The sequence below is a fragment of the Ictalurus furcatus genome, chromosome 14 (genome assembly GCF_023375685.1).
Source record: "Ictalurus furcatus strain D&B chromosome 14, Billie_1.0, whole genome shotgun sequence".
NCBI lineage: Eukaryota > Metazoa > Chordata > Actinopteri > Siluriformes > Ictaluridae > Ictalurus > Ictalurus furcatus.
Window position 1 is genome coordinate 28,973,701 of NC_071268.1, and position 72,089 is coordinate 29,045,789.

The window sequence follows — 72,089 nt, forward strand, 5'->3', positions numbered from 1 at the left end:
TCGGCCTTGTGCCAACACCAGAGGGTGGCAGAGATTAACCAGAGACGTTGGGTGCGTCTCAACCAGCTCCACAGTTCAGTAGGTAGTGAATCAGTATATAGTGTACATGAGCTGGGGAAGTGGTAAGGACCCTGGCTCACTGCACATTGGGATACCAATAACTGAATTTCAGTTTGACTTGACTACGTATCCGTGCTGTAAAATGTCACCACAAATGAAAAACAAAATATTTAAGTTTTATGTCATATAAATTTGTTAGTTTAATCACACGTATTTCTGTCATAATACGCCAAGCAGGATTGTAGGCAAGCTTATGGATTTAAAAAAAAAAACATTAAACACTTAAAAGTCGTTATACTCAAACAAACCGCATATAGAATGCAAATAAAGTTGAAAATCGCTAACGTAAGTCATCATTTAACAGCTACAACAACAATAATCAGCTGCTTACATTTGTAGACAGAGTTAGCTGAGAGGCTTCAGAAAACATGATATAATTTCCAGTAAGGGAACATAGTGAACATCGATGCTCCCTGGTTTTTGTAGTGCATTGTGGGATTTTTTAGAGAGCGAACGATCCAGTGCACTGGAAGAATTTTGCAATTGATACAACGCTTAAAATGGCTGCCTCGTTGATCAGCGCTCTGACTACTGAACTAGGGAGCTGGTTGAAATATATCCATTGACACACCAGCTCCAGAGATTAGTCACTGATTAATCATTATCAATGGCAATTACCCCATCTGTGCTTGGCTTTATTCCTTGGCTTCATCAAATCTGAAACACACATTCTGACTGCTTTTTTACCATGTGCCTGGATTTCTTTACTGTCTGCTTCACTGGTTTGTCCACTACCCCGAATAATCAACATGCTCACAGTAGGGACTAGTGAATGTATGTTATGGTAGTGCCAGAAAGTTCAGAACTACACTACCCACCAGCATGTCACATGCCTCACTAATCACTCTCACCTGTGTCTCGTTATGCCTGGTTAGCACCACTATTTAAGTTCTAATGTTCAGTGTCTTACTGTCAAGCTTTTGTTGTAGTTGTTATATGTGCGTACGTATGCCACATTACTGCTTACAGTCTGTATGCGTCTTCACTCTTTTGTTTATTTTGACTTTATTTTCTCCAAAAAATTCCAATTCCTGACAGTAGTATGATCAAGTTTGCAAATGGATTCATCAATTTTAACTTAAGACAAAAGCCTTCATTTGTTGCATATGCATTACAATTCAGTGAAATTCATTTCTTCACATATCCTAACTTATTAGGAATTTGGGGTCAGAGCATACAGTCAGTCATGGTACGGTGCTTCTGATGCAGATAGGGTAAAGGGTCTTGCTCAAGGGCCCAATAGAGAGCAGGGGTAAGATGTTATACAGAAGAAGTTTTAGTAGTCTAACCTTGACAAGGGACTGCCCAAGCACCTGACTGGCTTCTACAGAGAGGAAAGGCTGGATCCTCTGTCACAAAAGAGAAATGTGCATGACCAAGTCAGGGTAACAAGATGAATAAATAATAATAGCTGGTCCAAAACCACACAAAGGATTTGTTCATTGTCATATGGTGTGATTTGTACGTTTTCCATGTCAAGGGAATCTCAGCTCAGTCCTGCTGGGATTTAGCTTCAGGTGATGAGCTGCCATCCATTGTGAGATGCCTGAGAGACATGCTAATATCCAAGCATGAACAGGACTGTCCAGGGGGAGAATGTGTTTTGTGTCATCAGCATAGCAGTGATATAAATAGCCATGTGAGGATATGACTTTGTAGAGACGGGTAAATAAAAGTGAAAAAGAAGAAAGCCAAACACCAAGCCTCGTGGGATCCGAGTGGAGCAGATGTGGACTCCTTCAATGTCACTTTTCAGCTAGAAAGCAAACCACTGCCATACTGGACCACTGACTCCAATTCCCAACACCAAGTAATCAGCAGTCAGGGAGGAGGAGAAGAAAGAGAGAACAAGAATAGTGCTAGAGAAAGGCCAAAATCAGAAAACCTGTCCTTGAAAGGTAAACGTCAAAAAGCGTCTTTGCTTTGGGGAAATGAGGACATACAAACATAGATCACACACATCCACTGATGGCTGCACAGAATAAATAAGATCTGATAGCCTTAAAATGCAAAACACTATGGCTTTTAGAATCTAGAATCAGACAGAATAGACTGTCTTTCTTCTGAACACAGAGGAATCCTGAATCTGAACACCACGTTCTGAACCTTGGGGTCTGATCTCATGGAACAGAGCATCAAACTTAGTGGAGTAATATACTAACCAGACAATGCAACTAAAACTTCTTTGGCTACAGATCTCAGAGCCATGCTAAAATATTTTGTGTGAAATGATTTTTTTTCTTGTGGCCACATGAAACTATATTTTCATGGCGTCTCTAGTACTACATAATATGTAAATATGTAAATTATCAACTATCCACAGCTCAGTAAGTTGTACTTCACTCCCAGATCATTAGTGAGTTTGTGTGGTGTGTTTTCTCTCGTCCACAGTGTGTGTCATTGTGCTGTATCACATCCTCCCCCTCAGCACCTGCAGTCGCTCCCAGCTGCAGCAGTGCTTCTCTGTGTACTCTCACTGACCAAGGTTTTTGTACGGCGCTCTAACACTGTGTGAACACTGAGACACCTCTAATCTGAAGGTCACTAAGACAGTAGTAATCTCCTGCATCTTCAGCCTGGACTCCACTGATGGTCAGAGTGAAGTCAGTGTCAGATCCACTGCCGCTGAAACGAGCTGGAGTGCCTGAGAATAATTTATTAACGTGGTTGATCAGAAGTTTAGGAGTTTCTGCAGATTTCTGCAGATACCAGTGTAGATAGGTACCACTATACACTCTGAGATTGGTTCTACAGTTGATGGTGACTGTTTGTCCTGGATCAGCAGTTTGCACTGAAGGAGTTTGAGTCACAATCACCTGACCTCTGGATCCTGAAGAGAAACATAGATTGTGTTTATTTGCTGTAAAGTGGTGTAGAATTAGTATGAAATGAAGTGTGTGAGGCTGTGAGTTGATGTTAAACTCTCACCTTGAGTCCAGAGGGCCAGTGTGCAGATGAAGACGCTGATCAAAGTCATGGTTGCTGTGGGTGAAATTATGGAGCTGCAGCTCTCAGTCATGAAGTGTTAAAGTCACAGGGCTATAAACACTCGCAGAGCACTGAAGCATGGACTGCTGATGCAAAGTGTGTGTGTGTGTGTGTGTGTGTGTGTGTGTGTGTGTGCACTGCAGTGTGACAGAGGTTTTTGTACGATGGTTTCAGAAGATTGTATCACTGTGGTGGACTTTTGGTGGAGGCTCCAAACTTATCGTGAAAAGTAAGCGTGTTTTCTTCTTTTAAGATAAAATATCTTGAAATTAGACCTACAGAATAGTTTTTAACACATGAAGCTCTAATGAGTCATTCATGTCAGTACTATAAAGAATTTATTCTATGAAAATTCAGTAAATGTGTAATTAATTTACAGTAAAGATTCAGTCATTTTAAAAGTACGTGTTATGGTCTCACTAAACCAACTCAGTGTTTCCTACATGAAGTATTGTTTAAGTGGAAAATCCAGGAGAAAAGTGCTGGCTGTTAGTTTTGAACAGTGATTATTTCTGTAAGCAGCTACATTTGTATTTGCTGCAGTCAGTTGCGCTGAAAGAAATAGCAATATCTTTATAAATATTTTTAAAATAGATTTTAATTTTCACAGATGAACTACAGTTTGGGATTCACTGTAGATCACTGTATTACTTCAGTATGTTAGGATTCTCAAATTGAATTGTTTCACTGTTAAGGGTGAGGGACAGCTCAGGATGTTTCTGTTGTTTCTATCGTTTGAGGTCTAATTGTGATCAATCTTGTTCATTGCGAGTTAACAAATGAAGTTCTAGTGGCTCCATGATGTAAAGACTAACTAGGAAATGTTCTCCTTCTACTGGAACGTGTTCATGCTGCTGCAGAGATTCCAGTTTTGCTTCTGTTTGAGTTCACAGAATTTACACAATATTTCTAAATGTGTGTGTGTTTGTTGTCTCCAGCGGGTCCCACAGCTCCCTCCGTGTCTCTGCTGCCTTCGTCTCCTCTGCAGCTGTGTGAGGGATCGGCCTCGCTGCTCTGCCTGCTGTCTGGCTACTCTCCACAGGGGGCGCTGGTGAGCTGGACAGTGGACGGCTCAGAGGTGAAGGACGGGGTTCTGACCAGCGCAGAAGAACCGAAGAAGGACGGGTACACACGCAGCAGCACCCTGACCCTCAGCAAAGCACTTTGGGAAAAGGGGGAGGAGTTTGTCTGTAGGGTCTCCCATGACAACATTAACCATCCGGTCACGTTCAGAAAGAGTCAGTGTGAAGTCTAACAGCTCCAAGATAGAGTCTAACACTGAGCTGCTTCTGATCCATCTACAATAGTGTTTCAATTCTACACAATGCTGACATTTCTGTCTTTACTCTCTTCACTGTCCTGTTGCTCTTCCTGTAGTTTTTGCTGAAATAAAGCTGAGTTTTTGACGTTGTGTGTTCTTTATTAGAGTTAATAGTCATTATCAGTGTGATGAGAGAGTGTGTTTAGCTGTAGATTCAGTGCTGTGTGTTGTGCTTCAGTGAGTTTGACTGAAGGAAGTTGAACATCTGGTGAAGTTTCTGCTCTATTCTGGGAGAAAGAAACACATTTAGCCTGGTTAATGTAAATCTCAGATACACCTCACTGCGCTCGCTCGCTCGCTCTCTCTCTCTCTCTCTCTCTCTCTCTCTCTCTCTCTCTCTCTCTCTGAAAGCTAACAATGAGCCATAGTTACAGATCTAAACTGTCATAGTCCTTGTCTCCTCATGCCATTTTAATCTGCTTTCAGAACTGGTCCTGGCGCTGAGAGTACTGAATTTGAATACCAAATTTTCTTCAGGTGTCAGTTAATCCAAAAAATATATATATTATCCTATTTATAATATAAAACTTATAATATGAAATTTTTAAAAGGCAAATCTCAAAAATCATCTTTATTTTGGGGAAATGAGAACATAAAAATATGCATCACACACATCCATTGATGGCTGCACAGAATAAATAAGATCTGATAGCCTTAAAATGCAAAACACTAGGGCTTTTAGAATCTAGAATCAGACAGAAAAGACTGTCTTTCTTCTGAACACGGAGGAATTCTGAATCTGAACACCACGTTCTGAAACTTGGGGTTTCAATCTCATCTCTATCCAAGAGCAAATAAACTTCATGGAACAGAGCAGCAAACTTAATGGAGTCATATATTGACCAGACAGTACCCACAAAACAGCAGAACTGAAGTTTTTACCATTGACCTCTGCTCAGGTGTAGATAATTATGGTGATGAAAGCAGCTGCATGGTTAAGGCCTGAGAGCAGAACTCCATTTAAGGCTTGCATTAGGTTAGGTTGATGGGACTTATGTGGACAAAGAAGTACCTAGCTGTGTTGTTTTGAGGTTGTCACATGGCTAGTCCATTTGGCTGTGTTGATTTTTGAAAAAATGCTTTTCTCTCTGTGGCTTCTATGGCCACATTAAACTATACTGCATTCACAATTTGTGCACAAATAAAAAATTTAAAAAAAACAAAACAAACACTTTTCCTGGCCTCTGTAGGGGTAAGTTGTACTTCTCTCCCAGATCATTAGTGAGTTAGTGTGGTGTGTTTTCTCTCGTCCACAGTGTGTGTCATTGTGCTGTATCACATCCTCCCCCTCAGCACCTGCAGTCGCTCCCAGCTGCAGCAGAGCTTCTCTGTGCACTCTCACTGACCGAGGTGTTTGTACAGCGCTCTAACACTGTGTGAACACATCACCACTATGGAAACTCAGACAGTAGTAATCTAATGCATCTTCTGTACCAGATCCAAAGTGTCGCTGCTCTGCTTGCTGTCTGGCTACTCACCACAGAGTATTGTTGAAGAAGTTGAAGAAGTTCACCCTGACCCTCAGCAGAGACCTCTGAAAAGGGGGAGGGGTTTATTTGTATAGTCTCCCATGATGCTATCAATCATCATCAAATGTCCAGTCTTGCTCAGAAAGATGTGAAGGCTAGTTGATCTAAGATATAGTCTAACATAGAGCTGCTTATGATTCATATACAATAGAGTTTCAATTCTACACAATGCTGACATTTCTGTCTTTACTCTGTTCATTGTCCTGTTGCTCTTTCTGTAGTGTTCAGTTTTTATTTGAGTTATTTTATTTTTTTAAATAAAGCTGAATTTTGGACATTAGAGTTAATAGTAATGATCAGTGTGTTCAGTGAGTTTGACTGAAGTTGTTCAGTGGGAGAAATGAAACTATTCAGTCCGGTTAATGCAAATATCATATCTGCAAATTCTGTACACCTCATTGCTCTCACAGCAGTAACTGGCTGCTTGCGTTCATGATCTGAAAAGTACATTTCCCAACCGTGTGATTTTTCTGACAGGTCATTTCAAACACAGTAACATAAGACATGATCTACCTAAATACCATCAGCTGATCAGCTGCCCCACTCAGGAGGAAAACCTTTGACCGTTTCTACACCACCATTAAAGGGACATTCTGTTGTTTTTCTCTTGGTAACTCAGGAAGCTCTATGATCATACTTGTACCTACATACAAAAGGAAACTGGACTCCACTGACTGGGAGGCAATGGAAAGCAGGTGTAACAGTATTGATGAGTATACTGATGCAGTTACATCCTACATCTCTGTTCATCCCCAAGAATTCCACTGTGAGGTACAATAACGACAAGACAGGGTTTTGGCCATTTTACAGGAAAATGCATCCAAATTAATCGGGAGGAACTTGACAACGATCCAAAACACACTTCCACCTCAACACAGGACTTCATCAGGGGGAAAGTGGAAGGTTTTAGACTGGACAAGTCAATCACCAGACCTTCACCCAACTGATCCGCATCTCACCTCCTGAAGAGGAGACTGAAGGGAGAAACCCCCCGAAACAAACAACTACTGAAAGAGACTGCGGTAAAAACCCTGGAGAAGCTTCACAACAGAAGAAACCAACAGTTTGGTGTCAGTGAGTCGCAGGATTGATGCAGTTACTGCGAGCGAGGGAAATGCAACCGAATATTAAGTGTTATTTACTTTCATTAACTTCAAGACTTATCTGTTCCTATACTTTTGCTCACAAAAAAATTGGGTGGTCTGATACAAAAGGTTTATGTTTTATGTTGTTTAACACGTCTAGATGTAAACACCAGGAAATAAAAGCTGAAATCCTAAACTGTCTTCTCATCTCCATCTCTTGCTCTCAAACCCAAATGTCTCTGGTGTACAGCACAAACACATGATCTGGCCTCACTGTGGATTCTCACACATCTCCTGATAAATGTGTTCTGTTAAATGAGAATGAGTAATCACATGGAAAATAACGGCTGCCACAGTTGAGTCCTTGAGCAAGACTGTTAACCTTCTCTTGTCAGTCAGTAGTGATAAAAAAAAATTTAAAAATCAGCTGGACGAGCAAAATGTAAACGTAAAAAAAATCTTGTGAATTTTTTTTTTTTTATATAAAAATGACGTACAAAAATAAATCATGTTAAAAAAATCATGTGAAAATAAGTCACATGCAAACAACACATCATAAAACTGACATGTGAAAATGTGTGAAACAAATGCATGGGCTGTTTTTCTGCTGGCAAATTAAAACGTCAATGATTACATTCCAAACCATTCACAAGGTCACGAACTTGTCTTATCCAAACACTAACAGTACCGGTGACTGTGAGAACTATCTCCACATCTGCCCCTGTGAACATCATGGGAAGTTATGGGAGATAACACAGGTGAAAAGTGTGGGAAAGATCTCAGTATATAAATGAAGTCCACTTCACTTCAATAAGTAAGCATTAAGCTCGTTCAAAACAGTAAGAGTCCACTTTAAAGGCTCAGCATGCTCCCTGTCTGGTGTTTCAGTGTGCTTCTCCTGAGTGCTGTTCTTGGGTTACCACTCCACACTGGTGATAAACGGAACAGCACAAGGTAAGACTGTGATGATTGTGTGTAAGACTGTGATGATTGTGTGTAAGTCTGTGATGATTGTGTGTAAGTCTGTGATGATTGTGTGTAAGTCTGTGATGATTGTGTGTAAGATTGCGATGATTGTGTGTAAGATTGTGATGATTGTGTGTAAGACTGTGATGATTGTGTGTAAGACTGTGCTACGATGAGCCGTATTTGAAAGATTTTACTGAGTACTGCAACTTAAACTTTGGGATGTTTAAAAGCAGGACTCACAAAAGGTAGAAGACTTAAGAGGGTTTTCTTTTCTCCAGTGAACATGACTCCCTGTCTGATCACCCAAACAACTCCACGTCTGTAACGTAGGTTCACTTCTGTCATTTCTGTCACATGAAATAAAATGAATGTTTGGGCATAAACTAGAACTGCAGTGAAATCCCAACAGGTATTTAGAAATTATTAAAACTTCCATTTGATCAAACTCTATGTGAATTTCTATTTGTATTTGTGTTTTGAGTGCATGAATGTTTACTGTAATTATCTAAAGTCCTACTATGCAGTGTCACCCAGAAGAGGACTGTTTCCATATCGAGTCAAGGTTTCTTCCTCATGTTGTCTCAGGAATTTTTTTTCTTCTTCATTAGGCACGTAAATCTATATGTGGATTTCTGTAAAGCCGCTTTGTGACGATGTGCTTTGTTAAAAGTGCTACATCAATAACACTATTGCACTATATTGATTTTAAAAAATCTCAATTCTTACTTGGATTATACTCTTCATCCAAGAATAAATTAACATATACGTACATTGCTCCATTTTTACTGCTGTTTATAGCAGTTTATAAATGCTTTTATTTAAATGCAGACATTTTTAATTAACTATCCTACTGTGTTATGTCAGATTTCTGTAAAGGGGTCATATGATGATTTTAAAAGTTGGTTATTTTGTTTATTGGGTGTAATAGAATAGGTTAACATGCTTTAATGTAAAAAAAAACAAACAAAAAAAACCAACATTATTTTTAACATACTGTACATTATAGCAGTACCTCTATTCCCAGTCGGTCTGAAAGGCTCTGACTGAATTCCAAGTTCTCCAAATCCCTCTTTCCAAAAAGCCCAGCGTGCTCTGATTGGCCAGCTGATCCGTTGCGTTGTGATTGGCCAAAAACCTCAAGTGTGTGTTGGAAATGTAACGCCACTTACCATAATGGCGAGCTTCAGCTTCCAAGGCTTCTAAAGCAATTATAAACACAGTTAATAATGTTGTGGGGTTTACCGCATCAGTTTGAACCCGAGTCAGATTCAGAAAACGCGGATGATCGAGCAGATCAGTCGGAACCAACTTTCCTCAAGCACGACTTGAGCAGAAGGTTTCACTGTGGTAAGATTTTATTTTCTAACTCTCTTACCTTTCAGATACGATGATGGTCTAATTTGTCTTCTTCACTGTAACAACTTTATGTCCTGAAGTGACAACATAAAATACAGTTTCAAAAATGGTTCTAAACTAACACATACTGCATCTATGTTAGTCAAAGTGTGATCTCGGGACTGGGACCGAGGCGGGTCTGGATCAGTGCTCTCTGTTAGATAGAATAAATCCCTCTGCAGGAGACTATGAGCTTTGCAACTTTGCAGATCTTTCACATGCAGATACATTACACACTAAAGGAAAAGGAAAACATTAAAAAGCATCATGTGACCCCTTTAAAACCAAACAGAGAAGTGATATCAGTGAAGCCAATACATGTTCTCAAGGAATAATTTTACAACATAACAATACATATTCTAAATACAATTAAGTGCAAATCACCAATTAATTAAACTGGCATTTTGGGTTTTGCATAATATTACACTGTTGGAACAGGTTTTTATGGCATTGAGACTGAAAAGCGCATAATTAATGATATGAATGGACAGACTAACACATTCACTGCTTTTTTTTCCCCACACAGTGACTTCAATCAGACCCTGCACATCCCAGGGTCCAGGTGAGTATTCTGTGCAGTGTGAATCCTTTCAGCAAGAAATATCTCAGAGTGTCATTTGAGATATATGTGTATTAAATAAGTAGTCATTTCCGTCAAGAATCCGCTCAGTACACAGCTTGTCATGTTAATCAGAAACTGCAAAACATAAACTCTTCTGTCCTGAAGAAAACTTTAACTTACAGCTTCCCTTTTATATAAATGTTAACAATAAACGAATAAATAAATTTCTCCTTACAGGAAACTTCACCATATCGGTAATTACGCACATTTGAAAAAATCAAGTCCATGTGAATGAGCTGTTACTACAGTATAATGTAGAAACGTTTAGTTCAGCAGAAATGTTCAGCAGAAATGTTTAGTTCAGCAGAAATGTTTAGTTCAGCAGAAATGTCCAGCAGAAATGTTCAACAGAAATGTTCAGCAGAAATGTCCAGCAGAAATGTTTAGTTCAGCAGAAATGTTCATCAGAAATGTTCAACAGAAATGTCCAGCAGAAATGTTCAATAAAAATGAAACTGGAAAAAAAAGAAGAAAAAATCAAGTCCATGTGAATGAGCTGTTACTACAGTGTAATGTAGAAACAACACATTAATATAAAGCTGTGATGTGCAGCTGCACTACTGGCAGAGCTGCTGTTATAGAGAATTAATCAACACCTTCTGACCAATCACAATCCAACAGCACTGTGGGGGAATTCCACAACTATTAACATGTGCATTAATGGTTAAGGTTAATAAAGGCATTAAGTCACATTCACCACACACAATAATAGCTTTAACTGTAATTCAGAATGGTTCAATATTCAAATTAAGCCGCTTGTTCACTGTAATTTTTTCTTTTACTAGTCTTGACAGACTATCCGTTCAGTGTTTCTCAGTAATTGCTCCTATTTTATATTTTATTATCATATATGTACTTTTTTAACCACTGTAGAGTCTGTGTCCATTTCACTGATTTATCACAGTATATATAATGTCTAATGCGATGGATCTGATTCTCTGATGTTAAGTATGAACTTTATTGCACTGTATACTGTTGTATACATGAAGGAATATTGACAAGCATCATTTTGTCCCTCTTGTGTCTGTCCAGTGTTATAAACCGTCTAAGACATTGGTTACCTACAATGAACATACATCGGCTCGATGATGGCCTGCGTCCTGGTAACGAAGAAAGTGTTGATACCTGGAGCCCTCATTCTCCCGGAAAGTAACGAGAGGTGAAAAGGAGAGGAACAGAGTCCTTAACCATTTCATACTGCAACATTTAGCACTGTGATTGAGGGTTTAATTGTATTATTCTGAATGATATCAATCTGTGATGTGGAAATGATTTTCCTTGTACGACTACTTAATTCCTTCCAACAACAATTTTAAAAAAGTTACAAATATGGTAATATTGTGGTTTTTGTGTATAATTATATACTGCAACTTCCCTATTTCATCAAGTTTAAAAAGCTATAATGATTTGCATAGCATCATGACGCTTGGGTGTGCAACAAAGTACACCAAACTAACATCATCTACTGCATTAACATTTACTGCATCAATTAACATTAACAAACCATGCATTTCAGTAGTAATGCACCATGACTAATGTTAACAAAGTAAATAACACTTGTATAAATTGATGTTTCGTTAATAATAAATCACATATAATGAAAGCCTGGATTATGATGTTTCATTTCATGAGTAAAAAAATCCACAACAACTTGAATGAATGCCGTAATTATTAGGTTTGCAATGTTTAACTGGAAAGACTCATTATTAAGGTGGAATTAAAGTCTCCTAGAGGCCTCAGATACATAATAATCTAATGCAGTCATAACTGCAGCAATCATGAAGTATGTATTATGATAATAATAAAATATAGAAATACAAAAAAGTAAGATATGTTCAGATAGGATAGTCACTTAAGCATGGTGAAGGAGGAAAAGGAGTCATTGGAGACTGTATAAAAACTTCTAACTAAAGAGACAATAATATCAAAGACTGATAGATAGATAGATAGATACATAGGGTGTGTGTATATATATATATATATATATATATATATATATATATATATATATATATATAGGTGTCTGTGGCAAGGCTTTCAGGTCATCACAGGCTACAAAACTCCACCACTTGTCTGTGATGGTGACACCTCGCTCTCAGATGCACGGAATGATTTCTATGCACAGTTTGAAGCACAGAACAACATGCTAGTGTGGAAGACCACCCCAACTCCCACCGACCGAGTACTTCAACTGTCTGCAGTAGATTTCAGAAAAACTCTGTCCGGCTGCAGTTCTTGACAACACACTTGGCTGGGTGTTCAGGGAATGTGCTGATCAGCTTGCAGATGTCCTCACAGACATCTTCAACACTTCCCTGGGCCAAGCGGTCATCCCTGACCACCATCATCCCTCTGCCGAAGAAATCAGCTGTGTCCTGCCTGAATGACTCCCGGCCTGTTACACTCACACCTATCAACATGAAGTGCTTCAAGGGGCTAGTCACGAAACACATAAAGAGTGGTCTTTGCACCACACTTGCCCCATTTCACTACACCTACCATCCCAACCACTCAACTGAGGATGCCATATCTGCTGCAAAGTACAATTCAAATTACATCATCAAGTTTCCTGATCACACTTCAGTCGTGGGCCTCATCAGCATCAGTGATGAGTCAGCATACAGAGAGGAGGTGAACCTTAATGTTGAAAAGAGTAAAGAGATGATTGTGGACTTCAGGAGGACCCAAGTGGACCACTCACCACTGCACATCAATGGAACAACTGTGGAGAGATTCAAAAGCTCCAGCTTTCTTGGTGTGCACATGATGGAGGACCTCTCATGGACACTCAACCCCACCTGCCTACCCAAGAAGGCAAAGACGTGCCTCCAATTCCTGCAGAGGCTGAAGAGAGCCAATCTCCCCCCTCCTATCTTCACATTCTTTTACAGAGGGACGATAGAAAGTGTCCTGATCAGTTGTCTCACCGTGTGGTACGGGAAATGCACAGCCTCCAATCGCGAGACCCTACAGCAGAATGTGAGGACAGCTGAAAAGATCATCTGAGTCTCTCTACCCACCATCGACACCTCCTTCATCTGCTGCATCCACAAAGCCACCAGTATTGCGGACGACCCCTCTCACCCCTCCTATGGACTCTTCACCCGTCTTCCATCTGGCAGAAGGTACAGGAGCATATGTACCACCACCAGTAGACACCGCAACAATTTCTTCCCTGAGGCAGTCAGATTACTCAACATCCTACTGCCTCCCAGTGCTCACCTGGGCTAGCCACACCTAACCCTGTAAGACTCAGTACCACAAAACTGCACCAGTCACTTTTATATTATGGATCTCATTTTTTCTGCCAATATTGCAGCTATACTAGTGCGTCTAAATTACACAATAACTTATAGTTTACAGCCATGTTCTGTGTATTTATTGTCCTGTTCTGTGTATTCATCCTGCACTGTTGTGTGTTTGCACTTTATCTAGTCCTGCGTACTGTTCTGTGTTGCACCATGGTCCTGAAGAAATGACATTTCGTTCAAATGTATGCAAGCTATAGAGAGGAATGTCAATAAAACCCCACTTGACATGATACTCTCCACACCACCTTCTGTTGCACTGCTACAACTATAAATATGTATCCTGTGGGCTGAGATACATATAGATGAACCACAAAGATGAGGCACTTCCTGTCAGTGACCAGTTAAATGTGTGTTAAAAGTAGATGAACCACAAAGATGAGGCACTTCCTGTCAGTGACCAGTTAAATGTGTGTTAAAAGTAGATGAACCACAAAGATGAGGCACTTCCTGTCAGAGACCAGTTAAATGTGTGTTAAAAGTAAAGTCTCGTTTTAACTGAATATTTTCTGTACACAACGCATAGACTGAGACATTTTAATTACAAGGATCTGTGTGAAAATTCTGTGATCTAAAGATACTGAGAAAATTCTGACTCTTATTAAAGCCAAAGCAGATGCAAACGTTCAGCTTCTATAGTTTGGTGTATAACTTCCTGCATATGTTCAATTTAATGTACATAGGATATTTAGGCTAATAAAATGAACATTTAAAAAAAAAAATAATTTTATAATTTTAAGGCCTTGGTAGTGTGTCAACTTCACCCAGTATGTAAAAGGAACAGTCCAATATTTGTGACATCCTTAGTGATTCTGGTTACACTGAATTATCTGTTTGGTTGTTTCTTTTTCAGGCTGTGTTCCAATTTGTACAACACCTCTGGCCACACCCACACCAGCTGGAGCCATGAATACAAAGGACACGTGTAAGAAGCTTTTAGAGTAAATGCTTTAATATTGTTTATAGTATTGTTAATGATGTTTATAGAGTTCCACCACTGAATTCACAATAGTCAACTGTATCAAGGAACATAAATTCACAATAGTTATGTTAGTGGAAATACTGTGTATACTTTTCGGTATTGTTTTAAGAAAATGTGTTTGTTTGTTTTTTAAAGTAGAGATTTCAATGTATATTATTAACAGCAACACTCAGTTTTGGTCAACACCAGATTTCTTCATCTTACAGCCAGCCTATATAATATATATATATCAAAAGATGAAAAGATGGATATGAGACAACAGATCAGAATTTCAGCTTGTACTTCCTCATATGTACATACATGTGTGTTTAACAACTTAAAACATAGCACCTTTGGTGGCAGACCACCCAATTTTAGGTCAGCAAAAGTATAGGAACAGATAGTCAAAGTAAATTAAAGTAAATAACACTTAATATTTGGTTTGCATATTCCTTGCTTGCAATAATTGCATCAAGCCAGCAACCCAGTTTTCTGCTGCTTTTCCAGGCTTTTACTGCAGCCTCTCAGTTGTTCTTTCTCCCTTCACTCTTCTCAGGGGGTTTCTCCCTTCAGTCTCCTCTTCAGGAGATAAGATGCTGATCAGTTGGGTGAAGGTCTGGTGATTGACTTGTCCAGTCTAAAACCTTCCACTTTCCCCCTGATGAAGTCCTGTGTTGAGGTGGAAGTGTGTTTTGGATCGTTGTCTTGCTGCATGATGAAGTTCCTCCTGATTCATTTAGATGCATTTCTCTGTAAATTGGGGATAGAATGTTCCTGTAAACTTCTGAATTCATTCTGCTGCTACCATCATGAGTTCATCATCAATAAAGATTAGTGAGAATGTTCCAGAAGCAGCCATGCAAGCCCAAGCCATGACACTATCTCCACCATGTTCCACAGATCAGCTTGTATGTTCTGGATCATGAGCAGATCCTTTCTTTCTCCTCACTTTGGCCTTTCCATCACTTTGGTAGAGGTTCGTCTTGGTTCTAGAGCTTTTGTGGATCATCTCTGTATTTCTTTGTGAATTCCAATCTGGACTTCTGATTCTTACTGCTGATGAGTGGTTTGCATCTTGTGGTTTGGCCTCTATAATTCTGCTCTTGAAGTATTCTTCGAATGGTGGATTGTGATACCTTCACCCCTACTCTGTGGACGATGTTGGTGATGTCACTGACTGTTGTTCTTAGGTTTTTCTTCACAGCTCTCACAATGTTCTATCATCAACTGCTGTTGTTTTCCTTGGCCGACCCGTTCAGTGTCTGGTTGTTAGAATCCTAGTGGTTTCCTTCTTTTTCAGGACATTCCAAATCGTTCTATTGTCTATGCCTAACATTTGTGCAGTGGCTCTGATAGATTTTCCCTCTTTTCCCAGCTTCAAAATGGATTGCTTTTCTCCCATAGACAGCTCTCTGGTCTGCATGTTGGTTTATCCTTTTTAACAACAAATGCAGTCTTCACAGGCAAAAACTAGGCCTCAGACCAAGAATAGACATTCAGACCTATTAATACTTTAAACAATCAATTTAACAGTACACACCTGGGGAGCAAGAAACGCCTATCAGTCAACATGATCCAATATTTTTGCTCGCTTTAAAAAATGGGTGGGTTCAAGCAAAAGGTGCCATGTTTTAAATGGTTTAACTCATCTAGGTGATGAAATTAAATGAAATGAAAACCAAAATCTTGATCTGTTGTGTCATGTTAATTTTTTGACCTCGAACCCAAATGTCTTCAATGTATAGCGAAAACAACAGACTTGGCCTTGCTGTTCCAATTCTTTCAGAGGAGACTGCATATATACTCTTCACACCATCTTCTGTTGCACTGCTACAACTAAAAATATATATATCCTGTGTGCTGAGATCCTTTTTAATTTGAGGTTCCCAACCTGAGACATGTAGGTGAACCGAAAAGATGAGATAGTTCCTGTCAGTGACCAGTTAAATGGGTGTTAAAAATAAGAAAGTCTCATTGATTCTATTAGAGGATGGAGCTGAAGCTGTTCATCGTCCTGATGCTCTACTGGAACCTGCACACCACTTATGGTAGTAAGTATATTTACATTTATATTTATTCATTTAGTAGATGCTACATGTTATCCAAGGTGACTTACAAATGAGGAAATACAAGCAAAGTCTCAGATATATTCACACCACTGACAGTTACACACATATTTTTACATACTTTTATGCATTTTTATACACAGTCCTATGTTATCCAGGTTTAAAGAGCATTGTTAAATGCTTAAACACAAATATGTATACGGCAGGTCATACTAGGATCCTTTAGTGTTAGGACTGATTAAAATGTTAACTCTAGGACACTCTGACCAGCCTGTAGACATTTAATATGCTGTAATTAAAGTTGTTTTCATATCTTTTAGGTTGATCAGCCTGGAATAAAGTGGTCTGTTTAAATGCTGGGAGTTGAGAATACTTAATGTACATAATGTGCGTGTGCTAATGGCCACACCATTTACACAGCAATATTAAAATTTCACTGCGGTTTAAACCAAGCATGAACTTAAAATATAGCTAATTCAATGTTTTTTCTCATAATAACACAAATGTGATATTTTCACATAATTCTCTCGTAATGCAACACTTTCAGTTTGTTACGAAGCGTAGACGGAGACAAGCGCGGGCGAGCGGAGAGATGACGTGAGAAAGAATCCAGAACGAGAATCGAGTCGGGACCGAACAGGTAAGCTGTGTATCAGGGACGTAGGCAAAAGCGTAGTGAGAGACGAGCGTGAAGTCGAGCACCAGGGAAAACAGTTCTAATGAAATCGGCTTGGTAAACAAACAGAGACGAGGCTGCTGAGCAGTTACTTCGCACGCGGCTAATGCTAGGGAGGCCCTTATATAACCTCAAGTGTTTGCAGGTGTTTGTGATTAGAACTCTGGCGAACTCGAGCACGGGTATGACTGGGAAGTGTAGTCCTCCTCCGCCACGTCCCTGGGCGGCGCTACACTTTGTGAGCTGCCGCGCCGATTTCGCCGTGTCGTAACACAGGTAATAACACTATCTTTTGTACCCTAATATAATATTTATGGTAATATTTTTCTTGTAGTAATGTGATATTTTCTCATTATAAGGCAATATTTTCACACAATAACATAGTGTTATTTCCTTATAATAATGTGATATTTTCTCGTAATAACATTATTTTCACATAATAATGCAATGAAAGTATTTCTCATAGTAGTGTGATATTATTCCATTTATTCTTAATAATTTGATATTTCTCATAATAACCGTTAGAGATAAAAAGAATCTCAGATCCTGTCCTTCAGTCCTCCGTCAGCCTTTTCAGCCTTTTTACTTCTCTTAACTCTTAGCTCTGTGCTGCTATGAGCTAGAAAGTGTGATTGACCGCAGACTGTTCAGGCACCTGGAGAGTCTAAATGAACACACACACTGACACATGCTGTTCACAAAGACTTCCAGTTTATTTCATCTAGAACAGGAGTATTTATACACATAGCTAACAGCATTGCGTGGGCGGGTTTCTACTTGTGCAGGTGCTAGACAGATTCAAACAAAGCACACAGCACATAAAAATAAGTCACAAGAATAAGTCTTTTCAAGGTATAGAAAATACATGTGTCAGCTATAATAAAGGATGGCAGTTGATCAGCTTATCAGAAGAGGTAATTAAGTGAATACATTCATCATAGGTATTTGACAGCAGTTCATAATATAAGAAAATACATGACATAAGAGAATTTCCTTTCAATAACAAAATGTTTTTGTTATTAATCTTAAATCTCAATAGCAAGATACTGACTGATTTTGTTTTGCCTGGTTACAAACTGTCGACACTGGAGACTCCTTCCAGAAACATTAAAAAAAACGTCTTCTTACAGACAACTCCGCCATGCCAACAGTTACAAATGTTTTTACATCTGTTTATGTGAAGCGGCCGCCGTACGTGTCCCCGTGAATGAGCGGTTACTATAGAAACGATAGCATATTAGAACAATAATGAATGAGCGCATTAATATAAACCTGTGATTTCAGAGCTGCTCTCTTGTTTTCTTCCTGACAGAGACATACCATGTGGAGGTTACAGAGCAAAACATTGCTGTCCTAAAGTGTGGCAAACAGACCAAAGGTAATGTGACCTGGAGCAGAGACGTTGACGGAAACAGGCTGGACATTATCACCGTCCAAGGTGGAAAAGTGATCAAACACATCAGAGACCCACAAAGACGTTACAACATAGGAGCAAGTCTAATCCTGATCATATTGAGAGTCTCGCAGTCGGACGCTGGTCAATATCACTGCATGAGGAGCACAGTGGAGCTCAATGTGATAGCGAAAAGTATGTGTGGGAGATTCACTTTAACTGAATACAAACTGAATTACAAGGGTCTGTGTGACAATTTTGTAATCTTAAGATAAAATTCTGACTCTTATTAAAATCAAAGCAGATACAAACTTTCAGCTTCAAGAGTTTGGTGTAAAATTTCTCACTTTTGTACGATATAATCTAACTTAGGATATTTAAGTTAATAAAAATAATTGCTTAAAATTTTTTTCATATAATATAATTTGAAGGCTTTGGTACTGTGTCAACTTCACCCATGATATTAAAGGAACCGTTCACCCTGAAACACATTAAATATGTCGATATTGCAATATTTGTGGTATCCTTAGTGATTCTGATAAAATGTAATTGTTTGTTTGTTTGTTTGCATAATAGGCTGTGTTCCAATTTGTACAACACCTCTGGCCACGCCCAAACAAGAGTTTCACAGCTGAATTCACAATAGTCAAATGTATCAGGGAAGTTAAAAGCAGAATAGTTAAAGGCACAATATTTATGCTAAAATAAAGGGCAAAAGAACAATCCACTAACTTACAGATGTCAACAAAGAAAAGCTAAATTGATAGATATCCCACTGTGCATCATGTTTCTGGTATTTTACTGTAACATGCTCAGTGACCAATAGTTCAGCGTATGGTGTAAATAGTGTATCTTGACTAAAATCACACATCGTTGTATCTTTCTCGGTCTTCTTCCTTTCTGTAGGTGGAGTGAGTGTGTGAGACACTGCTGATGATGGCTGGTGTTGCTGTAGCTCTGTTGGTCTTGGCTGCAGTAGCTGCAGGAAGACTGATCCACCTCCACGCCTGGCAGGCGGGTCGGACCGCAGGAAGAGACTCGGTCTGGCTCGGCTTGGATTAGAAAAATATTCCTTTACGCTGCATTAACAGCAGCTCTTGTTCTGATCATGTCTGGAGACTCTTCAACTGTCTGTCATTAGTTATGGATCGCTAAACATTGCTGGACAGAGCATTTGTTCTGGTTTAACAGTTAGTGTCTGGCATAAGTATTTAAAAAAATGGGATTAAAAAATTTTAATAAATAAAAAGCATAAAAGTTGAAAGTGCAAAAGTATTCACCCCTTGATGCAGTGAAACTCCAAAAACCTGTGATGTGCTCCAGATCCACAGTGATCCTGATCAGGATATAGCGCTTACTGAAGATAAATGAATGAATGAACATCATATCATATCTGTTTACAGATCATACGCTATAACGGGACAAACGTATGTGCACCTCTGATCATCACACCCATATGTGGTTCTTCACAAAATCATACTTCTTAGACATGCCAATGGGTTTTGCATAGTGTAGGTCTGTTTTCTAAACCAAGCAGTTTTGTGTTTAAGTCATATTTTATCCAGAAAACTACATAAAACTACATTTAGATGATGTTATTTGGAGTAATTTATTAACATACTAATATTTTAAATATTAAAAGTATTTGAAAACATTTGGGTGCATTATCCCATAACAAAGAATCACTGACAATAACAACTGCAAATTGCAAATATACCATAAATGCGAATATCTGCAAATAATTTGCCAATTTAAAAAGAAATTATCAGTTGTTGTTTTATTTATTTATTTATTTATTGTAATACAAAACAGCATTGTGTACACTGATATAATTTTGCTGAACATGTATGCGTACTAAAAGGAAGATTTCGTATCTGTACTAAAGTTATATTTTTTTGCAATCATTTTAAAGAAAGACTCACTTTATACTCCAGGTCGGTAGATGGCGATATTGCACGGATATTAAACGGAACCGCACCGCGTCAAAACACGCCGAAGAAGAAGAAAACCACGGAACAACAACAGCAACCGAAGAAGAAGAAAAAGAGGAAGAGGAAGAGGACGACGTACAAAAAATGGAGACGATAGACATCGCTTTAACTATACAGTAGCAAGAATAGCAATTATCTAGCTGGCTAATCTGCCTAGTATCTTAGCATTAACTAAATTAATTATCGAGGTTGATATTTAACACTTTAATCCCACAAGCAGGCGCTCTTATTCGTACATTTTGTGGGTGAGTTGTTTTTTTCTTCTCACTTCAGTGAGCTGAGTGTCAGATGGCTCTTTCCTCCCTATACAAGCGCACTAGGTAGGGGGGGAATAACGGCTCGCGCACTCAGTGTAGTGCACTTATCTATACAATAAGGAGCCAATTGGGATTCAGCCCAGGTTTGGTTCGCGATAGCTGGGCACTGAAGGTAGATAAGACACTGATATCGTTTGCTGTCTAGCTGCAGAGACACAGATCATTTAAATATGCATTTCAGTTCATACATATTCACCGTTAATATGCAAATTAGGTAGCTGGATGTGACACAGGAAACCCTGCTGCAGACATTTTTCACATGTCACTGTTTTCCTGAAGAGCTCATTAATACACACTGTAAAATGTGTGTTTCCCCTCCTGCAGGAGTCATGGATAAGACACTGAGCAGTAGTGCGCCGGTCGTCCAGGTGTGTTTCCCCAATGTGCGAGCACAGGTGCTGGACAACCTGAACCGTCAGCGAGAGGAAGGACGACTGTGTGATCTGTCCATCCAGGTTCAAGGACAGGTGTTCAGGGCACATCGCTGCGTACTGGCGGCTTCCTCGCCCTACTTTCACGACCAGGTATGTAAAACAAATTAAAAAAACAACAACATCCTTCCAGGACCAGGATTAAGTTTAATCCTGCTCACTAGGCTTTAATCTGGACCGGGCGATACGACAAAAATATCATATCACGATACTTGAGGACATTTTTACGATACATAATGTGTATCACGATGCATCGTTTAGATATCAAACAGTCATTTGGTATCTAATTTTTAAACTGAGTTTGACGATACTTTAATCCCTACAAAGACAAAGAAGATGAATTAAAAAAAAAAATTGTCAAATCAACAGCATCCATTCAGTACCATTTAATTTGTAATGATTAAAAAGGATTGAAGAAAAATCACCATACCAACGATATCTCAGAAAAACGTATCACGTAATCATTTATCACGATATCGCTATTATATCGATATATCGCCCAGCCCTAGCGTTGTGTTTTGAAAATGATTCAAATGTTAACTGTGGAGCTTGGAAACTGACAGAAGGATTTGATCACTGTAACAATAAATATGTCACTTCACTTTTACCACGTAGTTTAAAGAAATTTATATCCTCCACTACAAATGAGTTTTAGTTTAATATTTTTTTAAACTCCTTTTCTTTGGGGTGTGGCCATTTGCATAAATGATCGACAGTGGTGTCTCCACGGCGACGTAAACAACTCGATGACTGTGCTTGGGATGAAAGCTCGGACGATCCTGTACATGTTTTCATTTTTACAAAACTACAACATGGTTTAATTCACATTCCATCCTCAGCTTTAATAAACACGTGACGTGGGGGTGAATACTTCTGCCGTCAAGTTTTTGTAAATCATCTTTACAAACGACGTTGATGTTTGTCCCCTTCGATGTCGTGGACCATTTGTGTAGACGCGTGACACAAAAGCCCAATTAATTCAGGTTTATTTCCTGGTTGTAAAGTCTGTGCGGGGGGTGAAAATTTATACTTATGTTTCCAGAGAAACCAGACGCCTTTCAATCAGCTGAAGTGTGTGTGTGTGTGAATCCGGAACGTTCTCTGCGTGTTCCCACAGGTGCTGCTGAAGAACGTGAGCACGGTGTCTCTGCCGTCCGTCATGGACCCTCTGGCCTTCGAGAGCGTCCTCAACTCGGCCTACACGGGCCAGCTGAGCATCGTGCGTGATGACATCGTCAACTACGTCACAGTGGCCAGCTTTCTGCAGATGTGGCACATTGTGGACAAGTGCACGGATATCCTCAAGAGGTCGCGACCTTTGACCCAGGCCAGCCCAGGCGTAGAGCCTGGCAACTCCAGGCACCAAAGTCCCAGCAGCTCAGACTGCCTGACTGAATCTGAGGAGCAGAAGAAGTCCCTCGGAGGAGAATGCGCTGCTCTTCCGCCTCTGGCCACCTGGAGGAGGCCGCAGCAGGTGCCACAGCAGGGTAAATGGGGCAAATCCAGGCTGTTTCTGCCACCCCAGCACAGAGCCAATTCTCCCCCGGCTGGAGAAGTAGAGCGGGCATGTAGCCCAGAGGCTACGAATGAGAGACGCAACTGGATGCGCTCTCGCCTCCGGGAGAACAGGGAGGTAGACGAGGAGGAGAGGAGGCGAGGGGAGAGGTGGATGGAGGCAGATGAAGGTGTAGGGGAGGAGTCAGAGGAGGAGGAGCGACGGGCCGGTGAGTGGAGCGTCTGCATCACTGCTGTTTAACTTTAACTCCTGTCCACCAGGGGGAGCTCGCGCTCTCTCTCTCTCTCACTCTCTGTCTTTGTGCTTTTTTTCTCCCTCAAAGCGGATCAGACATTTTCTGCACCGCGAGAGTGTGTGTGTTCGTTGTTGTGTATGTGTTTTTACCGTCTCTTCTGCTCTTCTCCTTCAGGAGGCTGTGGCTCAGGGGCAACTCTTAAAAAGGAGGGGGAGAATGGGGGAGAGGGAGAGGGTGCAGAGAGGGACAAAGATCAGGAGGAAGGGTTTCTGCCAGCAGCTCAGGACGCACAGGAAGTGCTCGTCGCTGATCACTGTCCTCTTTCTGCTCGCGCTCAGTGGCAGCCGGCAGCTGATTGGTCGGCGGGTCCGTGCGCTCAGCCAGGCGGGAAGTTAATCGAGGATGCCGAGAAGGACGTAGAAGAAGTGGACTTCGGACGTTTCGCAGAGGGAGGATTCGAGGGAGAGACGTACGATGAGATTGAGGATGGCACAGGACAGGTTTCCCAGAGGCCTTTGCTTCCTGTGTCACCCGGCAATGCTGGGGGTGGAGTGGACTTTGTGTTAGGGCCTTCAGAGCTTCCCTGGACGTCAGGTGCTCTCTCATCCCTCTCCGTCCCTCCTTCCTCCTCTCCTGTGCCCTCCTCCTCGTCTCCGCCGTCCCTCACGCCCTACGCAGGCAAAGTGCACTTCTGCCACTGCGGTAAAGCCTTCACGCTGAAGAGCATGCGAGACCGTCACGTCAAGATGCAGCACCTGAACTTGCGGCCCTTCATCTGTCCCGTCTGTGCCAAGAGTTTCAAGATGAAGCACCACCTGACCAAGCACGTGAAGACGCACGGCGCCCTGCGGCCTTATGAGTGCAACGTCTGTGGCAAGAAGATCATCTGGAGGGACAGTTTCCTCAAACACCAGGTGCGCTGCCAGCACCTCGCCAACAGACCGGCCTGCACCGACACCAACGAGGCAGAGTCGGGGCAGGACGAGGCAGAGATGGAGTATGAGGGTTACCCAGGTGAGGGACAGGTAAAGATGGAGCATGAGGGAGCGCCGTTGGAGCACGTTCTGAAGGAGGAAGATGGAGGCAGCTACACTTGATAAGCAGATCATATCAATCAAGTTTTATAATCCTGTAGATGTGAAGAAACATCTTCATGCCTTGATCCACCACAGCAAGACAACATCAGCTGCTCATCTTCAAATCTGCATCATTGTTTGGTTGATTTTTATCTTGACTGGAGAAGATACAGTTCCTTAAGGAACCCATAGATTCTGTGGTACTGCATGGTGATTACTCGCACTTGGTATCAGTATTATAATTAAACGCTGGTTCAGTGATGTAGCTCACAGGTGTCAGTACCACAACCTTGAATTATAGATAAATGTTTCTTTATTTTGCATCTTTATCAATCACTTCCATTGAGGTCCAGTACCAGATAACCAAAACGGATTTTATTTTATAACTGGAGACATAAACTTAATTTATTCTGCAGTTTAGGCTTTTCAATTCACACCGAGTGCAACATGCGTCATCAGGGTTCTTAAGCAAATCTGAAAAAGCTCGGGAATTTAGATTGAAGTATTGCCAGACCTGAAAAAGTGTGAACAATGTTCAGGAAAAAAGTATCCATTATTCTGAGATGTTTCCTGATTTGCTGCGGTTTTGTTTTTCACATTTCACATGAATTACTTTTTAAAATGTTGGCTACCTAGGTTTTTTTTTTTTTTTTTCTCGTGTTATTTTTTTTCTTTCCATCATGTGGAGTGTCATTTCTGTGCTTTCTCACCATGAGTGAGTTAACATAGCATGAAAATGATCAGGTATTAGACCATCTGGTTAATGTACGTACATGTGTTCCCACTGTAAACGATTAAATCAAATTGATTCGCCTGACAAAATAAGCTCGATATGGGTGTGTCCACAGCGAAGGCAGGAAAACGTTCTTCTTTCAGTTGCCCAGTAACAGTAAAGTAGAAAATCTACATAAATTACTGTTGTAAAATGTCAAAATGTAGAATAATTGCTCAAGTTTTGAGATTCATTAAAGCTCAATAATGAACTCCATGTTAGGGTTTTTAAGTAAGCCGCTTGAAAATATTACTGTGTCTACGTAAGCAGACCTGCCGTCCTTTTACGCGTTTCAAATAGCAACTCCACATTTTAACAGCAGTGTATGCTAGTACGAGTTATCGCTCAAAAAACACGCCGAAAGAACTGTCTTCTTTTCTTTTTTTTTTGCCTATAAAACAGCAGATGATCAACATATGAATCAGGAAGGTGTTTTGAACTCTCCGATAGTGACACAGTGTAAGCCCCGCCCCTTCCCCTCCCCACCCCGGTCACACATTAGTAATGTTTCAGTCAGTGCTCATCTGCACGTCACAGAAAGTTTTCATAATGTGACAAAATCTATCAATATATTGCTGACTTAGCGAACATTAGGCAAGTGTATATTGTGTATATTTAACATCAGTTAATTATATTTATTAGGGCTGCCACCGACAACTTTTGCCACAGTAAGACGACCCCCACCCCTGGTGAGACCATGCGTTATTCCTTTTGGCACGTCTGTATAAGCTTTGTTAAATGACTTTGTGATACCTAACACAACACACGCTCTTTACTACTTCTTATTATGACTGGATTTTAACAATTTTCACCTCTAGCCTGTAATAAGCAGATTTCAGGATTGTGAGTCCAGGTGTCACCGATCCCAACTGGACAACTCTTGAACCTTTGAAACCTCGAGACATTTTTAAGAGTCTGCATCATTGACGGTCTCATTTTGTGAAAGCAGCTGCTTAGACACCAATGATTTTAGTAGCTCGCAAATGTCATAATGTTAGCTGGAAAACAGAGTAGAGTTGTAGTGATGCAAAGTGAGTAAAGATGGCCAGTTTGGGATGTGACTTAGATGAGGAAACCAAGAGGAACGACATACTGTACTTTATGCTGAGGAGTATCACTATATAACTGTTTAACTGATGGGTTCTTCACAGTGCAACTCTGAGAAGAGAATTATTTTCACGGTACTTTTAAAGTGTTGACTTTTTATGTTTTGCAGCGCTGGACAGGATTTGAGATTTTTCATGAAGACCTACGACCTGAAGAAAATCGGAACCATTCGGTGTAAAAGAATTAAGTGTGTTAACTTTTAATATCTTCATATGAGGGTCAAGACCCTGTCTGTGTGTTAGAGTCTGTGTTTAGTTGATGTAAAATGTGTCTCCGAACCTCAGCACATGAACTATTACTTAATTATACACACGTTCTCATGTTGAAGGTCCAGCATCTGTATGATACAAAGTGTAAATAAAGACGTATGCGACAGACACCAGATCTGACCTGATGTCACAGGTTCAGTCAGCAGTTTCCTACTTTACCTTCCCAATCCAGATATAGTTCTGAAATTTCACCTTGTTCGTCATGTGTTACACTTTAGCACCGTTTCGAGATTTTACAGTCGTATCCAGTGCACTGCAACCTGTCAGTGTCTAAAGGTGCGAAGACAGGAGGAAACGAGGATAAGAGTATTTGACACAAAATCAGACTATGATAACATGACGTTATTTATTAATGACTTGTTGCCGGATCACCTGTCACTGAGCATAACGAGTTTGTCTGTACACATGAATGCTTGATTGCACACAGAATAAACATCAACATTTTTATCCAAGGGTTTTATTTGTATTAATACCACAGCACTGTTGAATTCTGTTTTCTAATTGGTCAGAAGGCAATGACTGATTTCCTTGAAGTTTATATTAATGTATTTGTTCTAATGTTTCTATAGTAACAGCTCGTTCACAGGGACTTGGAAGGCAGATGCTCCACATAAATGGATTTTTTTTTAAATAAAAAAAAGCTGTTTGTTTTCTGTAAAGAGACATTAACATTTATGGAAGGAGTCTCCAGTGTCAGCACTTTGTAACAGTCAGGGGTGAAACTGTAACCTTTCCAACATCTTTAGGACAGTGGAGTTTATAGTTTGTGGTTGGTACTCGGTAACATGAACTTTTTTTATTATTATTAACTTGGAGAAATAGAAACTCTGGTGAGGGAACGACGACGTATACCTGCACTAATGTACGTGAGAACAGGAACTAACTAATTTTGCAAATGTTCCACACGTTCAATATAAATGGAAATTACTAAAAAAAAATGATGCTGTCATTTAATAAATAAGCAAAATTATTGGTATAAAAAGAATAAAACATTTCAAGGCATGCTGTTATAGGAAGTTGACAGTTATTCACATGGAGTGTTTTATTCCTTACATAATTGATGCTTTTATGCTTTTAAAAGATCATTCATACAAGTATGAATTAAAATACTTTATTATTAACAAAGACAAACCCAATCTGCCAATAAATAACGCAAAAGACATATTAAACCTAGTCTTTTTTGCATCTTTACTCTTTAGTTCTACTCCAAGCCAAATAAAAAAAAATTAAAAGCCAAATAATGTGTTGTTTATTGTGGTCAGTGATCACTGTAGTAACAGTTCGTGCCGCTAGAGGGAGCTACAAAGACAATACTCTTCTGTGGAAAACTTTCTTCCTCTCACTTCATCCTGTCACAGGCTGTTTAAATCTTAACCCTCTCACGCCACACTGTTGTTATTAAAGATTTATTGACTAAAATGTTTTATTTTGATAAGACACTTATATTAGTTTAAGAGGATTAAGTCGCTAATCATACCTGCTAACTAACGCTAGCTAGTTACCTCAGCCTGACACCATGATAACCACAGAGACGTGACACGGTGAGTGCCCCCCCCCCCCCTATACAATGTTTGAGTGTTATTATGATTAATGTGTAGATTAATGCAGTATATTAGTATATTGCAAGCAATGTTATATTCGTTTAAGGTAGCTAATGGCGCAACGCTAGCTAGTTACCTCAGAAACTGGTCATGGCTAGCTCTGACCAGAGCGTCACCATGGTAACCACTGAGGGGACTGACTCGAGTTCGTTAGCTTAAAGGTTTTCTCAGTATGTCTTATAATTATTACTCATATAAACCGAATAAACTTATTAATATGTTAGGTTGGATGGCTACATATTCTTTAATTAAAGTAAAGTTAGCATATTGTGTTGAGCTAGCTAACTAGGCTGGTTAATACTAAGTAGCTGGTTAATACTAAGGATGGAGTGTTTAAATGACATTGCTAGGTATGATATATATTTTATACAGTTCTATACAGCAAACGTGAATTGATGTTACAAATCTGTAGCAGTTATATTTATTTTCTAGTGGGGTTTAAATGATTTGATGTTATGCTGCGATCGCTATTATTTACAGAACATGAATTGCATTCTACGTTAGTCCTAATAATAATTACTTAAACAAGGACATGTACAGTATTGCATTGATGCTGATACGGGCCGGATCATGGATCATGGAGGTAAGACAGAAATAAAACTAATCTCACCAAACCAAACTCTCACCTACTTATACTATGCACTAAACGTATGTACTTTTTTTTTAATGTGATTCTTTCTCCCAGAATAGAGCAGAAACTTCACCAGATGTTCAACTTCCTTCAGTCAAACTCACTGAAGCACAACACACAGCACTGAATCTACAGCTAAACACACTCTCTCATCACACTGATCATCACTATTAACTCTAATAAAAGAACACACAGCGTCCAAAACTCAGCTTTATTTCAGCAAAAACTACAGGAAGAGCAACAGGACAGTGAAGAGATTAAAGACAGAAATGTCAGCGTTGTGTAGAATCGAAACTCTATTGTAGATGGATCAGAAGCAGCTCAGTGTTAGACTCTATCTTGGAGCTGTTAGACTTCACACTGACTCTTTCTGAACGTGACCGGATGATAGCCGCAGTCATGGGAGACCGTACAGACAAACTGCTCCCCATTTTCCCAGAGGTCTTTGCTGAGGGTCAGGGTGCTGCTGCGGCTGTAACGGCCGTTCTTCTGTTCTTCTGCGCTGGTCAGAACCCCGTCCTTCACCTCTGAGCCGTCCACTGTCCAGCTCACCAGCGCCCCCTGTGGAGAGTAGCCCGACAGCAGGCAGAGCAGCGAGGCCGATCCCTCAGACAGCTGCAGAGGAGACGGAGGGAGCAGAGACACGGAGGGCTTCACCGTGGGACCGGCTGGAGAAGATATATACACACACACACACACATATCATATAAATGTTGTTCAAACACAAATGGAGAACTGGTTTTCTAGTCAATTAACTGGTCAATTCAAATTATTAGAGAACATTTCTGTAACTTTGTGGAAATTTGACTTCATGCTCTGAGTTCCACGCAATGCGTTATAACGTAACTTGTCGGTTTTAGTACAAATCATCATTTTATCATCATAGACAAATCATACACCTTCAAATTATGCAGTGGAGAAACATCAATATATTTGATTTTATATTCATGAAGATAAAATATAGAATATGAATAAAGACACATGGTGGAAAACCATCTGCTGTATCACGGTGATATTATTTAACATGATCCACCTTCTTTCTGATTTAGTGTTCATCAAACAACTGAAACATCTAAAAACTTTCCTCACAATTGAACACTGGAATTGTTTCACCGACCAATAATAAAGCACTACAATCACATACCTCACTGTAGTTTATCTGGGAAAAATACATTTTTACAATAATTGTAATTACTTTATACATCAATTTTTCAGCAAGTATAAACCCAGAAATATTTACTGTTTAACACAAACATGCAGTTTTGTCTAGATGCGGATCTGAAAAACACTGAATTGCATTAAAGATACCTTATGTAAACTCTTCAATGCTTTACATAGAGACCTTGCATATTAATTGAATGTCAGATGTAAGTGTATAATTATTTCATTCTGTATTTAACATTTTAAAATTAATAATTATACATTTATTGAATTAATAAGTACATTTATATTTGATCCATTCTGGTAATAAAATGTATTCCATATCAGATCATATCACCCCACAATAAAAATAAATTATGCATAATTTATAAACATAAATAATTTGTTTGGTTTAAGTATTTTTTTATGTAATTAGTAATGAACTTAATGGATTTTGTATTAAAAATAAACAGAAAACACACTTACTTTTAATAACAAGTTTTGTGCCTCCACCAAAAGTGTACCACAGTGATACATTCTAATGAAACCGTAGTACAAAAACCTCCATCACACTGCGGTGCACACACACACACACACACACACACACACACACACACACACACACAAGGTTCCACTTTGCATTGGCAGTCCATGCTTCAGTGCACTGCAAGTGTTTATAGCCCTGTGACTTTGTGCTGCTGCTCAGCAACTTCACCCGCAGCAACCATGACTTTGATCAGCGTCTTCATCTGCACACTGGCCCTCTGGACTCAAGGTGAGAGTTTAACATCAACTCACAGCCTCATACACTTCATTTCATACTAATTCTACACCACTTTACAGCAAATGAACACAATCTATGTTTCTCTTCAGGATCCAGAGGTCAGGGGACTGTGACTCAGACTCCTTCAGTGCAAACTGCTGATCCAGGAAACACAGTCACCATCAACTGTAGAACCAGTCTGAAAGTGGATAGTGGTAGCAGTCTATTCTGGTACCTGCAGAAACCTGGAGAAACTCCTAAACTCCTGATATATGAGGCCACAAAATTACACTCAGATATTCCAACTCGTTTCAACGGCAGTGGAACTGACACTGACTTCACTCTGACCATCAGTGAAGTCCAAACTGAAGATGCAGGTGATTACTACTGTACGGGGGAGCACTGGATCAGTGGTAGCTGGGTGTAACACAGCATTAGAGCGCCATACAAAAACCTTGATCAGTGAGAGTGCACAGAGAAGCACTGCTGCAGCTGTGAGCGACTGAAGGTGCTGAGGGGGAGGAAGTTTTACACACACTGTGGACGAGAGAAAACACACCACACAAACTCACTAATGCACTCACACACACACACTAATCTAAACCACATAAAGTCCTATATGTACACAATCTTGATTGTTTCCATATCAGAGGAGTTAGAAACAGCTTGTCTATAACCCACTTCTGAAACATGATCTGCTAACAGTTCATTTCTAACAGCCATTCTGGGATTTTTATGTTAATCTGGGTATCATCTATCATGTGGAATGCTAACCAAAACAATGATGTTTTATATCTTCTCACATCTCAAGTTTAATAATTGTATTGTAACAACCCGCTATCTTGGGATGAGAAGTTTTTGTGTGCTGTGACATATTTTGTGTGCAGGTCCGAACTCCCTCCCAGAGTTTCCAGCCTGCCCTAGCCTGCCTTGCTCCCGCCTCCCAGGATGACATCACTAAATGGCGGCCATATTTAAAGAGGAAGAGGAGTGAGAATGGTGTGGGATGTTGGAAGTTGTTACGTGGTGGTTACGTGGTGGTTACGTGGTGGTTACGTGGTGGTTACGTGGTGGTTACGTGGTGGTTACGTGGTGGTTAGAGATTGTGTTTGCTATTTTCTAACTGCTGTTCTGATTTTTGACTTTTGCCTGGTTTTTGGACTTTGAGTTTTTGAGTTTGGTTGTCCCTGTATCTGTTATTGTGCATTCTCTTCACTTTTGTATATATGTTCACTTGGTCCACTGGCAGTAGGGGTGTGGCTCCCATTTCTTTTGGGAGAGGGTTCCTTTTGTCTCTGTTTCTTTACTTAGGTAGTTAGGGAAGTATCCTTGTATTTTCTTTCTTTTCCTTTTAGGTAAGCTAGCTACCTAAACAATAGAATTCTTTTGTTTATTATTTTGGCCTTGGCCCACCCTGAAGTTACACCTGGTTTGGTTAATTTGTACAGTTAAATGTATATAATTGTCTGTTACAATATACCACAACCTTTTTCACACAACCTTGTTTGTGTTGTTATTCCAGGATTCCCTCATATTTAAAGGTCAATCCAATTGAATCCCAAGCTGGTTTGGCTGTGCGGTCTAACATAGACTGGGCTGTAACAGTATCAAAAGCACATGTCACGTCTAAGCTATACCCAGTAACTCATGGCCCGGCCCAGTCACTGCCCTTCCAATTCATCCACGTTAATCTCCTGTTGTTGGATGATGTTCCTTCAGCCACCGTTAACTATAATGATGCAATGAGAAACTCAGAAAGACATTTCAGTCTAATTCACAGCTAAAATGATCTCTCTTAGTGACTAGTACTGATCTTAAACATTACCAACACTGTACTGGACTGTAAATACTAAAATCCCTGACTCACGCAGTGAGAGTGCTGTTCTGTTCTGAAACAGAACATATTCGCCCAGGAAGGTGAAATATGGATTATTATTTTAATACTGGTTATTAATTTCAATATGTATATTTCTTTAGTACTGTGAATTCCAGAGCTATGTATCACTGATAAAAGGTGTGCATGTTAATTCAAAGTGAAAGCCATGAATAATGCTACGTTGCTATAGTGATCATTGTGCAGCAGGTAAACCGCATTGGAGACAAACATGACTATTACATTTATCACGCACACAGACAGTTTGTCTACTTTGTTGTCAGGTTGTCTTCATAAAATCTGTTATTTTGATCTAAATATCAGTTTTTTATCTTCCCTTAAGTAAGATGTCATATATGTTATGTTAAAAGTGTATTTTATCATGCCAGAGTGCTCAAGGTTAATATTAAAGAAGACGCCTGTCATAAAACTAGAATTTAATATATCATTTGGTATGGTATGTAGTATTCTGTTGCATGGGACTGCATCACTTACTGTCCATGGTTTAAAAGAATTCATGATTTTATTATGTTTTTCACCCAAACGCTACAATATCCAGAATGCAACATGACATTCAAGCATTGAGAGTCCCTACTGTGATCGACCAATCAGGACCTCCAACTGAGACACGTGACTCTGACATCTCATATGACGTCATTCCAGGAAGTACGACACTGTAAATGTAGCATGTCTTTGATGATGTTTAAATGCAAACCAGATTTTCTTTTCTAAAATCTCACATTGTGCATATTGCAGCTCAGTGTAAGGGTCTTGGCAATCTTCTTATAGCCTAGGCCATCTTTAGGTAGAGCAACAATTCTTTTTTTCAGATCCTCAGAGAGTTCTTTGCCATGAGGTGCCATGTTGAACTTCCAGTGACCAGTATGAGGGAGTGTTTGAGCGATGACACCAAATTTAACACACCTGCTCCCCATTCACACCTGAGACCTTGTAACACTAACAAGTCACATGACACCGGGGAGGGACAATGGCTAATTGGGCCTGTCACGAGTTCCCCTTTAAGCAGCGCGCTGTGGAGGATGTGAGCACGCATGCATGAGCAGGTGCACGAGAACCTGCTTTTCCCTTGTGGACAATCGTGACATTTCGACACGTGCATTTGTTTATGCTTCTGTTATATCTCCTCCCCGTTCTGTCATTGGTTGTTGTTTCATGTGTGTCTGAATCGCCCTCAGCCGTCAGCCATGACGACGCTGATTATGTTTGTATATATACTGCGCGCCTCCCAGCACAGGGCGCGGAATATTGAATTATAGTATCTTAGTTTAGAGTCCTTACGATAGATAACCATAGTCATAGTCATAGTCATAGTTCATGTCATGTTTCATGGTTCATGTTTAGGCTTGTTAGTTTAGTTCACGCTGGTTTCTCCGCTACCAGTCCCGCGCTATAGTTCATGTTTCTTGTTTTGTTTCTCGTCCCTGTATTTCCGTGACCGCGACCTTGATTCCTGCCTTGCCCCTTTATGCCTGTTTGCTGATCGCCTGAACTTTGCATGTTACTGGATTACGTTTGTGGATCACGTTTTGGATTTGTCTGCCTGTCTGTCTCTTAAATAAAACTGTTCATACTGCGATTGCATCCTACCTTATCTCCATTACGTCACGATACGTGACAGAATATTCCGCCTATCATGGATGCTGCATGAGAACGAAGAGGACGCAGAACCCGGAGGTCCACGCCAATCATCACCGCCTTGGATTCTATGCAGTTCTCGCAATGGACTTTCATGGACCTTCCCGATCGGTATGATGGCTTCTTTGGTTATCCGGACTATTTTATGATAGACTGCCAGAGTTACTTCTCAAGCCTGTTTGACCCGAAGCCAAGGGAGAGACAATGGATTAAGTTCATGATGTCCCGATTTTTTGGCCCAGCTCGCAAGTGGGCACAGCAAGTAGCAGCCATGAGACCCCGGGTACTGGAGGACAGTAGGCAGTTTTCGGACCTGTTTCTGAGGGAATTTGGAGAACCAGGGCAGAGCTACAACTTGGATGAGCTGCTGAAGGGAGTTAATGTGGCGAACAGTGCTGATCTTCCATTCCACATGCATGAGCCACCAAGTTGATGTTAACACGGACAACCAAGCTCGGCGCACACCCAAGCCTGTTAACCAAGTTTTGTTCACGTCCAAGCCTGCTGACCCAGTTGACCAAGTCAGGTTCATGTCCAAGCCTGCTGACCCAGTTGACCAAGTCATGCTCATGTCCAAGCCTGCTGATCAAGTCATGCTCAGGTTCAAGCCTCCTGACCCAGTTGACCAAGTCATGCTCATGTCCAAGCCTGCTGACCAAGTCATGCTCATGTCCAAGCCTGCTAACCAAGTCATGCTCAAGTCCAAACCTGCTGACCATGTTCGGCCCACGCCCAGGTCTACTGACCCGGTCGCCCAAGTTCAGCCCATGCCCAAGTCTACCGACCCGGTCGCCCAAGTTCAGCCCACGCCCAAGTCTAACGACTCAGTCGCCCAAGTTCAGCCCATGCCCAAGTCTACCGACCCAGTCGTCCAAGTTCAGCCCATGCCTGAGTCTGCTGACATGCACAGCCAAGTTCTGCTCATGCCCGAGTCTGCTGACACGCACAGCCAAGTTCTGCTCATGCCCGAGTCTGCTGACACGCACAGCCAAGTTCTACTCATGCCCGAGTCTGCTGACACGCACAGCCAAGTTCTGTTCATGCCCGAGTCTGCTGACACGCACAGCCAAGTTCTGCTCACGCCCGAGACTACCGACACGGCCACCCAAGATCCGCCCATGCCCAAGGTTCACCTGGTGACCTCAGAGCGTCAGCCTCCCTGTTCAGCTGAGGTTGTCGCTCAGCCTTCCTGTTCAGCTGTGGACGTCGCTCGGCCTCCCTGCTCAGCTGTGGACGTCGCTCGGCCTCCCTGCTCAGCTGTGGACGTCGCTCGGCCTCCCTGCTCAGCTGTGGACGTCGCTCGGCCTCCCTGCTCAGCTGTGGACGTCGCTCGGCCTCCCTGCTCAGCTGTGGACGTCGCTCGGCCTCCCTGCTCAGCTGTGGACGTCGTTCGGCCTCCCTGCTCAGCTGTGGATGTCGCTCGGCCTCCCTGTTCAGCTGAGGTCGTCATTCAGTCTCCCTGTTTAGCTGAGGTCGTCGCTCAGCCTTCCGCCTCCATGGCGAACATCGTTCCCCCCTCCTGCTTCGAGGAGACCCACGCTCCTCTCCCTGGCCTCACGGAGACCCACGCTCCTTTCCCTGGCCTTACAGGGGACTTTGCTTCACTTTCCTGCACTCCTGAGTACAGCGCTCTGTTTCCCTGCTCCACCGAGGACGTCGCTCCGCTTTCCTGCTCTGCCGAGGACGTCGCTCCGCTTTCCTGCTCTGCCGTGGACGCCGCTCCGCTTTCCTGCTCCGCTGAGGACTTCGCTCAGCCTGTCTGCCCGGCTGTGGTTGTTGCTCTGTTTCCCTGTTCAGCCGAGGACGTCGCTCTGCTTTCCTGCTCCGCCGAGGACGTCGCTCTGCCTTCATGCTTCGCCGAGGACTTTGCTCAGCCTGTCTGCCCGGCTGTGGTTGTCGCTCTGCCTACCTGTTCAGCTGAGGACGTCGCTCCGCTTTCATGGTCCGCCGAGGACGTCGCTCTGCTTCCCTGCTCCGCCGAGGACGTCGCTCTGCTTTCCTGCTCTGCCGTGTACGTCGCTCTGCTTTTTTGTTTCGCCAAGAATGCCGTGCGGTCTCCAGGCTCTGCTTGGGACATTCTGCCCAGGGGGCTGGGGCCGCCAATGGAGATGGATGTTTCATGGCACTCCGGGAAGAGTGCCCTTGGGGGGGGGTTCTGTCACGAGTTCCCCTTTAAGCAGCGCGCTGTGGAGCATGTGAGCGCGCGTGCACGACCAGGTGCGCGAGCACCTGCTTTTCCCTTGTGGACAATCGTGACATTTCGACACAGGCATTTGTTTATGTTCCTGTTATGTCTCCTCCCCGTTCTGTCATTGGTTGTTGTTTCATGTGTGTCTGAATCACCCTCAGCCGTCAGCCATTACGAGGCTGATTATGTTTGTATAAATACCGCGCGCCTCCCAGCACAGGGCACGGAATATTGAGTTATAGTATCTTAGTTTAGAGTCCTTATGGTAGGTAACCATAGTCATAGTTCATGTCATGTTTCATGGTTCATGTTTAGGTTAGTTAGTTTAGTTCACGCTGGTTTCTCCGCTACCAGTCCCACGCTATAGTTCATGTTTCTTGGTTTGTTTCTCAACCCTGTATTTCTGTGACCGCGACCTTGATTCCTGCCTCGCTCCTTTATGCCTGTTTGCCGATCGCCTGAACTTTGCATGTTACTGGATTACGTTTGTGGATCACGTTTTGGATTTGTCTGCCTGTCTCTCTCTTAAATAAACCTGTTCATACTGCGATTGCATCCTACCTTATCTCCGTTACGTCACGATACGTGACAGGAGCCAATTTGGACATTTTCTCTTAGGGGTGTACTCACTTTTGTAGCCAGTGGTTTAGACATTAATGGCTGTGTGTTGAGTTATTTTGAGGGGACAGCAAATTTACACTGTTACACAAGCTGTACACTCACTACTTTACATTGTAGCAAAGTGTCATTTCTAAATGGTGCGATCACTGAACGCGACCTCCGGCGCCAACTCGCCACAATGCACGCGCCACCAGCGCTGCTCTAACACTATAAATAAACAAATTAGCCTTCAGATGTTCACCTCATTACACCGTGAGCAAAGCCTGAATGGAAATGAGAACCAGGAATGCCAGGGGAGTGAAGAACTCGGATTCACCCAGACACCTATGCCCCTACCAAATAAGGGTCCTTGGGCGAGACACTGAACCCCAAGATGCTCCCGATGGCAAGTTAGTGCCTTGCATGGCAGGTCTGCTACCATTGGTGTGTGAATGTGTGTGTAAATGGGTGAATGAGACACAGTGTAAGGCGCTTTGGATAAAAGCGTTATATAAGTACAGACCATTTACCATTTAGAGAGAGAGAGAGAGAGAGAGAGAGAGAGAGAGAGAGAGAGAGCAGTGATTTGCATTAACAGGACTGAATAGTTTCATTTCTCCCAGAATAGAGCAGAAACTTCACCAGATGTTCAACTTCCTTCAGTCAAACTCACTGAAGCACAACACATAGCACTGAATCTACAGCTAAACACACTCTCTCATCACACTGATCATCACTATCAACTCCAATAAAAGAACACACAACGTCCAAAACTCAGCTTTATTTCAGCAAAAACTACAGGAAGAGCAACAGGACAGTGAAGAGAGTAAAGACAGAAATGTCAGTGTTGTGTAGAATTGAAACTCTATTGTAGATGGATCAGAAGCAGCTCAGTGTTAGACTCTATCTTGGAGCTGTTAGACTTCACACTGACTCTTTCTGAACGTGACCGGATGGTTGACGTTGTCATGGGAGACCCTACAGACAAACTCCTCCCCCTTTTCCCAGAGTGCTTTGTTGAGGGTCAGGGTGCTGCTGCGTGCGTACCCGTCCTTCTTCGGTTCTTCTGCGCTGGTCAGAACCCCGTCCTTCACCTCTGAGCCGTCCACTGTCCAGCTCACCAGCGCCCCCTGTGGAGAGTAGCCAGACAGCAGGCAGAGCAGCGAGGCTGATCCCTCAGACAGCTGCAGAGGAGACGGAGGGAGCAGAGACACGGAGGGAGCTGTGGGACCCGCTGGAGACAACAAACACACACACATTTAGAAATATTGTGTAAATTCTGTGAACTCAAACAGAAGCAAAACTGGAATCTCTGCAGCAGCACGAACATGTTCCAGTAGAAGGAGAACATTTCCTAGTTAGTCTTTACATCATGGATCTAGAACTTTATTCAACTTTATTCTGGTGTTCAGCTTTAGCTCTCAGTAATGTCATTGTATTAAAATAAAATACTAAATTAAAAAACGATGTACTTCTACACTGTAATTAATCTGCAAAAAAAACAAAAAAAAAAAACCTAAATCTATCAGCACAACAAATATTAATGTTATTAGAGTTATAATCGAGAAATATTCAGTTTTTAACACAGCAGCTTTCGTCTGGATTTTATATCAGCAACAAGAACAACTTTACAATGTATGAAACACTGACCTGGGTTAGTTTCTGTATGTTTACTGAATGTTCATACACATTTATTATGGATCCTTTATGATGCTGAAACAATTTAAAATCCTCAACTGACAAATTTTTCACTTCATTTAATCATACAGTTTATCTGAAGTTTGTTCATGTATAAAGTAACTGATGAAGAGAATAAACTTTTACTTACTTTTCACAACGAGTTTGGAGCCTCCACCAAAAGTCCTCCACAGTGATATTTTCTATTGAAACCATCGTACAAAAACCTCCGTCACACTGCAGTACACACACACACACACACACACACACACACACACACACACTTTGCATCAGCAGTCCATGCTTCAGTGCTCTGCGAGTGTTTATAGCCCTGTGACTTTAACACTTCATGACTGAGAGCTGCAGCTCCATAACTTTACCCACAGCAACCATGACTTTGATCAGCGTCTTCATCTGCACACTGGCCCTCTGGACTCAAGGTGAGAGTTTAACATCAACTCACAGCCTCACACACTTCATCTCATACTAATTCTACACAACTTTACAGCAAATAAACACAATCTATGTTTCGCTTCAGGATCCAGAGGTCAGGGGACTGTGACTCAGACTCCTTCAGTGGAAACTGTTGTTCCAGGAAACACAGTCACCATCAACTGTAGATTCAGCATTGCTGTTTGGCATGACTGTGGGCCAACTGGTGTATCATATGACTGTCTAGCCTGGTACCTTCAGAAACCTGGAGAAGCTCCTAAACTCCTAGTGCGCTATGCGAGTCACCTGTTCTCAGGAACTCCAGCTCGTTTCAGCGGCAGTGGATCTAAGACGGACTTCACTCTGACCATCAGTGGAGTCCAGGCTGAAGATGCAGGAGATTACTACTGTCAGAGTACACATAAGATCAGTGGTAGCTATGTGTTCACACAGTGTTAGAGCGCCGTACAAAAACCTCGGTCAGGGAGAGTGCACAGAGAAGCTCTGCTGCAGCTGGGAGCGACTGCAGGTGCTGAGGGGGAAGAAGTGATACAGCACAATGACACACAATGTGGACGAGAGAAAACACACCACACTAACTCACTAAAGCACACACACACACACACACACATCTGTCAGAGGAGTCCACTTTATTCATCTGTCAGTACAGTCAACACACACACACACACACACACACACACACACACAAAACATCATCAACTACACATCACTACAGCGTCCTTTTCTCTCTTTGGTGATTTTTTCCCTCACTGTCATACAGGTACGTGTATTCATCAGGAGGTGGATTATCTCACGTGCTACATTCCTGAGAAAAAAAAAGGGTTCCTCACTGATTCTTTGGCTCAGAGGTTCACCCACAGGAACAATCAAGAACACTTGAGACAAACATATGAGACATGAGACAAGCCAAGCATATTCAGCAGATTCAACTCTGTAAAGATGCTGTTATTACTGTATATTGTAAGAAGCATCAACATGGCCCCGGCCCACCACCAGATGGAGACAGAGAGCTGCCTCTTCGTAATTAGTGGCACCCAGCTCCACCTGTGACTGGTCTATTTAAGGGCTGCTTACCATTCGCTCAACACAGTTGAGTTATTGAGTTCACCGTGCGCGTATATTGAAACCTGTAGCGGAACTTTAGGCCATTGCTTTGCACTGAGTTTACTTTATCTTACCAATCTACTCACCGTCACGATGTCTTTTATTTCCTGGTTAGTTCTCTGTAGCGAGCAGTCATTGGTTTCTCCCCTGACAGCCTTAAGTTTATTCCTTTAGTTTTCCTTGTCTTTGTTATCATTCTCAGTATCTCAACTCCTGATTTAGGAGAGTGCTTTTTCAGCTCGTTACTTTTCTCCATAACCAGTGTAGAGTGTGTTGGCCTGAGATTATTACTTATTTCCCTTTTTGGAAGTTTCTGTTCCTCCCCATTATCTGTTCTGTACTTGGGTTTGAACTCTTGGGTATTGATTGTGGTTTGCTCAGTTTACTCAGCTCTTTTGTATACTGAGGCCTGAGTTTCAAGATGGCATGGGGTGAGTCACAACAACATCCTCTACCATAAAAGTAGTGTTATATTATATTCAACTCATTTACCATCTTTAGGCATCTTTCCCCACTTATGTTTGGGTACAGGGAGAAGGGAAATAAGTATTCAGGCACTTTTGTTTTTGCTATTTAATACATTTCCAATACTGACATCACCTTCATATTTACACATGATACTATGTTTTGACTTTGTACTTAATATAAGAACTCATGAGCTTTTTTTCCCCCTAAATCATGTGTTTAAAAAATTAAATTGATGAAGGAGGGAAAGAGAAAAATGTTTTCAGACACCACAAATTAACCACATTAATACTTTTTAAAGCAGTTATTAGCAGTTTCAGCTTCAAGACACCTACAATAACAAATAATTTGTTTTTTTCAGCATTTTGGCTATCATTCTTGCCACATCGTTTACAATTCCCCAGTGTTACGAGGACTCACAATATCTAAGTTTTCACAGGGATTCCAGTCAGGAGATGAAAGGCCTTCAGCTATAACATGATTTATGTTTTTCCTCCAAATAATAATTAAAACAGACACAAGATCAGAAGCAATAAAATGTATTATTATTATTGTATTATGTATTATTGTCCAAAGCAGATCATGTTAAAAATAAGATCTGGTAATGCTAATCAAACCATACACCCCTTAACCCACCAAACCAAAACTGACTCGCTCAACCCGAGTCTTCATCAGAATCAGAACCCGATTTCATTTGGGAGGGCTCCATGTCCCAGCAAACACAACAGAAGTTTTCTTGAGAAAATTGTTCTACCTGCACATATAGCACACAAAAATAACGGATCAGTCCTGGAAAGAAAAACAATCCTTCCCTATAAGGAATTGCTGGTACAGTACCTGGGAGGGAAATAAATGAATACTCCAGTTAGAGAGCAGAGGTGACAAAGTTAGTAATCTACAGCCAATCCTACAGTGCTACAATACAAGAGAAGAAATTCACTTTCTCCAAAGCAACACAATTTTACTTTATTCATAGTTCAGTGCAAATTTATTCATATTCATAATCACTCATTAGAAGTCTTATAATTTTGAGACGGCAAATGGGCTGCCCCCTGCTGGTAGTGGCTGAAACACACAACAATGACCTCTCGTACACAGAGACAGCTGCCATTAAATCAGCGCCCACACACTTACCAGGACTAGGAGGGTGTGGGGTGTGTTGTGTTCACACACGAGTTTCAGTTCTTTTATTGCCTCTAGAGCTGGATTCAGTGATACAGTAAAATGTACCACACTCTAATTATAACTGGACAGGAAAGACCTACGCACTTTCAAACACCTGAAGTGACTTCAGAGTTAATTGAGTCAACTGTATAATTAATACATGAATTAAAATTAAAATAACTGTTGAATAGAAAAACCTTTCAGTGTCCAAAGTAACCAGTACTTACTCGGTCTGGGGGAAATGTGTCGTTGTGACCAACATAATTTTCAAACGGATGAAATAACTATTTTAATAAAATCTTTATTGACTTTGACACTTGGAAGAACACTAACAGCTTAAATATAAAATATAACCTTGGAGCTGAAACTCAGTGAGGAGCAGTGAGGTGTATCTGAGATTTACATTAACCAGGCTGAATGTGTTTCTATCTCCCAGAATAGAGCAGAAACTTCACCAGATGTTCAACTTCCTTCAGTCAAACTCACTGAAGCACAACACACAGCACTGAATCTACAGCTAAACACACTCTCTCATCACACTGATCATCACTATTAACTCCAATAAAAGAACACACAACGTCCAAAACTCAGCTTTATTTCAGCAAAAACTACAGGAAGAGCAACAGGACAGTGAAGAGAGTAAAGACAGAAATGTCAGCGTTGTGTAGAATTGAAACTCTGTTGTACATGGATCAGAAGCAGCTCAGTGTTAGACTCTATCTGAAGTTCAGCTTGAAGATGCAGGATATCAGTACAGTCAGCGCACACACACACACTGATCTGAGAACAGTGGCACTCAGCTGACAGAGTCCTTTTCTCTCCTTGTGGAGTTTTTCCTCACTGTGGTACAGGTATGCGTTTTCTTCACTAAGTGAATTATCTCACACGCTACACTCCTGAGATAAAAAGGGTCCCTCGGTGGTTTTTTGGTTGGGTGTTAGGTTCTAAAGAGGCTCCTGCAGAGGAACAAGCAAGAAAGTTTAAGCAAAAGCAGCAGCAGCCAATCTTATTCAGCAGATTCCACTCGGTAAAGATGCTGTTCAGTAACACACACTGATTATGTTCTGTTCACACACATTATGGCTCTAGTCAAGACCACCACTATCGAGTCCAAGACCAGGACTTGAGCAGAGATTCAGTCACGAATGATTCTTAAGCGGGTCGAGACGAAGTCAAGGCCAAGGTTAACATATTAGTGATAGTGGAGATGGGACAGAATTTCCTCTTAAACTCACTGGAGTCCAGCGTCGTCTGTTCACACAGCGTTTGAGTGCCAGATATGACCCAGCAACCAAGTACAGGCCTGACCGGCTAACTATCAGAACCTTTGCATTGTGGGTGAAATAGATCTGTTTATACAGGAAGCACTGCAAAAAACACATTTTAGAGAGGTGTAAATGAGATGTGTAAAAATAAATCAGGGGAATGGTAAATGAAATTATACAGAATAAATGACGTAAAGAATAATGAACGACGAAAATCTGAAATGCAACGAGGAGTTTTTGTTTACGTCGACGTTCTCTTCCATTACACGACATGTTAGTATGTCCCAGTACTTGTATACTTATTTTACTACACACTCAAAAGTATGTACTTTATCTTCACAAAAAGAATACATACGTTTAGCATATAGTTTAAGTATGCCAGGGATTGTTATTGAATGTCTGTTTCTCAGTCCACACTACAACACGAAAACAGCGTTTTCAAATCCACCCGGTTGGGAACGTTCACACAAAGCTGAGTTTGCGCTGGACAACAACCGAAACACAACAACCAGCAGTCTCAGCATGAATGGAAAACAAAATGTAGGGGGAAAAGATGCATTTTCAAAATTATTGACGTGGATTAATCTTCTCACTTCCACCATCCATTCATCATCACTTACTATTTTTAAAGTCTTTATTCAATTCCCTGTTTCATTAAATTCTAATATTTTAATTTCTTATATATTTCTCATTCATATTTATTGTGTACTTACAGTCACAGTGTCAATCTCACCGTTTCACGTCGTGTGTATCCTCGTGTATATGTGACAAAAGTAGTCTCTCAATTATGAATGTGGATCTCAAACAGAAACCGTTCCTTAGTGCACGTACCACACAAACAACACCAAGACGAACGACGTGTTCTCTACGTTCACTTTATATAGCGATAAAAAAAAAAAAAAACATGGAGGGAATGACTTGGAGACATTTGTGACAGAATGAAACTACAGTCAAGCACAAATAAAACTCAACAAAGTAATAAAAATAAGACAACAGACTACATGTAGGCATGTGCCGATCATAAACTCTACGATTTATGATATCGTGGACACTTCGTCAGTTAGCTAGCCAACATAACGGGTAGCATATGGAACATGCTAGCTCAGTTAGCGAAAGCTCAGTTGGCTAAAATACAATCTCTAAAGTAGTGTAGTTAAATACAGTCTTGTGACAGTTTTGTCAACCAGAATAAAGGCTTCGACAGTTATCGTCATGATTACGCATCCACACAAACAGAAAAAGAGAGGGGGTGCCAATATTTAAGCGTCCACAATAGCCATATAGTGCGTGTTGAATATTGTTAAACGGTTTAGAATTGATTCTCGGGACATGCGTGAAAACACAACAGACGGTTCAGGTACTGCGAAGGACTTTTACAAAAAGAGGAAGTGACACGGACATCAAAGTGGCTGAAAAAAAATAAAGCGCGTGACTTCCTGTGAGCATCACTAAAGCAGTCCAGCTCTAAAAGTGGAAAAAGTTTGTAAATTATACTGCCAGACTTTCTCCAGTCAAAGTGCTGATGTAGACTCCTGTTACAACATGCTCGTTAAGTCTTACTGCATCTGCTGGCTCGATCCGGACACCACGCATAACCCAAATACTCCAGAATGAACAGCTGGACGTGATAAATATCCATATTAGACACCTAGAGAGCTCATTCTACTCAGTGACTCGAAGCTAAAACTAAAACTGCGGATATGTTTTCCAGCACAAAACACCAGATTAACATGAAGGAGATGCTTCACATGCAGGTATCTTATCTCCGAGTCCCAGATGTTACACTTCTTAACGTTACATGAAAGAAACTTTACATACATTATTTTCCTAGATTAGACTCGATAAAGTTAATTTGGTGGAAAGTCACTGTTGAACAAGGATCAGTAGCCCAGGCCCCCGGGGTTTACAAGTTAAAAAAAAAATTAAAAATCAGAAAAAGAAAACAAAAATCTTTATTAAAAAAAGACCTGCTTTTGGAAAACGATGTAAATCAAAGCAAATTTGTACGTTACACTTACATGGTTGCGGTAGTGCGCACTTTGTCGCCTATCTAGGGCACTAATATGGATATCTATGGTTAATACAAGCCAGCAAGACTTTCCACTTTTCAGAAAGCAACACAGAACATTGCTGTCAAAAAATAACAACAACTTTAAATTGTGCATTATTTGGATATTAATCAAAAAAAGCGACTGCAAATGTGTGTGTGGTTTCAGATGACAGTAAATGGGTCCCTCGATCGGGAGGACGTTATGATGTCCAGTGCTGTTGGTGCGTTCGGGACGTGAAAGGGCTCGGTCTTTTAGTGCACTTCTCTTACAAAAGCCTCCAATTCTCATTCGCTCGCTCACTCACTCACTCTCACTCTCATCTGTAATCATCATGGACACATTTACACATCTATTTATCTTCCCCTGAGTCTCGAAAGAATTCAGTCTCTCGCTGCGTCTCACTCGTACTCGGCGATGATGACCATCATCCCGACGCCGAACAGCATGGCAGCGACCTCCATCACCGACTGACCCGCGCTCGAGCGGCCACTCAACAGCTCCGGCAGCACTGTCACCGTGGCGATGTAAACGAAGCCGCCGGCCGTGAAGGGCAGGATCCAGGCGGTGGCGGCCGCACCCACGCCCTCGGCCAATAGGGAGCAGGCGGTGCCGGCTAACGCGCCGATGGCGGTGAGGAGCTGGAGACACATGGCCTAGGGAAAAAAAATGGGTGGAAAATAATGAAAGAGGTCACATGACCACAATACAGCCATTGGATTTTATAGCATCGTGGTCCAAAAGTCAAGTGTATATACATTTGATAATTTTTATATTATGTAATCCGTTTCCTGCTCCTGTGGGGTTCTACAACCCCAGTTCCGAAAAAGTTGGAAAATGCTAATAAAAACACAGAGGAGTGATTTGTAAATGTACTTTGACTTGTATTTAAACAAAAAAAGTATAAAGACGAGGGATTTGATGTTTTACTGAATCAACTGCATAGTTGTTTTTTTTTTTGAAGATTAACGTTAATTTTTGATCCCTCAGACATCACGGTCTTAAAAACCATCATGAGTCTGTAATGGAGATGGCTCGGGAATACTTTGGTAAACCTATGTCAGTCGACACCATTCACCGCTGCATCCACAGATGCAGGTTAATGCTTTACTATGCAAAGCAGAAGCCGTACATCAACACTGTCCAGTGTTCTCCGGGCCAAAGAGGAAAAGGACCGTTCGAGCTGTTATCAGCGTCAGGTCCAAAAGACAGCGTCTGTCATGGTTTGGGGGCGTGTCAGTGCCCATGGCAGGGGTAACTTGCACATCTGTGAGGGCAGCATTAATGCAGAAAGATATCTACGCATTTTGGAGCAACATACGCTGCCATCCAGAGCAGGACAAACCACATTCTGCCCGGATTAAAAGCGCATGGCTGTGTAAGCAGAGAGTGCGGATTCTAGCATGGCCTGCTGCAGTCCTGACCTGTCTCCCATTGAGAACACGTGGTGCACTATGGAGCGCAAAATAAAGCGACGATGACCCGTAGAGTTGTGCAGTTGAAGAAATGTATAGTGGATGAAGGGGGAAAATTCCGCTTGCTAAACTTAACCATCTGGTGTCCTCACTCAGAGTCCAAACGCTTAATAAGTGTTATTAAAAGAAAAGCTGATGTTACACAGTGATAAACAGTCGACTGTCCCAAATTTGTGTCTCAATGTGTCTAGCCTGGTTAAATAAATCAATCAATAAATAAATAAACAAATAGAATAAAAATTAATAATAACAATAATTGTATTATTAATATTAACTCTGTAGCTGACCAATCAGAACACTGAATCGGCACACCTTCTTCTTGGTGCATCCTGACTGGACGAGGATGGCGAAGTCTCCGATCTCGTGTGGCACCTCATGCAGGAGGATGGTGATGGTGGTTACCACGCCGACGGCAGGACTGACCAGGAACGAGGCACCGATGGCCAGACCGTCCGTGAAGTTGTGGGTGAAATCAGCGGCCAGGTTCAGGTAACCCGATACTTTAATATCTACAGAGAGAGAGCGAGAGAGGGGAGAAAGAGAGAGGGAGGGAGAAGGTGAGAGAGAGAGAGAGAGAGAGAGAGAGAGAGAGAGAGAGAGAGAGAAAGGGGAGAAAGAGAGAGGGAGGGAGAAGGTGAGAGAGAAAGGGGAGAAAGAGAGAGGGAGGGAGAAGGTGAGAGAGAGAGAGAAAGGGGAGAAAGAGAGAGGGAGGGAGAAGGTGAGAGAGAGAGAGAAAGGGGAGAAAGAGAGGGAGGGAGAAGGTGAGAGAGAGAGAGAGATTCTATGTTCATAATCTGAAGAACTTGATGACGTAATCGAAATATTGCAAAACATCAAAAGCAACAGCATCTCTTACCCGAGCTCTCTTCTTTCACTTTCTTCACCTTCTTGTCCTTTTTCTGATCTTTCTTCCCTCCTTCCTTCTTCTTCTCCTCCTCCTCCCCGTCGCTGTCCTTACATTTCGGAGCAGCTGTGAAGATACAACATTCGGACACGTTCTGGAAATGTCTGCAGTGCCAAAGGAACGTTATTTTCCCGGGCGACTTTTACCGTGCGAGTGAGCGTGCGAGTGCGAATGAGAGTGTCCTCCCTTTAGCAGACGCACAAACTTCTCCACCACCAGGAACGCCACGATGCCGCCAAGAACCCACAGACCCACAGACATCATGTGATCGTGTGCCACACCTGCACGCGCACACACACAAACACACTTAGAAATTATCTCCTTCTCCATCAGTGTTGTTTATTATTTCCCTTATATCAGTGCAGCAATGTACCGTGAGAATGGCCATGTGACTCCTCGGCGGCAGCTGATTGGCCCTCGTTTCCATGGTGAGAGTGAGGCGCTGGATTGGAGGAAAGACGGAAAAAACAATCCGAGTGAGATTCATCTCACTAGTGTGTGTGTGTACACTACGGTTGCTGCTTAAATTAAGAAATTTATTTTGAAAAATATTTTTTTTAAACCCTTGTTTGTATTAGTTTTACATGTGGAGGTGGGATATTATCATCATAACTGTAGTATATGTACTAATAGATAGATAGATAGATAGACAGAGATATCCCTTGTAAGTGGACATGTTCATAAATATTGTGTTATTGTGTGTGAAAAGAGATTTCATGGTTTTTCCCCTCAGTACAAACACCCTCCATGAAGCGTTCGTTCTTTTCTAGCATCCCCAAACAGAGTTTAAAACGCGCAAAGCAATAAAATATAGACGCCGTTTAGAAGGACGTATCAGAGAAGCGATGCTTCTGGGCATTTTATGTAAGTTATTAGTTTAGTAGCACAGGTCCAGACTGTATACTGTATGTGTTATGGTCACGTGACCTACCCTACTAATGACGGTCTACACAACGCCTCCTACAACAAACACTTATAATGAAGGACTAAACAATTAGTCTGTATTAAAGTGAGGTGAACTTTTATGTGATTAATACAGTGATTACTTATCCCCTGTGAATCGAACAGAATTACTACAGACACACAGTACAGAAATCTAATCCTGCAGGAAGAAGAATAATCCGCAGATTTGATTTGGTTTTTGTTCCCCATCACCTTGTGTTTTTAAATGGTTGATTAATCACCATGACATTTTTAGACTATGTTACCATGCCATGTACATTTCTAATGCACCCCCCGCCGGGTGTGTTCTATACCTCCACCCCACCCCGTTTACTAACCCAGCGCGTGAGGGATGAGGTGCAAGAAGGCGTCCCCCAGCAGCCCTCCCGAAGCAAAGCTCAGCAGGATCTTCAGTAGGTTCTGGTGCTGATCCGAGTTCGACTGCACTGGGATGAGGAAGAGGATGAGGAAGGGTGCAGCACTGATCAGCAACGTCGCTCCCACTGCCTACAAAATAAAACCGAACAACTTGCATAACTTCAAGTGACTGGCTGACGAGGTCATATTAAACAGAAGTGTGGGGGGGGGGGCTTTCACTTTATGGATTATTCATGAAAAACACAAAGCATTTAGACTGAAGCAAAGCTATTAAAAAATCCCAGACATGTTAATTAGTTCAAATGTGAAACAGTTAAGAGGTACACGATTGTCTTTCCACCATTTCTGCGTCATTGTGTACACAGTGGCATTAAACCTGCCTCTCTGCTGACCTCTGGTGGCTGATCCTTCTTACTGCAACACGTGGTCCTTTCACTTAGTACATTATTCCAATTACTTATTCCATCACTACACAGGAATCACTGAGTGAATTATGGATGCTGATTGGTCAGAAGGTGTTGATTAATTTTCTTTAACAGCAGCTCTGACAGTATATTATATATATTAATGCGCTCATTCTAATATGTTACTGTTTCTATAGTAATGGCTCATTCACGGGGACGTGTACAGTGGACGCTCCACATAAACGTATTTAAAAACCGTGTAATCGAGTCTCCAGTGTGAGTGAAATATGATATCACAGTATTTACCTGCATCCACAACTGTACTGAGTCCCGGCTCTCAGCCTGCGACTCGCGCATCATGCGTTCTTTGCCAGGGCTGTGCATGGGTTTGTGGGTGTGCCCGTGGTCATGTCCGTGATCGTGGGCGTGCCCGTGGTCATGTCCGTGATCGTGGGCGTGCCCGTGGTCTTGTCCGTGATCGTGGGCGTGCCCGTGGTCATGTCCGTGATCGTGGGCGTGCCCGTGGTCTTGTCCGTGATCGTGGGCGTGCCCGCGGTCATGTCCGTGATCGTGGGCGTGCCCGTGGTCTTGTCCGTGATCGTGGGCGTGCCCGTGGTCATGTCCGTGATCGTGGGCATGCCCGTGGTCTTGTCCGTGGTCTTGTCCGTGATCGTGGGCATGTCCGTGGTCATGTCCTTCGTCATGTCCATGATCATCATGCCCGTGGTCATGGCCATCATCATGCCCGTGGTCATGCTGAAGCTCCTCCTCAGGAGGCAGATTGGCCTCAGCACTCCATTTGCTTGCACCATGAAACAGCTTTACGTCGTCATGATGATGCCCGTGGTGATGGTCGTGGTGGTGCCCGTGGTGGTGCCCATGGTGGTGGTCATGGTGGTGCCCATGGTGATGCCCGTGGTGATGGTCATGGTGGTGCCCGTGCTCACATGACAGCACTGCTAAACCAAACACCAGCAGCAGCGCAGACACACATAGGGCCCTCATCTCACCTGGAGGGAAACGAAAACACACCATTTACTCTCCAACCCTGATCAGGATGTGTACGGACACCTAGTGTGACTAGCGCTGAGCTAACAGAGTGTGTAAATACTGCTGTGTTTAATTAAGCGAGGTGTGGAACTATAAACTTGCCACAAAAGTGGAGTTACTTTAGGTGGGAAAAATCATGCACTGAATACGTTTATAACTCAACAACAACAAAAAAACACAGGGTATTTAATATCGCTGAGGAGTCGTCATGCCCCTGGTTACCACCTGACCAATCAGGATGCAGCTCACAAAGCAAGCCAGAGCTTTCAAGATGGAGGGAGGGTGGATGGTGTAGTGCCAGTGGACAGACGTGCCAGTGAACACGAACAGCTTTACAATCGTGTACAGTTGTGTAACTGTTGACATTGGGAGGTTTTCTTGACATAAGGAGATGTTTGTTTATAATTTACAGAAGGCAAACTGCTGTGATGTGAGAGGAATAAAAGACTAATAATAATAATAATAATAATAATAATAATAATAATAATAAATTGTGGGATGGTAATAGTAATGCTGATATATATATATATATATATATATATATATATATATATATATATATATATATATATATATATATATATATTCTGGTTCTAGTTAGTAAGTGGTACAGTTTATCACCCCACAGTTCCTGCCTTTCGATATAGTGCCCTTTCCTTATTTCATACCCTAGGTAGTGTCCTTATATAGGGCACGAATCTGAAATCTCATGCACTCCATAATGAGTAAAGGCAAATTATTTCAACCGCAACACATCAAGTCAGGAAATTAACCCCAAATAACTTCCTGTTGTATATACTGTATAGTGCACTAGATTGGGTGAAACCCTATCTAGGGTACTTAATGTATAAAGCAAATCTCCATTTGGGATACAGCCTTTGTTAGAGAGCTTCCTCTAAAAAAAAAAAAAAAAACAAAAAAAAAAAAAAAAAAAAAAAAAACATTTTCTATTTGTTTCACTCATTCATTCATTTCTTTTAGGCTAATCTGCACTCTATAGCAAGATTAAAATGCCTTTTTTACACGGCATATCTGTTAATAACGATTAGAAATACATGAATGTGTTTATAAACAGATGTATAAACACTGCTCATGAGTAAACAGTGGAAAACCAGTGCAAGTAAACTAGCCGGCTAGCTAGTGTAGCTAGTGTAGCTACGTGTCGCACAATACAACAGACATGCTTTATTTATTTTTACTGTATAATATTAAATAATATAATATACTCACCACCTGCGTGAAGCGTGCAGCGCCTATAAATCTATACTTCTGAATGAATATAATATAAACTGTTTCCTTAGAGGCTGCAGGTCATCAGATGCTCTCTGCTTTTCTATCTAACCGACGTGGCGTTCAGTCCAGCCCAAATCTCGCGAGAACTCGGACCACGTGATTTCAGAGCGCCACAATATGGCGGTGCTCTTTGAAAGTATATCTCAGAGGTCTGTCTGCTATACGGTCTGCTTTTCCCATTTTTAGCTCTGAGGCATAAAACATAGTTAAGTCATTAACTATATGAACCACACACATTGGAACAAACATAACGTTATGGTTTAATATATTTATGTTTGAACATATAATCTAAATCTGTGTTAAGATTCATTTAAGTATGAATGTATCATTAGTACATTTTCCAAACTTCATGTTTTTGGTTGGAAGATCAAGAACACTTTTGGTGTCTATGTGTGCTATGTGTGGTTTTTCTAGTTTTACCACCCTGCTGAAAAAACAAACAAACAAACAATTGAAACCATCACAGAATTTCTAATGGTTTCCACTAGAAATACCATTACAAACCATCAGCTAGCCATTAAAACCATTACCATTACTGGTCCTTAATGGTATCCACTAGACATATACCACTAATAGAAGGCAACAAATTAACAGTAGAGACCCACAGGGACTATTACAATATCCATTCAAACAATACAATTCCCATTATATGCCAGAGCCATATATAAATGTAACTGTGACTAACTGTAATTATAACCATTACAAATTCTATGAGGGTTTCTATTGTTTTGTTCAGCGGGGCATTTAAACATGTATGCTCCTGGAACACCAGCTCACACTAGATCAAAGACTTTCTGGTACTAAATTTATCCTCGTGGCTAAAAGATGTGAAACAGAAGCTTCCCAGACACGTAAAGTCAACACAGTTAAGGTCAGTGCAGCCAGTAGTGTGATACTCCTCGTGTCCACCAGAGAGCGCAATGCCCAGAATTGTACTTCATGTACCATGATGACTAATTTGATCACCTTAGTCATTATTACTCATCACATACTGGACTATATAACTTGTCTATAATATCACATCAAATCAAAGCCGGATTGCCTCGGCTCTCATGGCTTTCGGGAGTGATCCCACTTGCTTTTGTCTTCCTGAGCTCTGCTGCAAACCACAGATGGAATATTTTAGTATATTGGCTTTGAATTTAAGACCGTCACTGTTGTTTCTTTCAACTTTCCCCCTGTTTAAAAAAATGCAAAAAAACAAAACAAAACAAAAAAAACCCCAACATCTTCTGGAATGATGTTAATATATCACTTGATATCTCATTTAGCCTGTATAGTCTTCGAAGCAGATCAGAGGAGGTGTATAGGGTGTGCATTGGTTTATAAATTAGTTATAAAGTTATTAATACCATTTCCCCATTTTCTAAACATCTATCTTTTTTGAGAGGCTTTTCTTTTGATCTAAAAACAGTTCAAACATTAAAACTAAAATGAACTATACACATAGCTAGTATTGGAACAAACACAAGCAGGCTATACTATAAAGTTATAAAGTTATATTTCAAAAGTTACATAGTAAAAAACTAACGTTTAAAATTTATATTTCAGTTTTCTAAATTATAAATCATTGCATTTACATTTATTCATTTAGCAGAAGCTTTTATCCAAAGCGACTTACAAATGAGGAACACAGCAACCCTGACTAAGATAAAGCAACTACTGAAGATGAATGAATGAATGATTATTACACAACTTCAGATATCATCTCAATAATAATAATCATATAAAATAGAGATTGTAAAAAACTGTAGTGGTGATAAGTCTCTCTCTTTCTCACTTAAACCCCATCTTATACCCGCTGTCCAGCTAGTCCGTTACTGACCCTCCGCCTCTGTCTCAGTCACCCCTCTTCAAGTTCAGCCCACTACCCCTCTTCACACACACACACACACACACACACACACACACTCACACACACACACACACCTCCTATGACCCTTAAGCCGCGGGCGGGAAGAGTGCCTTTTGTCTCTATGATAAGTAGGCCAATTCAATATCGCTCGATTCCATTACAGACATCTGCATATCGAGCATCTGCTCCCCAAATCACATTTGTCTGACTCTTAAAACCCCGAAACCCCCAGATGACCCAGTGTGACCCCAGAACCCCTCCCCTGACCCTGGACCCCTCACACTTTTTTTCTCAAAAATGTCTAGAAACAGAGCGGCCCGAGTTCAAGGTAAAGGTCCTTCCCTTTCTCTGTGTGTCCGTAATCATATGCGTTGCTTTTTTTGCCGGCTTTTACCGTTTCTGTTCACACGCACACAGACACAGACGCTGCCCACCCAAGTAAAAGACTAACTGGGGTTTGGGGGGGAGGAGGGGGGGGGCTATAATTTGTTTTTTCAAGGATTGTCTCTTAACGTTTTGTTTGCTCGATCCTAAACGTTTTCCCTCTCCGTGAGAGTCACGTCTGTTTCAGATCTTCGTGTGAAGAGGTTAAAGCAACAAACAGAGAAGTTTCATGGAGCAAGTCAAGAGCGAGTCTTTTGAAACCAAAAGGTTCTGTATCACACTGACAGAAAAAGGACAGAAAATATGTTTCATTATATCACTAAAAGGATCAGTAAGATTTTAGTAAAATACTGAGTTGGTGTGATACTGTTGACATGACGAAGTTAATTATTTTCCTGTAACAGCATGTCCCCAAGTGTTTTATTCCTCTTACACTGCAGCAATTTGCCAACAATTTGCCTTCTTTCTTTTTTCACAGGTACAATACTGCTTAAAAGTATTAGGCACCCAATTTTTTAGTATAAATTTTGTTATAGATGTTTATTTTATGACTTCTGCATTGTCAAGTCTGTACAAAAACATTTTATGTTACAAAAAAAACTAATTTAGTATGTCAGTGAAGTAGGAAACCTTACAAAAACAGAGCAGTTTCCAGACAAAAACACATAATGAAGACTGCTGGGGTTTGTTACAAAAAAAGAAGTGAGTGAGAGTCAAAGTCTCCAGAAGAACTGGGGCAGATTCTCCAAGATGCTCAGTGAAACTTACAGATCATTTCCTTATAAAACTGTACAGAATGCACCTGAGCCCACTGACGCAGTTTAAAATTAAAGGGTCGTCACACCAGATATTGACTTAGTTTAGTTTATTACTGTTTTCTGTGTGTAAATATACACACAACCAGTTTGTGGACACTCGACTGAAATGTTTCTCATGATGTTAAAAAGCTTTTGATCTGAAGGTGTGTGATTAAATGTGTGAAATCTGTGTTGTAGACAAAAATATAACCGTGCCGACGTGTTCGTTTCTTTCATTAGAAAACTAACATTTTATTTACAAAAAAAAAAAATTTTTTTAAATGGATGACTCGGAGCGAAACATTCCAAAAAGCACACCAATAAGTGTCCAGCGTAGGTGGGAGCTCCGTTAATACTTTAATTAATAAGAAATCGGTTGGAAAAATGCCAAGAATACATTTCCGTCTACTTTGAAGATTCTAAAATACTCAGTTCTTGTGATTTATTCTGGATTATAATTCCAATAGTTCAGTTTGTGTTGTTCTAGAGTTTTGATGACTTTATTATTATTCTAAAATGTGGAGAGAAAAAAAAAATAGAGAAAGAGTGTTTCTAAACTTTTGACCGGTAGTGTATAATATTTATGTAGAAACATTTAAATTCTTTATGTCTGAAGGTATCTCTGGACGTTTGGACATACTGTAGGTTTATAGTTAATGTTGTCGAATGTCTGTGAAACATCTGTGTTAGTTCCTGTTCTCACTTATGTTACAGCAGCTATAAACCGTCGTTCCCTCACCAGCCTCCCTCTCTTTATTCTCTCTCTTGAATTTAATAAGACAAAAAAAAAATCCCCACAGTTTTTCATGTTACAGAGAAACCACAAAGAAGTGTAAACTCCTCTGTCCTGAAGATGTCGGAAAAGTAATGTTACAGTTTCACCTCTGACACTGGAGACTCCTTCCATCTAAATTCCATCTTCCATCTGTTAAATAAACATCTCCTTACAGAAAACGTCTTCACCATATCGACGATTACATGCTTTTAGTCCGTCGTGAAGCGTCCACTCTGTGAACAAACTGTTACTATAGAAACGATAACGTATTAGAACGAGCGAATCAACATGGCACAATCCATGGATAAGATGTTGTGCTGCAGGATCTTTAAAGTTTTGTCAGGAAGCGGCTTTTCAGGTGTTCAGATCAGATAGCATGTCGTGTCTATTCAGTTTGCCCTCGAATGACGATGAGACCCGAATGTGATCTACCTGAGTGACCGAATGTTCCAAGGGCACTGTCAAAAGGCATTATTTTTTACTTTAAATGTAATCAGCTATAATGAGGATGCAGATAAGAAGCTCCCTACCTGCAGCATGTAAACTCAACACAGTTACAGTCTCCAGAACCAAGATGAAAAGTAGGAACTGTGTTGATACCAGCACCTTAAAAACCTTGATTTTATCCATTGACTTGTCTTATATTAGATATTAAACAACAGCTGACGAAAGAAGTGGTGCAGACTGAGATGTCAGATCAGAGCCTGCTCATGGTATCGCTTTGATTTATTTTATTTATTTATTCAGCAGATTAGCCAATCAGACGTGACGTTGGTGGAGGTTTATGATGCTCCAGATCTGACTGTTGTATCTTGAGAGACAGAATGTGTTGTTGGGACTAAAGCTGCTGTGTTGTCTGTAATCCTGTTAGTCATACTTGTACCGTAGCGATCACGCTGAGCGTCTCTGTGCCGTGTTCAACAAATATATCACTCAGTTCTTTAAACACAATAAAGTCTAAAGTCTTGAAACAGAACAGTGGGAGCAGGTGAAGTTCAGTGTGTGTGTTGGACTGGTCATCTATATTCTTGATTATAGCTAATCACCCAATGTATATGTGTCTCTGGGATTTTTGTTGTTGTTGTTTTTTAAGCATTATCTAATTAACTCTGTTCTCTGTATTAACAGTGGGGGGAATAAGTATCGGACGCGTCAACATTTTCTTCAGTAAATATATTTCCAATGAAGTTATTCACATGAAATTTTCACCAGACATCAGTATTAACTCAAGAAATCCGGAAATATAAAGAATTCACAACATTAAAGTCCATAAATGAAGTTATGTGTAATAAAGTGGAATGACACGGGGAAAAAAGCATTGAACACGCTCCATTCATCGTTCCTTCAATACTTATTTCTCCCACTGTATTTCCCCTTTTGTGTGTGTGTGTGTGTGTGTGTGTGTGTGTGTATATATATATCAATATTGTCATGAAATAATATACAGATTAACTCATCTATCTTCTCTTCATCTCTTAGCTGAAGTGCTATACATCAAATAGAGTGGTATACGAAATAAAACAGCATCCGAGATATAAAACAAAAATAAAACAATAAAATAACATAAAATGAAATTTAAAAAAGATAAAGCATCCAGGAAAACAAAGTGTACCTAAAAAATATTAAGTGGTCACAAACAACATCCTGTTTTTTCTATTTTGTATTATTTATTGATCTTTCACTGGAAAATCGTCTGGTTCTGAGTTTCAGCTAAAAAGCCGCTTCACTTCTTTCTCCTCCAGAGTAACACTTTTTCAACACAAGTTGGATCTGTAAAATGTGGTAATTAATACAAACATATCAAATGTACTGTCTGAAAAAGCGTCTAGTGGTTTAAAAATGAATAAGAGGTCATCGACCTTACATGTTCATCCGCACGGTTGATCTTTATTTGGTTTTTATACTTAACCTTTACTGTTTCCACTGTTCATTTGGGAGTAAGTCACTGCTGTTTTATACAGTAAGTAAGTTTCATTTCTTTTATACATCCAGAGGGACACACACACACACACACACACACACAAAAATTTTGGGGAATTGCTCAATAGGCGCATTTGTGTGGACATTGACCGGAGTCAATTGCCTGTCAAATTCTACGCGCGATTAGGCAGTGGTGTCCACAGCGAGGATAATGTGAGGAGCCTCCCATAGAGCCTATTCCTCTCCCACACACACACACACACACACACACACACACACACACACACCTCTTTCATCTCCGCGCACAGTTCAATGTTAATGTCCAGCAGTGTCCAGCCTGACGGTGCCCCGCCCTCTTTTCTCACCCTCATCTCCTCTTGTGCTGGCCAGCTGGCTGTGACCTTTGACCTCTTCGCCCTCACTCGTGACCCCTGCACCCGTTCCCACGCCACGCCCTTTTGTCCGGACTGTGCCATGGCAACGCCTCCACCGCTGCTGCCACGGTAACAGATGGACAGGGCCCTGGAAATAACTCTGTCCAAACCTGGAGTAGCGGACGATCTGCCCTAGACCCCCTCAATAACACACACACACACACACACACATACACACGCACTCATTCCAACACTAGGCTTCAGGTCATGTGATCTGATGAAGTCATTATCACGGCTAATCTAATTCACCTTGACATGACCACCATAAACGTACAGATGATGGACCACCATTATAACTGACTCCTTTCTCCTGAAAACTGCAGAGATGATGAGAGTACTTGAATCTGATTAAGGAATATGCTTAAACATACTGTATATCACGGGTTAGTCATTAAAAGATGAGATTTAACACTGTGGTTTAGGAATGTTGTTATGTGTATCCATCCATCCATTTTCTGTACCGCTTATTCTATGCAGGGTCGTGGAAAGCCTGGAGTCTATCCCAGGGGAATGAGGCAGGGGACACCCTGGACGGGGTGCAACCCATCATAGGGTACAATCACACACACACATTCACGTGCTACAGACAATTTGGAAATGCCAACCAGCCTACAGCACATGTCTTTGGACTGACGGAGGAAACCGGAGTCGAACCCTCAACCCCGAAGTTGCGTGGCTGGAGCGCTAGCCGCTAATCTACCGTGCCCCTCAAAATGATACGTATATTATATTCATTTATACCAGAGCACTGTTGAAAGCTCAAATCTGAACCTGTTGATTCATTTTCTATAACAGCAGCTCTCACAGCTGCAAATCACAGGTTTCTATCAATGCGCTCGTTCTAATACGTTTTCGTTTCTATAGCAACAGCTCGTTCACAGGGACTTGTACGGCAGACGCGCCGCATAAAAAAATGAACGTGTGGAATCATTGATGTGGTGGAGAAGTTTTCTCTTAGGAGACGTTTATTTAATATTTATGGAAGGAGTCTCCAGTGTCAGAAGTAAAACTTTAAGATTTCTGAGGAGTTTATGCTACCTTGCAGTTTCTCGTTAACATGATGTGTTTTTTGTCTTATTAACTTCAAGCGAGAGAATAAAGCGAGAGAATAAAGCGAGAGAATAAAGCGAGAGAATAAAGAGAGAGAATAAAGCGAGAGAATAAAGAGAGAGAATAAAGCGAGAGAATAAAGAGAGAGAATAAAAGAGAAGCTGGTGAGGGAATGACTGTTTATAGCTGCTATAGTGTAAGTGAGAACAGGGACTGATGTGTTTTATGGACATTTCACAACATTAAATGTAACTAGAAATGAAAAAAGAATGAAAGATTTTTTTCCGTTAATAAATTAAATGTTTTTTGGAAAATTGCTTTGCTCTGCGAGGAATAAAACACTTCAGGTCATGCTGTTATTGTTAAATAATCATCTTCATGGTAGTAACAGTAACTCCACTTCATAATCATCACTATCTCCCATAACTCCATGGAATAATGCAGCAGACGTCTGGTGATGAGTTTTAGCCCAGAATCCAAATGCAGATAAAACCCTTGAGTATCTGATTATAGACAGAAATACACCATAATAACATAAAGAGCCTTTATGTGCCTAAACCATATTTGTCCCGAAATCAGCTGCTCTCTAAAAATTCTGAATAAATAAGGTAAAAATTTTGACGACTCAGTGATGATTTATATTTTTTCAACTCATAACCATGTCGGATTTCTTTTATCAGTGTATGAACACACTCATTTATCATTCAGTACTCTCTTTACCCTAACTCTCTCTCTCTCACACTCTCTCTCTCTCTCTCTCTCTCTCACACACACACACACACACACACACACACACACACACACACACACCCGAATACCTCTTCCTAACACAGAGTTTGAGTACAGCTCCATAAAAAAGCTCCTGAAGAACAGATTGGCTGTAGATGTACTCCTGCTGAGCCGAGCAAAGTGTGTGCGTGTGTTTACTTGTTTATTCACTGTAAGGGTCAAAGGTCAGCCTGGCTCTCTACAGGGAGAGGAAGTGCGTTTGGACGGCACGAGCGCCCGACTTCACAGCCATAAAATTTGAGTGTGTGTGCAGTAATGAAAGACGTGTGTTTGTCCTGCACTCCATAAACATTAAAGAAACTTTAACGCCTCCTTACAGAACATCAACGATCACACACACACACACACACACACACACACACACTATAGAAACCATAATGTTTTAGAGCGAGTGCATTAATATAAACCTGGGCTACTGTCAGAGCTGCTGTTATAGAGAATTAATCAACACCTTCTGACCAATCAGAACCCAGAACTCAGCAACGATGTGGAGCGATATTTATCATATTTAATAAACCCCCTGGTGGAAATGCGCTGTTCTGATAAATTACTTATGAACTTATGAATAATGATCCTTCTTATCAAGTCCACTTTAAACCATGTTCTAGCAGTTTCCGTCACACTGCTGCACTTGTACTCCGTCGTGTTTATTGGCACCTTCTCTAAAAACCAGGAAGTTCACTGAAGCGCTATCATGGCCATCTCTTATTTCATCCATTAATCAGATCACTAGAGTTCCACAAAACTGCTAATGTGTCTTCGGAGCTTATCCGGTGATAGCTAAAGTTCTTTTACTAAGAAAATGAATGTTTGACATTGAGAACAGTTTGCAAACCTGACCAGCGAGTGACCAGCGAGTCTAATCTCTCAGACAGTGCCACTTGGTCAGTTTTCTTCTCGATCGGTCCGTTCTGCATCTGCATCCCTCTGTCCCTCTCATCCCCCCCTCCTCCTCCATCCCCCCTCCTCTCTCGCCGCATTGTGTCCGAGGAGATTTTCTCCATTGAGGTCCAGTCTCTTAGGAAACCCCAGTCCTGCATGAAATAAGAAAGAGAGAGAGAGAGAGATGGGGGAGTGAAAAGAGGGGAGAGGAAAAGTAGGGGACAGAGGGAGAAAGCGTCAGTAAGGGTTGAGCTCGGACAGAGAGAGGACACGGAAAGAGCAGAGCGGAAAATAAAGTCCAACAGAAGAACGCCGAGAAGAAGAATCGAGAATCAATGGAAGGAGAAAAAAAAGAAGAAAAAGAAGAAAAAGAAGTAGAAGAGGGAGAAATCAACAACAAGAAGTGTGAATCTGAGGCAGGGATTTGAACACAACTTTTTATTTCTTCTGTCTTTAACTTCCTTCCTTTTTTTTTTTTTTTCTTCTCCCAACAGGCCTTCGATTGAATATTTATTTTGAAATGCTTTGACGAGTCTTTACAGCTTTGCGATGTCGCGTTTCAGCTCTTTGTGTCGAGCGAAGGCGTTTTGCGTGGACCGGCTCTATTGTGCGACGGCAGCTGTGGGTGTCAGGACAGAGGCCTACTGCTCAAAAGGAGGGAACACACACACACACACACACACACACACACACTCGCATACACACCCAACCCAGCACTCACCTAATCAGCATGCATTTCATTGGTTAAGCGGTAACACTGAGATCAGACAAGAGTCCGATTAGATGTGTTTCATGTTGATAGTCGGTCGATATTGTAGTAACTTTAGAATCTCGCTATTGTAAAACCAAAAAAAAAAACCTCTGTGGTCTTCAGGGTGCAGATGTTGGTCTCCACCGTGGAACCTTCAACGGTGCATCTTTAGTATCTTTAGAGGTACGTTAGAGGACCGAGAAGATGAAGTGTAACACAATTTAAACACAGTTTAAACTTGTTAACAGTTTTAATTCAGCTGAAAGTTTTCTGATTGTTACAGGACTCTCAATCTGTTGAGGTTTTTGAGAACCTTTGTGTAACATTTATAAACATTCCTACAACGTTTCTGTTACAAGTTTTTTTTTTTTTTATTTAGTTTTAGCAAACATTAACTCAAAAAGTGTCCATAACGCCAACTGTGTGAGAAGTTATTGGGTTTTTTTTTTGTTGTCGTACTTTTAGAGTTTTGACTTTATTAGAACATGTGAAGTACATTAGCTGAACTTTTTGATATCATTCTGTCATCAAAAAATATATATATTAGCTCCAGTATTGTATAAGGATGGGCATTTCAACCTATTTTTTGTATTTTGTAAAAAACTACATTTTTAATAGCGGTCAGATATTTTGACAGAATATTTGATATTATTATGTTATACAGGCCTCGATGTCGCTGTTTCAAACTAACCTGATCATGCATGCAGCGTGTTTCTAAACCCTTCAGTAAACACGTCTATAACACATAAAACCAACAAATACAAAACCTGTGTTACTGTGTGGATAATCTACTGAGGATAAACATGAGCAATGTACAATAGACTAAAAACTAGCTTAAAACTAGCTTACTACCGCATGATACCTGAGAAATTACCTTTATAATATAGCTTAAAACAGTTTACCTATGTAAAATACATTTTTTAAAAACTAGCTTAACAAAGTATAACAGCCCACAAACTAGCTTAGCTATGTAAATGAGACTTAAAAACTAGTTTTTTAAATATTTTTTTTTTTACTTTTAAACGATCTTTAAAATAGATTAATAATGCAAAATACACCCCTAAAAAACTAGCTTAACTATATAAAAGATACAAAATGATTAGCTTTAAAAACTAGCATAACAATGTAAAAGAGACAGAAAACTGAAGCAACATACAGGCTGCAGTGTGCGTTAGATCTGATCTTATTTAATGTACACCGTTAAAGCTTCAAAGCCACTGTATGTTTGAGGAAAAAAAATGACCTGTAAAGTTTAGATTTCTGACAGGAGAGTGTTATTATAGATCTGATTTCTGTCCATTTTAGCTTGAATATAAGCTTTGATTTGCTCTTACACAGTTTTCAAGATGGATTTGTTAGTTTAATCTTTTCTCTTTTCCTTTTTAGATGGACTTTATTGACTTGTTAAATGTTTTAGTTTCAGTTTCAGTTTTAGTAATTGTAGCTCTGTGAACTAAAAGCATTAGAAACCAGGTTGTGTGTTTTCCCAGGAGCTGTATTTCTCAGTTGATAGTTTCTTTACCTTTAGTGTAGTTACTGTTAAAGAACTTTAGTTTTTGTGTATTTGTGTATGTTTAATTGTTTAGAAAGGAACGAATAATGACAGCATGTTGTGTTTCTGTCAAATTATAAAACAGCACACTCTCCCTCTCCACATATCGCTCCTTTCTTCTTTCCTTTTTACATTCCTCTCCACTTTCCCTTCATCTTCATTCGGTTTATTAGAGCCCCCTAATTCTCCTTTCTGGTCATTAAATCACGTGATAGTACGACAAGTGGATGAGAGAGAGAGAGAGAGAGAGAGAGAGAAAGTTGCATGTTGGTTCTGTTTGTGTGTGTGTGTGTGTTTTGATCTTTAAAGCTGTGTGGTGTTGTGTAGTGCTATTATATGTGGTTAAGTGTGTGTGTGCAGTGATCCCAACACCACTGATCATTGTGTGTGTGTGTGTGTGTGTGTGTGTGTGTGTGTGTGTGTGTTTTGATCTTTAAAGCTGTGTGGTGTTGTGTAGTGCTATTATATGTGGTTAAGTGTGTGTGTGCAGTGATCCCAACACCACTGATCATTGTGTGTGTGTGTGTGTGTGTTATAGAGAGGGTCAGAGTACAGCCTTTGCTTTAGATGACTCAGGAGTAAAATGTGAATTCCGTGTTAGGATTTTAAATGATAAAACAGTATGTCAGGTATTTATTCAGAAGAATCTTTCAGGTAAACATGTCCTGGAAGAAGCAGGTGTTGTGCAGCTGACAGGAAGACTTTTTACACAGCAGCAGCAGCAGCATCAACGGTTTTACACAATAACTGTGTCAGTCGCTTGTTAATTGGCCAACGGTCAACTAGACTCCGCCCCCTGACATCAGTAATGAATAATAGATAAGTCTGTGTATGTTGCTTTCATTTGTTTTTCCATTTCAGATGTTTGTTTTCATCATGTTAGATTCAGTGAAAGATCTTGAAGGACCCGGATGTGTGTCAGTGATTATTCAATAGATATAAGATATTTATATATATATATATATATATATATATATATATATATATATATATATATATAGTCAGAGCCTGATGTCCTGCCAATATGCAAAAACATCACATATGTGATAGTGTAGGGGGACGACATGACGGCTGCAATTTGAGAATATTTTAGTCAGGTGAAATGTATTTCTGCACATATTTTTATCAAATCTTTTACAAAAACAGAATAAGTCCACATCGTAACCAGAAACTAGTCTGTAGAATAGATAACTGTACTCCCAGCTCGACTCTGCTCGCGCTGAAATGTTCTGAGGTATAGATTTTTCACGTTTAGATTCATGAATGTTTGATTTCTGGACTTGAAAAAAAGTCAGTTTTAAATTTCGCCAAAATAATTTTAGGGAAAAACATGTGTTCACTTCCTATTTTAGTGTGTGACAAGAAAAAAACCCTAATAATAGTAATAATAATAAATAATACTTTTTAAGTAACAACTGATAAGTTATTTTCCCATTTTCATTTTGAAAAGAAAAATGAATAAAGACAAGATAAGAATACTGATGTATATTTTACATATTAAAAAAAACATAAATCTGTTAATGACAGTGCTCTTGGTTACAAAGTTTCATTTCTTGATTTTTTTTATCCTTTATTCTTTTCTTTCTTCTCCTCTTCATCGTCTCTGCCCTCTGCTAATCTCTCCTTTTCCTCGTCACATCTCTTTTGTTATGAGGCGGAACTTATTTACTCTTCTCCTCCTCTACTGTCTCTCATCTTCTTCTTCTGTCTTCCTCTTTCACGCCATTTTCCACTCTTCTTTTCCACTCCTCGTCTCCCCAGTCCTCAGGGCTCTGCTGGTCCGGAGCTGATTGTCCAAACGCAATTCTTGTCCCCATGTAAAATCAGGAGTTGTGGATGGACATCACGCCTCTGACCGGCCTTAACCCCAACTCCAACTCGTTCACCTCAGAGAGAGAGAGAGAGAGAGAGAGAGAGAGAGATTGATTGTGGTTTGCATTTCTTGCTTTCAGAGCGTTCACCCTTTCTAAACACTACAAGCAAGAATGTGTGTGTGTGTGTGTGTGTGTGTGTGTGTGTGCTGGCTGAGGCTCACATGGGATCGCACAAAACCAAAGAATAAGGAAAAGGACAGCAAATAAAAAGAACAAAGACTGGGATCACAGAGAGTAAGGGAGAGAGACAGACAGAAAAAGGAAGAATATTTGATCTTCAACAAAACTGGTGATAAACATGAATAAAAGCAGGAGAAACAGGGAGAAAAAAGAGACAGAGAGAGAGAGAGAGACAGAGAGAGAGAGAGACAGAGAGAGAGAGAATCAGTATGCTAATGGTTTAGCTGAACACACAACAGACCCACTGACCACACTAATCACTACTACCACACACACACACACACACACACACACACACACAAGTTAATCCCTTTGCTCTCACAACGCACACACACTGACACACACGTGTCTCAACCCCCTTACACCCCGACCCCATTTAGTATTTTATTATAATATTTTATTATATATTTAATATTTATTTAGTTTTTTCACATTTAGATTTTTTTTTTTTACTTTTAATAATATATGATTATGTTGACCATGAAACAATGTATTCATTTGTATTTGAATTTTTACATTTAATTTCATTCGCAAATCTTCATATTGTTCGTATTGTTGTTTTCCCTGTATGTTGATGTAGGAAGATTTACTGTTATACTTTCTCGGAAATATCCTGAATGTCACAAATGAGATATAATAATAATAATAATAATAATAATAATAATAATAATAAGCACAGTAATAAAGATATAATAATAAAGCATGAGATGGTGTGTTGTCTTTACTCTTCATACACTATAATGTACCCAGAACAGTAGATTTCTCCTCTCCCAGACCGGTACATTTCCTCCGTGACTGGACTGGGTAAGATATTTAAATAATAAAAATGTAAATAAATAAAATTAAATGAAAATGGGTGAAATGTATAAGCAGACAGGCATTAGCTAGCCGTGCAGCTAACAGTGCATGAATGAAAAGCAGCGTGGACATAAAGTGTAATTGAATATAAGATAAGAAGAAAATAAAGAAATGTTCGAACAATATGATGAATACAATGAAAATAATACAGTGCACAGCTCATGAGGTACAGTAACACCAGCAGTCTCACATTTTGTTGTTTACAATGAACTTTACAATAACGAGGTGCCTGCTCTTAATTCGGTCATTTTTCTACCAAGAAGCTACCAAACACAGACATGTGGATGGAGCCGTAGTTTATACCAGGAGTCATCACTGCAAACCACGTCCTGTAACAAGAACTGAAACTGTAGTCCAGGGACTCCGGTTTTCTAAACATGAACCATGTCGCTTCTGTCGCAGATCCTGTTTCAGCCAATCACATACATTTATGTCAATTATTTAGCTGAATGCAGCTCATCAGTCCAGAGGAGTCGAGACTTTTGCTCAGGAAGAGACGAGTTCTCAAAGACTTTCACAGATTTTTCATGTTACTTCCTCTCTCTCTCTCTCTCTCTCTCTCTCTCTCTCACTAATCAAAAGAGGTAATGTGAAATACCACAAAGCAAAACCACTTCAAATTGTCTTAGTATTATACACTATATGGCCAAAAGTATGTACACCCCTTACCATGACACCCATATGTGCTTGTTGAACATACAATTCCAGAATTATTCCCCCTTTGCTGTTATAATACGCTCCACTCTTCTGGGAAGGCTTTCCACTAGATTTTGGGGCGTGGCCATGGGGATTTGTGTTCATTCAGCTACAAGAGCGTTAGTGAGGATGAGGTCAGGCGCTGATGTTGATGTGAGGAGGCTCCAGTTCCAGTTCATCTCAAAGGTGTTCAGTGGGGTTGAGGTCAGGGCTCTGTGCAGGACACTCGAGTTCTTCTACCTTCTTCCCACCTTCACACACCACGTCTTCATGCAGCTCGCTTTGTACACAGGGGCATCGTCATGCTGGAACAGGTTTGGACCTCTTAGTTCCAGTGAAGGGAAACTGTAATGCTACAGCATACAGAGACGTTCTATACAATTGTGCGCTTCAGACTTTGTGGAAACACTTTTGAGAAGAAACACACGAGTTTAATAGTCAGGTTTTTATTTATCAATCAAATGCAATTGTGAAGTTATGATTTGAGTCAGAAAGCCACCATTTTGAAAAGGCACCAACTACAACCCCTTTTCCTCCCTGCGCATACAGCACAGTGATCTTCACAAGCAGTGTCTACTAACATTCCTGTAGAGTACATTTGAAAACCTGGATAGCAGTTTGGTTGTTTCCTGAGGTGCAGTTCTTTATCAGTGTGGTTGGAAGAACAGATTATGTAAGGTATGGAGGCCGATACACAAACCGTGATAATCTACCATGTAATTTCTTTACGCTTGCTGGAAATTATGCTCTATCAGTCCGTTCTAAATGTACAGAAACAGGATTACTACACTCATTCAAGAACCTGTCCTACCTTCAAGGGTAATGATATGGAAAACAGACACAGGTATTAAACCAGCGTAGTGATGGTTCTGGATTTGGATTAGTAACCATACAGTGCTGTCCAATAGAAAGGTGGTTTCAGCCCACATTAATACTGCTATTCAATTTCACACTTCCTTAGGTCATTTTTCACACTTGGGGTTTTTCCCTGGTCATGGGGGCAATTGAGTACTGAATTTGACGTGATTGGCGAAAGGTGAACACTGTATTATATTAAAAAAAAAAAAAGAAAGATATCTTTGGGTTGGAACAAAAGTAAACCACTCGGACCAGTCCAGAACTAGCATTAAAACTACTGTAGGATGATAAACAGCATGGCATTATGATCACTGTACAACACACTTCTTATTCCTATAGAACGCAGTGGTTTTAGTGACCACCAGAGGTCATTACTGTATAGTTATGTGCACCTTCCAAATGGCCTGTGCACACCTAGAATTAACCTACATCCTGGGTGATCTGATCACAAGTGGGCAGCACCAAATATGGGTGTGAACGGGGACAAATGTATCTCGAAGACAGACTGCGAGTCGATCACTCAAACCACATTCAGAGGCAGTCTGGGACATTTGTAACATGAACATAAACGCATCCCAGACAGCAACAAAAGAACGCCAAATCACCTGTTACCCTACCTGGAAAATGTATCATCACTCTCCAACGCTAGCATCAACGGACAACACCACTACTATAACCTCTCAAATGAAAGCAACTGCTTTTCATAGCTTCATTCAGACGTCTCATTAGCAGACCACAAGGTTAAAACAGTCTGTAGAGATATGATACATGATTTGTCCGGGAAATAAGTGCAGGTGTAATAAACACACAGGGCAGCCTTTCTCCAGTGGAAATTCGGTATGAGATCCGTTCACAAGAGGTCACTGGAAATGCATTCATGATGCCAGGTGTGAACAGCTGTGTCTCGACTGTACACTTGTGATCAGAACATATTGTACCAGATGCGAGTAGATCAGAAGATAAGCATTTGAAAGGTTCAGACTGGCCATAGTACAGGGTCACCAGTGGAAAAGGATGCTGCATCTCTCAAAAACACAAAGCAATCTGACAAAACTGGAAGCTGAGTCTCAGCCCTGTGTTATTTTACTTTTCTGATGTACTGAATGATATTTGCCAGTTTATTATCACAATAACCAGAACATTAAATAATGAACACACACAAGACCAACAAACCGAGGCAGAGAGCATGGAGTTTATGAACGGTGGTTTTATTGACATCGGGGAGCAGGGAGAGCGTTTACTTCTTCTTGGACACACCGACGGTACGACCACGACGACCGGTGGTCTTAGTGTGCTGACCACGCACACGCAGACTGGGGAGAGGGAGAAAAGGAAATCGGTACATCAATCCATCCCTAAGAACCTGGAACACTGAGCATTTTACAGTTTCTAACACTGAAACAATAATAAAACAGATTCTCACCCCCAGAAGTGCCTGAGACCACGGTGAGCCCTGATCTTCTTCAGTCTCTCCAGATCTTCTCTCAGCTTGTTATCCAGACCGTTGGCCAGAACCTGGAACACAACGCACACATTTAAGTCTTAATATAAATCCAGACTCACACCTATTAAACAACACACATACAACAAAAAACATACATGCTAGATATTTAAAATATGTTGGTACCTAACCAATTAGTTCTCATCACTCTGTTTATAATAGAGTGGTTACAAGCCTAATCCAGTGATAGATGAGGACACTAGCTAAGTTTCCATTCACATGCTGGATGGAAACATCAGATGCGAATATGTTCTCCAAAATTCGCATAAATACTTACTTGCGCTCAACTGATGCAGTTTTATTCGATAAGACGAAAGCACACAAGTACAATGGAAACACTTAAAGTATAAATTTCTCAATGTGCATAAAAAAATAAATAATCATGTGACTGGATAATTGTCTGATGTGATTGGATATTCAGCACACATGGTAGACTTGTACAGCGAGGGAACTGGGGAGTGGTGGGTCTCATAACCGGACTAACCAGAGAACCGAACCCACTGCACACAGCTCTCATCCTGAAATGCCCGAGCCAAAGTGAGTCATCGCAATAATTTGGTATAATCACCTCCCAGAGCTGTCTCGCACCATTCCCTTCCCAAATATCAGACGTCTGCCTCCAACCTCAAGATAACGAGGTGAGGTTTCTCAAGCCCAATTCATTTATTATACTGGAACAAAGACCCACAATGGCTTCCCCAGCTTTCAACAATTCCACTTGTAATGATATTTTGTTTGCGCACGTTTCTTCAGAAGAGACGAGTTTGTTCTCTTGAATGAGATGGAAACCGTGTTCGATTCGCAAATGGCTTATGCGACATTCCAATTTTTCACACAAGTTAAACTGGGATATAAACCGAGCCAACGAGATCCCCTTCTACAAGCACCAACAACTAAACTACTTACCAGAAAAACTATTTACATACACGCTGTACATTTTCTTTCCGTATAACCAGATCCTGATACAAGATCAGACCCACGCATAGAAAAGTGTCATTAAATCCCAGATGTTCATCACAGGATACGTCTCATCTCGTACCTGGCTGTATTTGCCATCCTTAACGTCCTTCTGCCTGTTGAGGAACCAATCTGGGATTTTGTACTGGCGAGGATTCTGCATGATCGTCACGACCCTTTCGACCTGCGGAGAAATAAACGGTTAATTACTTTACACGACCTCGCACTGGACAGAGGTAACACACTCGTTATGCGTTGTGATGTCATACCTCATCCTCAGTGAGTTCTCCAGCTCTCTTGCTGAGGTCGATGTCGGCCTTCCTCAGGACAACATGGGCGTATCGTCTACCAACCCCCTGCGCACACACACCCTTCAGCGTCATCAAGGACTCACTTAAACACGACCATTAATCAGAATCGAGTGTCTCGGCTCACCTTGATGGCGGTGATGGCGAAGGCGATCTTCCTCCTGCCGTCAATGTTCGTGTTGAGAACACGAAGGATGTGCTGGAACTTCTCCGGAATGACGAGAGACTGCGAAGGAAACGTACAGGTAACGTTGGTTGAACACTCCGTATTTGGTAACGTTTGACGATAAAAGATAAAGTTTGATCTCCCAAAAACAAGTCTGTTAATCAACATTACTGGAGGACATCCTACACTCTGCTATCTGTACAGTCAAATCAGAGCTCTTCCCGATGATCACATGACTAGAACATATAGTCAGTAGCCTGCACCAGTGTTAGGAACTCAAGTTGCGGCGTCCCAATTCACCCATTATCTGTCCTAAACAGTATCCAAGATTAAAATTAGCGTGTCCTGACTTGCAGGATGTTGAAACAGGTATCCCAAGAGTCTACTATTTCTGGTAGATTTTCTAAGCGTGGATATCCGTGGACACTTCCAGCCCAAAATATTACTTTTGGGACAGTTCACTTCGCCAAATTCACCCTGAAAACATGGCGGGCGAGCGCAGCGTCGGTGACGCGTCTTCAGTGTTCAAGTATAAAGAACTTAAACGTTAACAAAGTGTTTACAGAGTTTGTTTATGACCACAACGCTCTCTTCCATTACATGTACGTTTGTTAGTATCTCCCAGTACCTACATACGCTTTACTATACACTCAGACTATGTACTTTTACCCTTTAAAAAAACAAAAGAAAACAAACACTTTTAGTGCATAGTGTAGTGTAGCGGGTGAATTGGGACGCAACAAGTATCTTAACTAAACCCCCAAAGAATCGTCGCTTCTCTGACACGTCTACAATTTTACGGGTTTCAGCAGGAGGTAACAGAACGAGGAAAAGACCGAGAGCTTTCCTGTAGAGTCTTCATACTTTCGTAAATGAGCAAAAACATATTCCCTCCAAACACAAGATATTACCTAAGATTTATTTCTACTGCTCATTTTTACAGACCGTGAAACACAGCGCATTTTTTCTGGACACAAGATATGCATTTCTGAAACATGACAGATTCAGAAAAGTCCCAGATTACACTCCAGTAATGAATTATTAAAGTATAATTACATTAAAACACCTTGACATGAAAAGCTAACCCCACCTGAATAGGGCTTAATACACTTTCATATAGCTGGAGTCTTTATAGAGACCAGTTTATTCAGTGGTGAAGAGTTAAAAGTGAGGTATTTTGAGCTAAAACAGCGCTTCAGTATGAATATTTCAGTATTTCTTTACAGAGTGAACAGTGCACATTGTAGTTATTTATGATGACCAACATTAACTGTAAGCAAACAACACTAGCTAGCAACATTTATCCATTTATTTATACATATCTATTTTCTTATCACATACAATAAGTCAACAATTCAAGCTTTTTAATAAGTTACACTGAGTACATAGCTCTCCTTTATTACACTCCTGTTATATAGAACAGCTCTGAGCTCCGCCATAGCTGCAACCTCTTCACATCACTTTTAACCAGATCATCTCCCATCATTACTATCAAATACACCACAATATCTAACCCACACGCCGTGCCCGTATCTAATATAACCTCCATGATCATATATGAAGCCCTGAAAAGGCGATGTTGGGCGATTTTTCCTAACAAAATCTCAAAGCTCAAGCTCGCACTCACCATCTTGGAAGCGAGTTCCGCGCGAAGAGGAAGTGGAGGAACTCTCGCGAGAGTATCACGCCGTCTTGTGCCGGAAGTGGGTCCGTCACGGGGAAAATGTCCGAACGAGCAATAGATCTTAAAGCTGTTAATCAGTTAAAACTTCGAACGCTTCATCTTTATTTCATCCGTTTAAATTATTATTTTTTAATTCCATAACTTGATTATGTATTGTAAGAAATAGTCGTGATGACGCTGTTGTTGTTAAACGCAATATGTACACACAATTGTTTGTTTGTTTTTTAAAGTGTTGTTATATTAACAGACAAATAAATAAATAAATAATAATATTTTTTTTTCTTCTTCAAAATTTTAAAGATTATCCACAAAGTAGAGGGATTAATATTTTTAGAACCTGTAGTAGACAAATCATACAAATATCTATAAACAACAGGGTTAAACTTTTATAACTATTACAATTTTTTTCTTCAGTTATAGTTAATATTTTGTGGTACGATTGATACATCACTTACAGTATTTTAAACAGTTTAATTTAAATACTCGGTTGACGTTTTTATGAACGGATATTTGAACCACACGCAACGTTTCCACCCGACCGGAAATGAAGAGGGACTTTTGTAGTTTTATTTTGTAGTTCCGGCCACAATGGCGGAT

At 40.8% G+C, this 72,089-nt stretch overlaps 4 protein-coding genes, 2 long non-coding RNA genes and 2 gene segments (V, D, J or C); 4 read left to right on the top strand and 4 right to left on the bottom strand.

Moving 5' to 3' along the window:
• The first annotated feature begins 16,142 nt into the window (after positions 1-16,142).
• Positions 16,143-19,677, top strand: LOC128618489 (uncharacterized). Of its 2 annotated transcripts, XR_008387729.1 has the most exons (4): positions 16,143-17,004; positions 17,186-17,316; positions 18,353-18,628; positions 19,340-19,677. It is a non-coding gene; the product is annotated as an uncharacterized LOC128618489 (long non-coding RNA). The 2 variants fall into 2 exon arrangements; XR_008387728.1 differs by having other exon boundaries at positions 16,143-17,316.
• A 535-nt stretch (positions 19,678-20,212) lies between these two features.
• On the top strand, positions 20,213-26,599 carry zbtb22a (zinc finger and BTB domain containing 22a). The gene is made up of 4 exons (XM_053642061.1): positions 20,213-20,669; positions 21,066-21,265; positions 22,290-22,896; positions 23,098-26,599. Exons 2-4 carry the CDS (start codon positions 21,071-21,073, stop codon positions 24,018-24,020), a joined length of 1,725 nt encoding a protein of 574 aa, XP_053498036.1. The 5' UTR covers positions 20,213-20,669; positions 21,066-21,070; the 3' UTR covers positions 24,021-26,599.
• A 1,982-nt stretch (positions 26,600-28,581) lies between these two features.
• On the bottom strand, positions 28,582-30,287 carry LOC128618460 (uncharacterized). The gene is made up of 2 exons (XR_008387723.1): positions 30,006-30,287; positions 28,582-29,047 (listed from the first exon to the last, which is right to left on the bottom strand). It is a non-coding gene; the product is annotated as an uncharacterized LOC128618460 (long non-coding RNA).
• Positions 30,288-37,516: 7,229 nt separating this feature from the next.
• LOC128617782 (Ig kappa chain C region, B allele-like) lies at positions 37,517-37,950 on the bottom strand. The segment is given in 2 exon segments: positions 37,517-37,833; positions 37,893-37,950. Coding segments are annotated over 2 exon segments (375 nt in total).
• Positions 37,951-38,625: 675 nt separating this feature from the next.
• LOC128617783 (immunoglobulin kappa variable 6-21-like) lies at positions 38,626-39,394 on the top strand. The segment is given in 2 exon segments: positions 38,626-38,716; positions 38,815-39,394. Coding segments are annotated over 2 exon segments (444 nt in total).
• A 3,887-nt stretch (positions 39,395-43,281) lies between these two features.
• Positions 43,282-51,439, bottom strand: slc39a7 (solute carrier family 39 member 7). Its single transcript, XM_053642140.1, has 8 exons — positions 51,159-51,439; positions 49,185-49,888; positions 48,435-48,603; positions 47,528-47,596; positions 47,301-47,435; positions 47,107-47,220; positions 46,563-46,759; positions 43,282-45,431 (listed from the first exon to the last, which is right to left on the bottom strand). Exons 2-8 carry the CDS (start codon positions 49,881-49,883, stop codon positions 45,177-45,179), a joined length of 1,638 nt encoding a protein of 545 aa, XP_053498115.1. The 5' UTR covers positions 49,884-49,888; positions 51,159-51,439; the 3' UTR covers positions 43,282-45,176.
• Positions 51,440-68,065: 16,626 nt separating this feature from the next.
• On the bottom strand, positions 68,066-71,524 carry rps18 (ribosomal protein S18). The gene is made up of 6 exons (XM_053642256.1): positions 71,436-71,524; positions 69,770-69,868; positions 69,604-69,690; positions 69,417-69,518; positions 68,300-68,391; positions 68,066-68,189 (listed from the first exon to the last, which is right to left on the bottom strand). Exons 1-6 carry the CDS (start codon positions 71,436-71,438, stop codon positions 68,114-68,116), a joined length of 459 nt encoding a protein of 152 aa, XP_053498231.1. The 5' UTR covers positions 71,439-71,524; the 3' UTR covers positions 68,066-68,113.
• Positions 71,525-72,020: 496 nt separating this feature from the next.
• Positions 72,021-72,089, top strand: part of vps52 (VPS52 subunit of GARP complex) — a 10,451-nt gene continuing 10,382 nt past the window's right edge. Inside the window, exon 1 of the mRNA XM_053641906.1 lies at positions 72,021-72,089. This exon is cut by the window's right edge and continues 84 nt beyond it. Within this exon, the coding sequence (XP_053497881.1) occupies positions 72,081-72,089 (9 nt within the window). The 5' untranslated portion in view covers positions 72,021-72,080.

Bases quoted from the DNA above. Each gene is read 5' to 3' on its own strand.
- zbtb22a (XM_053642061.1), top strand. From the start codon at position 21,071: ATGGATAAGACACTGAGCAGTAGTGCGCCGGTCGTCCAGGTGTGTTTC. The intron at 21,266-22,289 runs GTATGTAAAACA...GTGTTCCCACAG, and splicing joins CGCCCTACTTTCACGACCAG to GTGCTGCTGAAGAACGTGAG. The intron at 22,897-23,097 runs GTGAGTGGAGCG...CTTCTCCTTCAG, and splicing joins GGAGGAGGAGCGACGGGCCG to GAGGCTGTGGCTCAGGGGCA.
- slc39a7 (XM_053642140.1), bottom strand. From the start codon at position 49,883: ATGAGGGCCCTATGTGTGTCTGCGCTGCTGCTGGTGTTTGGTTTAGCA. The intron at 47,436-47,527 runs GTACATTGCTGC...GTGCGCGTGCAG, and splicing joins GTCACATGGCCATTCTCACG to GTGTGGCACACGATCACATG. The intron at 45,432-46,562 runs GTGTGCCGATTC...TTTTTTCCCTAG, and splicing joins CAGGATGCACCAAGAAGAAG to GCCATGTGTCTCCAGCTCCT.
- rps18 (XM_053642256.1), bottom strand. The intron at 69,691-69,769 runs GTGAGCCGAGAC...GTGTGTGCGCAG, and splicing joins TCGCCATCACCGCCATCAAG to GGGGTTGGTAGACGATACGC. The intron at 68,392-69,416 runs GTACGAGATGAG...GTTGTGTTCCAG, and splicing joins AGGATGGCAAATACAGCCAG to GTTCTGGCCAACGGTCTGGA.